Here is a 69,805-nt window from a genome sequence, read left to right as displayed (position 1 = left end):
AACAAGTGCTCCTTGTGGTGGCAAATACCTCGAGGATGGGAGGCAGGGGTGGAAGGGTCACTTGAGGCCATTAGTTTGAAACCAGCCTGGCCAACAAAGTGAGACCCCATGTCTACAAAACAATTTAAAAATTACCCAAGTATCGTCATGTATACCTACAGTCCCAGCTACCTCAACTTACGGAGAAAGTTCAGGGCCTGGAGAGAAGGCTGGGAGGCAGGAGCTGGGTCTAAAGAGGCCATTGTAACGATGGAGCTGTGCCTGTGGAGGCTGTTGTGAGGCAGTAGCCTCATCTGCGGAGACTGCCGTGACGTAGGGTATGGGCCTAAATAGGCCATTGTGAGTCAGGAGCTTGGTCTGTAGAGACTGACTGGAGAAAGTTCTGGGCCTGGAGAGGCTGCCGGGAGGTAGGAGCTGGGCCAAAAGATGTAAGCACATTTACATTTATTAGGCACTTTATTTCCATTATTACACTGTAATATATAATAAAATAATTATAGAACTCACCATAATGTCGAATCAGTGGGCGTGTTAAGCTTGTTTTCCTGAAACTGGATGGTCCCACCTGAGCGTGATGGGAGAAAGTGACAGATCAATAGGTATTAGATTCTCATAAGGACAGCGCAACCTAGATCCCTCACATACCCGGTTCACAACAGGGTGCGTTCTCCTGTGAGAATCTAATGCTGCTGCTCATCTGAGAAGGCGGAGCTCAGGCGGGAATGTGAGCAAAGGGGAGTGGCTGTAAATACAGACGAAGCTTCCCTCACTCCCTCACTGGACACCACTCACCTCCTGCTGTGTGGCTCCTTACGGCTCCATGGCTCAGGGGTTGGGGACCCCTGCTCAAGTGCATCCAAAGCGACCCTTCCCAAAACAGTCTTCACAGTGGTCAAGGGCAGAAACCACTTAGCTCCCAAGGCATGTGCCTCAGCTGGCATTTTGTCACAATCAGCAGTAAGTGGTAGCTTGAGTCACTGTGAGGTCACCTACTGGAAATCACCAGCATCCCATTTCCCACTGGCAAAGAGCTCAGCACTGCCCCCTGGGAAACCAAACCTATGCCCAAATCCCATCTGTGTGGGTTTACCTCCTGGGACCCTTCCTAACATATTAGTCAGAGTCCAATCAGGAAGCATAAACCACTCAAAAGTTTAAAGTGGTAAAATTTAATACAGAGAATTATTCATTATAACAGGTGAACAGCACAATGAGAGATTGGCTAGCACAAAGTAAAGAGAACTCTAGAGAATATGGGACTAGCCCAGGCCAGGCATGGTGGCTCATGCCTGAAATTCCAGCCATTTGAGAAGCTAATGCAGGAAGATTGCTTAAGGCCAGGAGCTAGAGACCGGTCTGGACAACACAGTGAGACCCTGTCTCTATCCAAAAAAAAAATGAAAAAAAGTTAGCTGGGAGTGGTGGTGCACACTTGTAGTCCCAGCTACTCGGAATGCTGAAGTTTGAGCCTGGGAGGTCAAGGCTGCAGCGAGGCATGATTATGCCGCTACAGTCCAGCCTGGTGACAGAGCAAGACCCTGTCTCAAAGAACAAAACAACAACAACAACCATTTACAGACAGAGAAGAGATAGAGCTAATAAGCTAAGGAAAGATGTTGAAATGTGACAAGTAAAGTAACATGAGGTCTTTTATCTATTTAAAATAATCAAACAAAAAATGACTTACTAAATTATAATACCCTGTGCTGGCAAAGGTGCAGTGAAATGGGCACTTTCTTATACTACGAGGGGTGTTGAAATTGTGTATAAGCCTTCCAGGGTAAAGCCTGTCAATTTTTTAAAATAGTGGAGACAGGGTCTCACCATACTGCCATACTGCCTCCTCCAACTCTTGGCCTCAAGCAATCCTCCTCTCTTGGCCTCCCAAAGTGCTAAGATTATAGCTGGGAGGCACTCAAAACCCTGTCAACTTACATCAAGGGTAATGAGAATGTCCATTCACCATGACTCACAGTAATCTTACTTCTGGGGAGACAATTCAATCTAAACAAAAGGTCATCTGGACACACACAGTAGAAATCTGGGAGTAACTGAAGACAGAGTTGGTAAGTGAAATAAGAAACAGTTCTAAGAAATTAAACTATGGTATCAATAGGCACCTGGTATAAAAGTTCAGTTGACGTTAGCGGCTACTTTTCTGTTGTTTTGAGACAGGGTCTCACTCTGTCACCCAGGCTGGAGTGCAGAGGCCTGATCATGACTCACTGCAGTCTCAGCCTCCCTGGGCTCAAGCGATCCTCCCACCTCAGCCTCCCAAGTAGCTGGGACTACAGGAACATGCCACCACACTAGGCTAATTCATGTATTTTTCTGTAGGGACGGTGACACCCCCTGCGTTTCCAAGGCCTATCGCAAACTCTTGGCCTCAAGCCATCCTCCCGCCTCAGCCTCCCAAAGTGTTGCGATTACCAGTGTGAGCCACCACACCTGGCCAGCTGCTACTTTTAGCAATATTATTATTATTATTCCACTCAATTAAAAATGATTATTTTCAAGGCTATGCAACAGAATGTATCCTACAGCGTAATTGTAAAAACATATACAGTCGTCGTCCCTCAGTATACAGAATCAGTTCCAGCACCCCATCTCTGCATATACCAAAATCCATGCTTACTCACGTTTCGCTGTCACCCCTCTGGAATCCACGTATACGAAAATTCCAAATATTAGTTGGGCATAGTGTCAAGCACCTGTAGTCTCAGCCACGTGGGAGGGTGAGGTAGGAGGATCGCTTCAGCCTGGAAGGTTGAGGCTGCAGTCAGCTGCGATAGCACTACTACACTCCAGCCTTGGACAACAGAGGGAGACCCTGTCTCAGAAAAAAAACAAAATAAAACAGGTTAGAAATTGTAATCTAACCCTAACCCTAACGCCTTTACCCTAACCTTAACCCTAACCCTAACCCTTCCCTAACCCTAAACCTAACACAAAACCCTAACCCTAACCCCTAACTCCTAACCCCTACACTAACCCTAACCACTAACCCCTAACGCTAACACCAAACCCTAACCCTAACCCTAACCCTAACCCAAACCACAACCCCAACCCGAACCCAAACCCTAACCAAAAACCCTAACCCTAACCCTAAACCCTAACCCCAAACCCTAACCCCTAACCCCTAACCCCTGACCCTAACCCTAACCCTAACCCGAACCCGAACCCAAACCCCAACCTCAACCAGAACCCAAACCCGAACCCTAACCCTAACCAATAACCCTAACCTTAACCCTAAACCCTAACCCCTAACCCGAACCCTAACCCTAACTTTAACCAATAACCCTAACCCTAACCCTAAACCCTAAGCCTAACCGGAACCCGAACCCGAACCCTAACCCTAAACCCTAACCCTAACCCTATCCCTAACCCTAACCCTAAACCCTAACCCTAACAACCCTAAAACCCTAACCCTTACCCTAACAACCCTAAAACCCTAACCCTAACCCTAACAACCCTAAAACCCTAACCCTAACCCTAACAACCCTAAAACCCTAACCCTAACAACCCTAAAACCCTAACCCTAACAACCCTAAAACCCTAACCCTAACCCTAGTGAGCCGAGACCACACATTGCACTCCAGCCTGGGTGACAGAGCATGACTCTGTCTCAAAAAAAAAAAAAAAAAGAAAAAGAAAAAGAAAAAAAGACAGAGAAAAGAAAGCCAACAAGACACCATTAGGCAAACCATTGTCAGGTTATGGGAGTTTGGGAAGGAAAGTAGAGAAAGGAGAAGAAAGCTTATTTAAAGAATGGCTGAAAACTGCCTAAATCATGGGAAAGATTTAGACATCTAAATCCATGAAGCTTAAAGATTCCTAAAGAGGTTCAAACCAAATAGATACTCACCAAGTCACAATATAATCAAATAGTCAAAAGTTAAAGAAACTTTGCAGGTCAGGACAGACTCGAGTAATACATTCAAAGTGCTGAAAGAAAAAAACTGCCAGCAACTAATACTATGTCTGACAAAGCTGTCCTTCAGAAAGAAAAAAGAAATAACGTGCTTCCTCGACAAACAAAGCTGAGGGCATTCAGGACCACTAGGTCTACCTTAAAAAAATGCTTAACGGAGTTTTTCAAGTAAACATGAATGAAGTTGGGAGCAGTGGCTCATGCCTGTAATCCCATTTTGGGAGGCTGAGGTGGGTGGATCACCTGAGGTCGGGAGGTCAAGACCAGCCTGGCCAACATGGCAAAACCCCACCTCCAGTAAAAATACAAAAAATTAGCCAGGTATGAAGGCCACTGAGATCGTGCCACTGCACTCCAGCCTGGGTGACAAGAGTCAAACTACATTTCAAAAACAAAAAAACAAAAAAAACAAAACTTGAGGCCTGGCCTTCTGCTCCTCTCCAACCCCCCCTTCTCTGGGCCCAAGCCACCTTGGCTGAGGAGGGGGCGAGGTGTGAGCGCCTGCCAGGAACCCCCCGCCCGGACCAAGTACTCGGCCCCCAGGCCTGCGTTCAGTGAGGCCTCCCGTGGCGTCAGCATGTTCGTGTGGAGGAATGTGGAAGGTCACTCTGTGGCCATGTTCCCCTGGTACTCCATCCCCTTCCTCACCCCTCCCTGCAGCCACACGAGGCCCAGCAACCTGCCAGTCACTCAGTGGCCTCCAACCAGAGAAAACAACCTGCCAAGTTGGCAGCTGTTGCTCATGAGCATCCACCAGGTGGGACAGGGAGTGTTGACCCTGGGCAGCCCCCTGGAGCCACCTGCCCTGAAAGCCCAGGGCCCGCAACCCCACACACTTTGGGGGTGGTGGAACCTGGTAAAAGCTCACCTCCCACCATGGAGGAGGAGCCCTGGGCCCCTCAGGGGAGTCCCTGCTGGACAGTGAGACAGAGAATGACCATGATGATGCTTTCCTCTCCATCATGTCTCCTGACACCCAGTTGCCTCTACCACTCAGATGATGTCAGGCCCAGTCCCTCAGTGCCCTGCGCAAGGAACAGGACTCATCTTCTGAGAAGGATGGACGCAGCCCCAACAAATGGGACAAGGACCACATCCGGTGGCCCATGAGTGGCGGTCATGATCTTCAGCAAGCGGCACCAGGCCCTGGCAGGGCGCACCAGGGTCACTCCAACCAGGATATCCGGACCGTCAGCCAGATGCTGAGCGAGCGGTGGTACACCCTGGGGCCCAATGAGACGCAGAAATACCACGACCTGGCCTTCCAGGTGAAGGTGGCCCACTTGCAACAAGGACCGAAAGAAGTCCAGCTCAGAGGCCAAGCCCACAAGCCAGGGGCTAGCAGGAGTGTAACAAGGGCTCGTGGGAGCGGAGCATATCAGAGACGGGCACTGCCGCTGCCCCTGGGGTGTCCTCTGAACTCCTGTCAGTTGCAGCCTAAACACTCCAGAGCTCGGATACCAAGGAGCAGCTTCTGTGGGGCAGAACGGCTGCACACAGTCAGGGAACCTGGCTCAGCCTGGCCCAAGCCTTCTCCCACAGGGGGGTACACAGCCTGGACGGCAGGGAAATAGACCGTCAGGCACTACAGGAACTGACACAGGTGGTGTCTGGCACTGCATCATACTCTGGCCCAAAGCCTTCTACTCAGTATGAAGCTCCAGGCCACTTTGCAGCCCCTGGTGAGGGAGGTGACCAGTGGGCAGCCCTGCTGCTGCCCACTTGAGATGCTCATTCCCAGCACATGGCCAGTGAGGACATAGCGAGTGACGAGGAGCACACGGTCATCCATGAGGAGGAGGGGGTGATGATGTCATTGCTGATGATGGCTTTAGCACCACTGACACTGATCTCAAGTTCAAGGAGTGGGTGACTGACTTGAGAGTGGGGACAACTCTGGGGAGGAGCCAGAGGGCAACAAGGGCTTTGGTGGGAAGGTACCTGCACCTGTCATTCCTTCCTCCTTTACTCCTGCCGCCCCTTGCTGGATCCTGAGCCCCCAGGGTCCCCCGATCCACCTGCAGCTTTTGGCAAAGTCTATGGTCCCACCCTGTCCTCCCCCTACACATACTCGGATGCTTCCTCCTCAACCTTGGCACCCACCTCCTTCTTACTGGGCCCAGGATCCTTCAAAGCCCAGGAGTATGGTCAAGGCAGCAGAGCGGGCCCCCTGTGGCCCCTACCCCTGGGGATGGGGACCCACGGACGCCTTCCAAGGCGACCTGTTTCCTCCCAATGGATCCTGCCACCTTCTGGGGCAAGAGACCTGAAAGTGTGGGCGACCTGGAGCTACCAGGCTCCTCAGTCATCAGGGTCCCTCCCAACACTAAGGCTTTCCTAGGCAGGAGCTGGGCTGAGCCACCCGGGGGGCAGAGGGGGGCTGGACTCAGGTGAGTATGGGGGTGGGGGCTCCTGCACTTCGACACAGGCAGCGGGAGGGTTTTCTCCCCATTCCCTCTGCACTCCCACCTTGAGCTATACTTTTTAAGAAAGTGATTCACCCTGCCTTTGCCCCCTTCCCCAGAACAGAACACGTTGATCATGGGCGATATTTTTCATTGTGCCAAAAAGTTGCCGTGACCGTCATTAAACCTGTTTAACACCAAATAATAAGTAAAATAAAATAAAAAATTCGGGCTTGGTGCAGAAACTCACCCCAAATAAATCACCTACCAAAATATTTACATAATGGTGGAAATATTCCAAAATTCAATATTTTGGGATTTATACACAAAAGATAAACAAATTAGAGGCCAAGAGGCTGCCGGAAGGGAAAAACGGGGCCTGGGAAGGCCGTTGTGAGGAATGAGCTGGGCCTAAAGAGGCCGCTGGCAGGCGGGAGCTGGGCCTGCCGAAGCGGCCGAGAGGCAGGAGCTTTGGACTCGGGAGGCCGCAATGAGGCAAGAGCTAGCTGGGCATGGAGAGTCCGCTGTGAGTCTGCTGTGAGTCCAGGCCCATGCAGGCCTTCGAGAGGCAGGAGGCCGGGCCTGCAAAGGCCCACTGGAGGTCAACTTCTGGGCCTGAAGAGGCCACCAAAAGTCAAAAGCGGGGCCTGGGAAGGCCGCCAAGAGCCATGAGCTGGTCTGGGCTGAAAGAGGCCACTGGGAGGCAGGAGGAGCTGGGCCTGGAGAGGCTGACTCGAGGAAGTTTTGCACCTGGAGAGGCCGCCGAGAGGACGGAGCTGGGCCCGGGAAGGCCGACTTGCTGCTCTTCCAGGCCCAATTCCAGGCCGACTTGACGACGACTTGGGCCTGCAGAGGCCGCCGGGAGGCCGGAGCTGGGCCTGGAGAGGCCGACTTCAGGACGATTTGGGCCTGCAGAGGCCGCCGGGAGGCCCAAGCTGGGCCTAGAGGAGCCCACCGACCTTGCCATCGGAGGGCAGGAGCTGAGCCTGGAGAGGCCACCGTGAGGCCTGAGCTGGGCCTGGGGAGCTTGGCTTCGGGAAGTGGTGGGCCTACCAGGGCCGCTGGGAGCTGGGCAGGAGCTGAGTCCAAAGACGGTGTTGGGAGGCCAGAGTCAGGCCTGGAGACACAGCCGGGAGGAAGAGCTGGGCCCGGGGAGGACGCCGGGAGGCTGCAAGTGGGTCTGGAGAGGCCGATTTGAGGAGGCCCGGCCTCCGCCTCCCACATGGCGGCCTCTGCAGGCACAGCTGTTTCTCCTGGCTGCATCTCCCGCCTCCCAGGAAACAAGCTCTTTTGGCTCAGCTCCCGCCTGCGTTTGTAGACCCCGAAGTTTCGGCAACCAAGCTCTTCAGACCCACATCCCGCCTCCCAGTACCTGAACAGTCCCAGCTCCGGCTGGAGAACAGAGTCTGTAGGCCCCGCCGTTCCCTCAGAGGGGTGTCTCCAGGCCCAGCTCTCGCCCCACCGCGACCTCCCAGGCCCAAGTCCCTGCCTGCCTCCCAGCAGCCCGCGTGCGACCCTGCTCCTCCCTCACGGTGGCCTGTTGAGGCAGGGGCTCACGCTGACCTCTCTCAGCGTGGGAGGGGCCGGTGTGAGGCAAGGGCTCACACTGACCTCTCTCAGCGTGGGAGGGGCCGGTGTGAGGCAAGGGGCTCACGCTGACCTCTCTCAGCGTGGGAGGGGCCGGTGTGAGGCAAGGGCTCACACTGACCTCTCTCAGCGTGGGAGGGGCCGGTGTGAGGCAAGGGGCTCACGCTGACCTCTCTCAGCGTGGGAGGGGCCGGTGTGAGGCAAGGGCTCACACTGACCTCTCTCAGCGTGGGAGGGGCCGGTGTGAGGCAAGGGGCTCACGCTGACCTCTCTCAGCGTGGGAGGGGCCGGTGTGAGGCAAGGGCTCAAACTGACCTCTCTCAGCGTGGGAGGGGCCGGTGTGAGGCAAGGGGCTCACGCTGACCTCTCTCAGCGTGGGAGGGGCCGGTGTGAGGCAAGGGCTCACACTGACCTCTCTCAGCGTGGGAGGGGCCGGTGTGAGGCAAGGGGCTCACGCTGACCTCTCTCAGCGTGGGAGGGGCCGGTGTGAGGCAAGGGCTCACGCTGACCTCTCTCAGCGTGGGAGGGGCCGGTGTGAGGCAAGGGGCTCACGCTGACCTCTCTCAGCGTGGGAGGGGCCGGTGTGAGGCAAGGGCTCACGCTGACCTCTCTCAGCGTGGGAGGGGCCGGTGTGAGGCAAGGGGCTCACGCTGACCTCTCTCAGCGTGGGAGGGGCCGGTGTGAGGCAAGGGCTCACACTGACCTCTCTCAGCGTGGGAGGGGCCGGTGTGAGGCAAGGGGCTCACGCTGACCTCTCTCAGCGTGGGAGGGGCCGGTGTGAGGCAAGGGCTCACGCTGACCTCTCTCAGCGTGGGAGGGGCCGGTGTGAGGCAAGGGGCTCACGCTGACCTCTCTCAGCGTGGGAGGGGCCGGTGTGAGGCAAGGGCTCACGCTGACCTCTCTCAGCGTGGGAGGGGCCGGTGTGAGGCAAGGGGCTCGCGCTGACCTCTCTCAGCGTGGGAGGGGCCGGTGTGAGGCAAGGGCTCACGCTGACCTCTCTCAGCGTGGGAGGGGCCGGTGTGAGGCAAGGGGCTCACGCTGACCTCTGTCAGCGAGGGAGGGGCCGGTGTGAGGCAAGGGCTCACGCTGACCTCTCTCAGCGTGGGAGGGGCCGGTGTGAGGCAAGGGCTCACGCTGACCTCTCTCAGCGTGGGAGGGGCCGGTGTGAGGCATGGGGCTCACGCTGACCTCTCTCAGCGTGAGAGGGGCCGGTGTGAGGCAAGGGCTCACGCTGACCTCTCTCACCGTGGGAGGGGCCGGTGTGAGGCATGGGGCTCACGCTGACCTCTCTCAGCGTGGGAGGGGCCGGTGTGAGGCATGGGGCTCACTCTGACCTCTCTCAGCGTGGGAGGGGCCGGTGTGAGGCAAGGGCTCACGCTGACCTCTCTCAGCGTGGGAGGGGCCGGTGTGAGGCAAGGGCTCATGCTGACCTCTCTCACTGTGGGAGGGGCCGGTGTGAGGCATGGGGCCCAGGCTGACCTCTGTCAGCCAGGGAGGGGCCGGTGTGAGGCAAGGGCTCACGCTGACCTCTCTCAGCGTGGGAGGGGCCGGTGTGAGGCAAGGGCTCACGCTGACCTCTCTCAGCGTGGGAGGGGCCGGTGTGGGGCATGGGGCTCACTCTGACCTCTCTCAGCGTGAGAGGGGCCGGTGTGAGGCAAGGGCTCACGCTGACCTCTCTCAGCGTGGGAGGGGCCGGTGTGAGGCATGGGGCTCACGCTGACCTCTCTCAGTGTGGGAGGGGCCGGTGTGAGGCATGGGGCTCACTCTGACCTCTCTCAGCGTGGGAGGGGCCGGTGTGAGGCAAGGGCTCACGCTGACCTCTCTCAGCGTGGGAGGGGCCGGTGTGAGGCATGGGGCTCACTCTGACCTCTCTCAGCGTGGGAGGGGCCGGTGTGAGGCAAGGGCTCACGCTGACCTCTCTCAGCGTGGGAGGGGCCGGTGTGAGGCATGGGGCTCACTGTGACCTGTCTCAGCGTGGGAGGGGCCGGTGTGAGGCAAGGGCTCACGCTGACCTCTCTCAGCGTGGGAGGGGCCGGTGTGAGGCATGGGGCTCACTCTGACCTCTCTCAGTCTGGGAGGGGCCGGTGTGAGGCAAGGGCTCACGCTGACCTCTCTCAGCGTGGGAGGGGCCGGTGTGAGGCAAGGGCTCACGCTGACCTCTCTCAGCGAGGGAGGGGCCGGTGTGAGGCAAGGGCTCACGCTGACCTCTCTCAGCGTGGGAGGGGCCGGTGTGAGGCAAGGGGCTCACGCTGACCTCTCTCAGCGTGGGAGGGGCCGGTGTGAGGCAAGGGCTCACGCTGACCTCTCTCAGCCTGGGAGGGGCCGGTGTGAGGCATGGGGCTCACTCTGACTTCTCTCAGTGTGGGAGGGGCCGGTGTGAGGCAAGGGCTCACGCTGACCTCTCTCAGCGTGGGAGGGGAAGGTATGAGGCAAGGGCTCACGCTGACGTCTCTCAGCGTGGGAGGGGCCGGTGTGAGGCATGGGGCTCACTCTGACCTCTCTCAGCATGGGAGGGGCTGGTGTGAGGCAAGGGCTCACGACCTCTCTCAGCGTGGGAGGGGCCGGTGTGAGGCAAGGGGTTCACGCTGACCTCTCTCAGCGTGGGAGGGGCCGGTGTGAGGCAAGGGCTCACGCTGACCTCTCTCAGCATGGGAGGGGCCGGTGTGAGGCATGGGGCTCACTCTGACCTCTCTCAGCATGGGAGGGGCCGGTGTGAGGCAAGGGCTCACGCTGACCTCTCTCAGCGTGGGAGGGGCCGGTGTGAGGCAGGGGCTCATGCCTCTGGGCAGGGTACCAGAGGCATGGGCATCAACAGGCCACCGTGAGGGAGGAGCTGGGCCGCACGCGGGCTGCTGGGAGGCAGGCAGGGACTTGGCCCTGAGAGGCTGCCGTGGGGTCAAGAGCTGGGCCTGGAGAGGCCCCTGGGAGGCAAGAGCGGGACCTGCATAGGCTGTTCTCCAACCATTGCTGGGCCCGTACAGGCCACCGGGCGGCAGGAATTAGGCCCGAAGAACTTGGCTGGAGAAAGTTCGGGGCCCACAAAGGCGGTTGGGAGCTGGGCAGGAGTTGAGCCAAAAGAGCTTGCTTACTTGCTGGGAGGCACGGCCGGGAGATGCCAACTTCAGGACAACTTGGGCCTGCAGAGGTCGCCGGGAGGCCCAAGCTTGGCGTGGAGGAGCCCACCGACCGGAGACCATTTGGGGCCTGCAGGTGCCATCGGAGGGCAGGAGCTCATCCTGGAGAGGCCACCGTGAGGCCTGACCTGGGCCTGGGGAGCTTGGCTTGAGGAAGCTGTGGGCTGTGGATATTGGATATATCCCATATCCGATGGAGCTGTGCCTGTGGAGGCTGTTGTGAGGCAGCAGCCTCATCTGCGGAGACTGCCGTGACGTAGGGTATGGGCCTAAATAGGCCATTGTGAGTCATGAGCTTGGTCTGTAGAGGTTGACTGGAGAAAGTTCTGGGCCTGGAGAGGCTGCCGGGAGGTAGGAGCTGGGCCAAAAGATTTAAGCACATTTACATTTATTAGGGACTTTATTTCCATTATTACAATATATAATAATATATTTCATATATTAATATATTTAACATATTAATATATATAATAAATATATATATTTATTATATATCCCATATATAATAAAATAATTATAGAACTCACCATAATGTCGAATCAGTGGGCGTGTTAAGCTTGTTTTCCTGAAACTGGATGGTCCCACCTGAGCGTGATGGGAGAAAGTGACAGATCAATAGGTATTAGATTCTCATAAGGACAGCGCAACCTAGATCCCTCACATGCACGGTTCACAACAGGGTGCGTTCTCCTATGAGAATCTAATGCTGCTGCTCATCTGAGAAGGCGGAGCTCAGGCGGGAATGTGAGCAAAGGGGAGTGGCTGTAAATACAGACGAAGCTTCCCTCACTCCCTCACTCGACACCACTCACCTCCTGCTGTGTGGCTGCCTACGGCTCCATGGCTCAGGGGTTGGGGACCCCTGCTCAAGTGCATCCAAAGCGACCCTTCCCAAAACAGTCTTCACAGTGGTCAAGGGCAGCAACCACTTAGCTCCCAAGGCATGTGCCTCAGCTGGCATTTCATCACAATCAACAGTAAGAGGTAGCTTGAGTCACTGTGAGGTCACCTACTGGAAATCACCAGCATCCCATTTCCCACTGGCAAAGAGCTCAGCACTGCCCCCTGGGAAACCAAACCTATGCCCAAATCCCATCTGTGTGGGTTTACCTCCTGGGACCCTTCCTAACATATTAGTCAGAGTCCAATCAGGAAGCATAAACCACTCAAAAGTTTAAAGTGGTAAAATTTAATATGGAGAATTATTCATTATAACAGGTGAACAGCATAATGAGAGATTGGCTAGCACAAAGTAAAGAGAACTCTAGAGAATATGGGACTAGCCCAGGCCAGGCATGGTGGCTCATGCCTGAAATTCCAGCCATTTGAGAAGCTAATGCAGGAGGATTGCTTAAGGCCAGGAGCTAGAGACCGGTCTGGACAACACAGTGAGACCCTGTCTCTATCCAAAAGAAGAAAAAAGTTAGCTGGGAGTGGTGGTGCACACTTGTAGTCCCAGCTACTCGGAATGCTGAAGTTTGAGCCTGGGAGGTCAAGGCTGCAGTGAGGCATGATTATGCCACTACAGTCCAGCCTGGTGACAGAGCAAGACCCTGTCTCCAAGAACAAAACAACAACAACCATTTACAGACAGAAAAGAAATAGAGCTAATAAGCTGAGGAAAGACGTTGAAATGTGACAAGTAGAGTAACATGAGGTCTTTTGTCTATTTAAAATAATCAAACAAAAAATGACTTACTAAATTATAATACCCTGTGCTGGCAAAGGTGCAGTGAAATGGGCACTTTCTTATACTATGAGGGGTGTTTAAATTGTGTATAAGCCTTCCAGGGTAAAGCCTGTCAATTTTTTAAAATAATGGAGACAGGGTCTCACCATACTGCCATACTGCCTCCTCCAACTCTTGGCCTCAAGCAATCCTCCTCTCTTAGCCTCCCAAAGTGCTAAGATTATACCTGGGAGGCACCCAAAACCCTGTCAATTTACATCAAAGGTAATGAGAATGTCCATTCACCATGACTCACAGTAATCTTACTTCTGGGGAGACAATTCAATCCAAACAAAAGATCATCTGTACACACACAGTAGAAATCTGGGAGTAACTGAAGACAGAGTTGGTAAGTGAAATAAGAAACAGTTCTAAGAAATTAAACTATGGTATCGGTAGGCACCTGGTAAAAGGTCAGTTGATGTTAGCTGCTACTTTTTTGTTGTTTTGAGACAGGGTCTCACTCTGTCACCCAGGCTGGAGTGCAGAGGCCTGATCATGACTCACTGCAGTCTCAGCCTCCCTGGGCTCAAGTGATCCTCCCACCTCAGCCTCCCAAGTAGCTGGGACTACAGGAACATGCCACCACACTAGGCTAATTCATGTGTTTTTCTGTAGGGATGGTGACTCCCCCTTTGTTTCCAAGGCCTATCGCAAACTCTTGGCCTCAAGCCATCCTCCCGCCTCAGCCTCCCAAAGTGTTGCGATTACCAGTGTGAGCCACCACACCTGGCCAGCTGCTACTTTTAGCAATATTATTATTATTATTCCACTCAATTAAAAATGATTATTTTCAAGGCTATGCAACAGTATGTATCCTACAGCGTAATTGTAAAAACATATACAGTCGTCATCCCTCAGTATACAGAATCAGTTCCAGCACCCCATCTCTGCATATACCAAAATCCATGCTTACTCACGTTACGCTGTCACCCCTCTGGAATCCACGTATACGAAAATTCCAAATATTAGTTGGGCATAGTGGCAAGCACCTGTAGTCTCAGCCACGTGGGAGGTTGAGGTGGGAGGATCGCTTCAGCCTGGAAGGTTGAGGCTGCAGTCAGCTGCGATAGCGCTACTACACTCCAGCCTTGGACAACAGAGGGAGACCCTGTCTCGGAAAATAAATAAATAAATAAAACAGGTTAGAAACTGTAATGAGGTCTGCTGGGCAAAATTCCATATAAGCAAAGTATAAATTAATAAAGCAAATCGTGATAAATTAGTACGATTGACTTTCTGGAGTTTCTGACAATAAAAGTAAGGAAAATGCAGAACACAAAGACAGAGAGTAAAAAGAGAAATTAGGAAAGCATTCTACATGTTGAATAGGAAGACACTGGCCATGTTCGTGCAGCGGCAGTATGTCGTGACATGACATACCTTGGAGAGAAGTTAACAGATGAGGAAGTTGATAAAAATCATCAGAGAAGCAAAACACTGGTAGCGACACTCAAGTAAACTACGAAATTTCCGTAACTTATGTCAGCAAAGTGGGAATACTGTACAGTGTGTGTTGAAGTTCCTATACAACATTGTTTACCTGCCCTTTGTTTGTTTGTAAGGAATGTATATACTAAAAGTTCTTCTTGCTGCCAAAAGAATATGTGTGAATAAGTCACTTTAACTTATTCTTCTGTTTTTCTTTTATCTTCCTGCCATCATCCCACAGCCTTACTTTAGAAATTTTTTTTTTAGAAAATTGAACAAGTGCTCCTTGTGGTGGCAAATACCTCGAGGATGGGAGGCAGGGGTGGAAGGGTCACTTGAGGCCATTAGTTTGAAACCAGCCTGGCCAACAAAGTGAGACCCCATGTCTACAAAACAATTTAAAAATTACCCAAGTATCGTCATGTATACCTACAGTCCCAGCTACCTCAACTTACGGAGAAAGTTCAGGGCCTGGAGAGAAGGCTGGGAGGCAGGAGCTGGGTCTAAAGAGGCCATTGTAACGATGGAGCTGTGCCTGTGGAGGCTGTTGTGAGGCAGTAGCCTCATCTGCGGAGACTGCCGTGACGTAGGGTATGGGCCTAAATAGGCCATTGTGAGTCAGGAGCTTGGTCTGTAGAGACTGACTGGAGAAAGTTCTGGGCCTGGAGAGGCTGCCGGGAGGTAGGAGCTGGGCCAAAAGATGTAAGCACATTTACATTTATTAGGCACTTTATTTCCATTATTACACTGTAATATATAATAAAATAATTATAGAACTCACCATAATGTCGAATCAGTGGGCGTGTTAAGCTTGTTTTCCTGAAACTGGATGGTCCCACCTGAGCGTGATGGGAGAAAGTGACAGATCAATAGGTATTAGATTCTCATAAGGACAGCGCAACCTAGATCCCTCACATACCCGGTTCACAACAGGGTGCGTTCTCCTGTGAGAATCTAATGCTGCTGCTCATCTGAGAAGGCGGAGCTCAGGCGGGAATGTGAGCAAAGGGGAGTGGCTGTAAATACAGACGAAGCTTCCCTCACTCCCTCACTGGACACCACTCACCTCCTGCTGTGTGGCTCCTTACGGCTCCATGGCTCAGGGGTTGGGGACCCCTGCTCAAGTGCATCCAAAGCGACCCTTCCCAAAACAGTCTTCACAGTGGTCAAGGGCAGAAACCACTTAGCTCCCAAGGCATGTGCCTCAGCTGGCATTTTGTCACAATCAGCAGTAAGTGGTAGCTTGAGTCACTGTGAGGTCACCTACTGGAAATCACCAGCATCCCATTTCCCACTGGCAAAGAGCTCAGCACTGCCCCCTGGGAAACCAAACCTATGCCCAAATCCCATCTGTGTGGGTTTACCTCCTGGGACCCTTCCTAACATATTAGTCAGAGTCCAATCAGGAAGCATAAACCACTCAAAAGTTTAAAGTGGTAAAATTTAATACAGAGAATTATTCATTATAACAGGTGAACAGCACAATGAGAGATTGGCTAGCACAAAGTAAAGAGAACTCTAGAGAATATGGGACTAGCCCAGGCCAGGCATGGTGGCTCATGCCTGAAATTCCAGCCATTTGAGAAGCTAATGCAGGAAGATTGCTTAAGGCCAGGAGCTAGAGACCGGTCTGGACAACACAGTGAGACCCTGTCTCTATCCAAAAAAAAAATGAAAAAAAGTTAGCTGGGAGTGGTGGTGCACACTTGTAGTCCCAGCTACTCGGAATGCTGAAGTTTGAGCCTGGGAGGTCAAGGCTGCAGCGAGGCATGATTATGCCGCTACAGTCCAGCCTGGTGACAGAGCAAGACCCTGTCTCAAAGAACAAAACAACAACAACAACCATTTACAGACAGAGAAGAGATAGAGCTAATAAGCTAAGGAAAGATGTTGAAATGTGACAAGTAAAGTAACATGAGGTCTTTTATCTATTTAAAATAATCAAACAAAAAATGACTTACTAAATTATAATACCCTGTGCTGGCAAAGGTGCAGTGAAATGGGCACTTTCTTATACTACGAGGGGTGTTGAAATTGTGTATAAGCCTTCCAGGGTAAAGCCTGTCAATTTTTTAAAATAGTGGAGACAGGGTCTCACCATACTGCCATACTGCCTCCTCCAACTCTTGGCCTCAAGCAATCCTCCTCTCTTGGCCTCCCAAAGTGCTAAGATTATAGCTGGGAGGCACTCAAAACCCTGTCAACTTACATCAAGGGTAATGAGAATGTCCATTCACCATGACTCACAGTAATCTTACTTCTGGGGAGACAATTCAATCTAAACAAAAGGTCATCTGGACACACACAGTAGAAATCTGGGAGTAACTGAAGACAGAGTTGGTAAGTGAAATAAGAAACAGTTCTAAGAAATTAAACTATGGTATCAATAGGCACCTGGTATAAAAGTTCAGTTGACGTTAGCGGCTACTTTTCTGTTGTTTTGAGACAGGGTCTCACTCTGTCACCCAGGCTGGAGTGCAGAGGCCTGATCATGACTCACTGCAGTCTCAGCCTCCCTGGGCTCAAGCGATCCTCCCACCTCAGCCTCCCAAGTAGCTGGGACTACAGGAACATGCCACCACACTAGGCTAATTCATGTATTTTTCTGTAGGGACGGTGACACCCCCTGCGTTTCCAAGGCCTATCGCAAACTCTTGGCCTCAAGCCATCCTCCCGCCTCAGCCTCCCAAAGTGTTGCGATTACCAGTGTGAGCCACCACACCTGGCCAGCTGCTACTTTTAGCAATATTATTATTATTATTCCACTCAATTAAAAATGATTATTTTCAAGGCTATGCAACAGAATGTATCCTACAGCGTAATTGTAAAAACATATACAGTCGTCGTCCCTCAGTATACAGAATCAGTTCCAGCACCCCATCTCTGCATATACCAAAATCCATGCTTACTCACGTTTCGCTGTCACCCCTCTGGAATCCACGTATACGAAAATTCCAAATATTAGTTGGGCATAGTGTCAAGCACCTGTAGTCTCAGCCACGTGGGAGGGTGAGGTAGGAGGATCGCTTCAGCCTGGAAGGTTGAGGCTGCAGTCAGCTGCGATAGCACTACTACACTCCAGCCTTGGACAACAGAGGGAGACCCTGTCTCAGAAAAAAAACAAAATAAAACAGGTTAGAAATTGTAATCTAACCCTAACCCTAACGCCTTTACCCTAACCTTAACCCTAACCCTAACCCTTCCCTAACCCTAAACCTAACACAAAACCCTAACCCTAACCCCTAACTCCTAACCCCTACACTAACCCTAACCACTAACCCCTAACGCTAACACCAAACCCTAACCCTAACCCTAACCCAAACCACAACCCCAACCCGAACCCAAACCCTAACCAAAAACCCTAACCCTAACCCTAAACCCTAACCCCAAACCCTAACCCCTAACCCCTAACCCCTGACCCTAACCCTAACCCTAACCCGAACCCGAACCCAAACCCCAACCTCAACCAGAACCCAAACCCGAACCCTAACCCTAACCAATAACCCTAACCTTAACCCTAAACCCTAACCCCTAACCCGAACCCTAACCCTAACTTTAACCAATAACCCTAACCCTAACCCTAAACCCTAAGCCTAACCGGAACCCGAACCCGAACCCTAACCCTAAACCCTAACCCTAACCCTATCCCTAACCCTAACCCTAAACCCTAACCCTAACAACCCTAAAACCCTAACCCTTACCCTAACAACCCTAAAACCCTAACCCTAACCCTAACAACCCTAAAACCCTAACCCTAACCCTAACAACCCTAAAACCCTAACCCTAACAACCCTAAAACCCTAACCCTAACAACCCTAAAACCCTAACCCTAACCCTAGTGAGCCGAGACCACACATTGCACTCCAGCCTGGGTGACAGAGCATGACTCTGTCTCAAAAAAAAAAAAAAAAAGAAAAAGAAAAAGAAAAAAAGACAGAGAAAAGAAAGCCAACAAGACACCATTAGGCAAACCATTGTCAGGTTATGGGAGTTTGGGAAGGAAAGTAGAGAAAGGAGAAGAAAGCTTATTTAAAGAATGGCTGAAAACTGCCTAAATCATGGGAAAGATTTAGACATCTAAATCCATGAAGCTTAAAGATTCCTAAAGAGGTTCAAACCAAATAGATACTCACCAAGTCACAATATAATCAAATAGTCAAAAGTTAAAGAAACTTTGCAGGTCAGGACAGACTCGAGTAATACATTCAAAGTGCTGAAAGAAAAAAACTGCCAGCAACTAATACTATGTCTGACAAAGCTGTCCTTCAGAAAGAAAAAAGAAATAACGTGCTTCCTCGACAAACAAAGCTGAGGGCATTCAGGACCACTAGGTCTACCTTAAAAAAATGCTTAACGGAGTTTTTCAAGTAAACATGAATGAAGTTGGGAGCAGTGGCTCATGCCTGTAATCCCATTTTGGGAGGCTGAGGTGGGTGGATCACCTGAGGTCGGGAGGTCAAGACCAGCCTGGCCAACATGGCAAAACCCCACCTCCAGTAAAAATACAAAAAATTAGCCAGGTATGAAGGCCACTGAGATCGTGCCACTGCACTCCAGCCTGGGTGACAAGAGTCAAACTACATTTCAAAAACAAAAAAACAAAAAAAACAAAACTTGAGGCCTGGCCTTCTGCTCCTCTCCAACCCCCCCTTCTCTGGGCCCAAGCCACCTTGGCTGAGGAGGGGGCGAGGTGTGAGCGCCTGCCAGGAACCCCCCGCCCGGACCAAGTACTCGGCCCCCAGGCCTGCGTTCAGTGAGGCCTCCCGTGGCGTCAGCATGTTCGTGTGGAGGAATGTGGAAGGTCACTCTGTGGCCATGTTCCCCTGGTACTCCATCCCCTTCCTCACCCCTCCCTGCAGCCACACGAGGCCCAGCAACCTGCCAGTCACTCAGTGGCCTCCAACCAGAGAAAACAACCTGCCAAGTTGGCAGCTGTTGCTCATGAGCATCCACCAGGTGGGACAGGGAGTGTTGACCCTGGGCAGCCCCCTGGAGCCACCTGCCCTGAAAGCCCAGGGCCCGCAACCCCACACACTTTGGGGGTGGTGGAACCTGGTAAAAGCTCACCTCCCACCATGGAGGAGGAGCCCTGGGCCCCTCAGGGGAGTCCCTGCTGGACAGTGAGACAGAGAATGACCATGATGATGCTTTCCTCTCCATCATGTCTCCTGACACCCAGTTGCCTCTACCACTCAGATGATGTCAGGCCCAGTCCCTCAGTGCCCTGCGCAAGGAACAGGACTCATCTTCTGAGAAGGATGGACGCAGCCCCAACAAATGGGACAAGGACCACATCCGGTGGCCCATGAGTGGCGGTCATGATCTTCAGCAAGCGGCACCAGGCCCTGGCAGGGCGCACCAGGGTCACTCCAACCAGGATATCCGGACCGTCAGCCAGATGCTGAGCGAGCGGTGGTACACCCTGGGGCCCAATGAGACGCAGAAATACCACGACCTGGCCTTCCAGGTGAAGGTGGCCCACTTGCAACAAGGACCGAAAGAAGTCCAGCTCAGAGGCCAAGCCCACAAGCCAGGGGCTAGCAGGAGTGTAACAAGGGCTCGTGGGAGCGGAGCATATCAGAGACGGGCACTGCCGCTGCCCCTGGGGTGTCCTCTGAACTCCTGTCAGTTGCAGCCTAAACACTCCAGAGCTCGGATACCAAGGAGCAGCTTCTGTGGGGCAGAACGGCTGCACACAGTCAGGGAACCTGGCTCAGCCTGGCCCAAGCCTTCTCCCACAGGGGGGTACACAGCCTGGACGGCAGGGAAATAGACCGTCAGGCACTACAGGAACTGACACAGGTGGTGTCTGGCACTGCATCATACTCTGGCCCAAAGCCTTCTACTCAGTATGAAGCTCCAGGCCACTTTGCAGCCCCTGGTGAGGGAGGTGACCAGTGGGCAGCCCTGCTGCTGCCCACTTGAGATGCTCATTCCCAGCACATGGCCAGTGAGGACATAGCGAGTGACGAGGAGCACACGGTCATCCATGAGGAGGAGGGGGTGATGATGTCATTGCTGATGATGGCTTTAGCACCACTGACACTGATCTCAAGTTCAAGGAGTGGGTGACTGACTTGAGAGTGGGGACAACTCTGGGGAGGAGCCAGAGGGCAACAAGGGCTTTGGTGGGAAGGTACCTGCACCTGTCATTCCTTCCTCCTTTACTCCTGCCGCCCCTTGCTGGATCCTGAGCCCCCAGGGTCCCCCGATCCACCTGCAGCTTTTGGCAAAGTCTATGGTCCCACCCTGTCCTCCCCCTACACATACTCGGATGCTTCCTCCTCAACCTTGGCACCCACCTCCTTCTTACTGGGCCCAGGATCCTTCAAAGCCCAGGAGTATGGTCAAGGCAGCAGAGCGGGCCCCCTGTGGCCCCTACCCCTGGGGATGGGGACCCACGGACGCCTTCCAAGGCGACCTGTTTCCTCCCAATGGATCCTGCCACCTTCTGGGGCAAGAGACCTGAAAGTGTGGGCGACCTGGAGCTACCAGGCTCCTCAGTCATCAGGGTCCCTCCCAACACTAAGGCTTTCCTAGGCAGGAGCTGGGCTGAGCCACCCGGGGGGCAGAGGGGGGCTGGACTCAGGTGAGTATGGGGGTGGGGGCTCCTGCACTTCGACACAGGCAGCGGGAGGGTTTTCTCCCCATTCCCTCTGCACTCCCACCTTGAGCTATACTTTTTAAGAAAGTGATTCACCCTGCCTTTGCCCCCTTCCCCAGAACAGAACACGTTGATCATGGGCGATATTTTTCATTGTGCCAAAAAGTTGCCGTGACCGTCATTAAACCTGTTTAACACCAAATAATAAGTAAAATAAAATAAAAAATTCGGGCTTGGTGCAGAAACTCACCCCAAATAAATCACCTACCAAAATATTTACATAATGGTGGAAATATTCCAAAATTCAATATTTTGGGATTTATACACAAAAGATAAACAAATTAGAGGCCAAGAGGCTGCCGGAAGGGAAAAACGGGGCCTGGGAAGGCCGTTGTGAGGAATGAGCTGGGCCTAAAGAGGCCGCTGGCAGGCGGGAGCTGGGCCTGCCGAAGCGGCCGAGAGGCAGGAGCTTTGGACTCGGGAGGCCGCAATGAGGCAAGAGCTAGCTGGGCATGGAGAGTCCGCTGTGAGTCTGCTGTGAGTCCAGGCCCATGCAGGCCTTCGAGAGGCAGGAGGCCGGGCCTGCAAAGGCCCACTGGAGGTCAACTTCTGGGCCTGAAGAGGCCACCAAAAGTCAAAAGCGGGGCCTGGGAAGGCCGCCAAGAGCCATGAGCTGGTCTGGGCTGAAAGAGGCCACTGGGAGGCAGGAGGAGCTGGGCCTGGAGAGGCTGACTCGAGGAAGTTTTGCACCTGGAGAGGCCGCCGAGAGGACGGAGCTGGGCCCGGGAAGGCCGACTTGCTGCTCTTCCAGGCCCAATTCCAGGCCGACTTGACGACGACTTGGGCCTGCAGAGGCCGCCGGGAGGCCGGAGCTGGGCCTGGAGAGGCCGACTTCAGGACGATTTGGGCCTGCAGAGGCCGCCGGGAGGCCCAAGCTGGGCCTAGAGGAGCCCACCGACCTTGCCATCGGAGGGCAGGAGCTGAGCCTGGAGAGGCCACCGTGAGGCCTGAGCTGGGCCTGGGGAGCTTGGCTTCGGGAAGTGGTGGGCCTACCAGGGCCGCTGGGAGCTGGGCAGGAGCTGAGTCCAAAGACGGTGTTGGGAGGCCAGAGTCAGGCCTGGAGACACAGCCGGGAGGAAGAGCTGGGCCCGGGGAGGACGCCGGGAGGCTGCAAGTGGGTCTGGAGAGGCCGATTTGAGGAGGCCCGGCCTCCGCCTCCCACATGGCGGCCTCTGCAGGCACAGCTGTTTCTCCTGGCTGCATCTCCCGCCTCCCAGGAAACAAGCTCTTTTGGCTCAGCTCCCGCCTGCGTTTGTAGACCCCGAAGTTTCGGCAACCAAGCTCTTCAGACCCACATCCCGCCTCCCAGTACCTGAACAGTCCCAGCTCCGGCTGGAGAACAGAGTCTGTAGGCCCCGCCGTTCCCTCAGAGGGGTGTCTCCAGGCCCAGCTCTCGCCCCACCGCGACCTCCCAGGCCCAAGTCCCTGCCTGCCTCCCAGCAGCCCGCGTGCGACCCTGCTCCTCCCTCACGGTGGCCTGTTGAGGCAGGGGCTCACGCTGACCTCTCTCAGCGTGGGAGGGGCCGGTGTGAGGCAAGGGCTCACACTGACCTCTCTCAGCGTGGGAGGGGCCGGTGTGAGGCAAGGGGCTCACGCTGACCTCTCTCAGCGTGGGAGGGGCCGGTGTGAGGCAAGGGCTCACACTGACCTCTCTCAGCGTGGGAGGGGCCGGTGTGAGGCAAGGGGCTCACGCTGACCTCTCTCAGCGTGGGAGGGGCCGGTGTGAGGCAAGGGCTCACACTGACCTCTCTCAGCGTGGGAGGGGCCGGTGTGAGGCAAGGGGCTCACGCTGACCTCTCTCAGCGTGGGAGGGGCCGGTGTGAGGCAAGGGCTCACGCTGACCTCTCTCAGCGTGGGAGGGGCCGGTGTGAGGCAAGGGGCTCACGCTGACCTCTCTCAGCGTGGGAGGGGCCGGTGTGAGGCAAGGGCTCACGCTGACCTCTCTCAGCGTGGGAGGGGCCGGTGAGAGGCAAGGGGCTCGCGCTGACCTCTCTCAGCGTGGGAGGGGCCGGTGTGAGGCAAGGGCTCACGCTGACCTCTCTCAGCGTGGGAGGGGCCGGTGTGAGGCAAGGGGCTCACGCTGACCTCTGTCAGCGAGGGAGGGGCCGGTGTGAGGCAAGGGCTCACGCTGACCTCTCTCAGCGTGGGAGGGGCCGGTGTGAGGCAAGGGCTCACGCTGACCTCTCTCAGCGTGGGAGGGGCCGGTGTGAGGCAAGGGCTCACGCTGACCTCTCTCACCGTGGGAGGGGCCGGTGTGAGGCATGGGGCTCACGCTGACCTCTCTCAGCATGGGAGGGGCCGGTGTGAGGCATGGGGCTCACTCTGACCTCTCTCAGCGTGGGAGGGGCCGGTGTGAGGCAAGGGCTCACGCTGACCTCTCTCAGCGTGGGAGGGGCCGGTGTGAGGCAAGGGCTCATGCTGACCTCTCTCACTGTGGGAGGGGCCGGTGTGAGGCATGGGGCCCAGGCTGACCTCTGTCAGCCAGGGAGGGGCCGGTGTGAGGCAAGGGCTCACGCTGACCTCTCTCAGCGTGGGAGGGGCCGGTGTGAGGCAAGGGCTCACGCTGACCTCTCTCAGCGTGGGAGGGGCCGGTGTGGGGCATGGGGCTCACTCTGACCTCTCTCAGCGTGAGAGGGGCCGGTGTGAGGCAAGGGCTCACGCTGACCTCTCTCAGCGTGGGAGGGGCCGGTGTGAGGCATGGGGCTCACGCTGACCTCTCTCAGTGTGGGAGGGGCCGGTGTGAGGCATGGGGCTCACTCTGACCTCTCTCAGCGTGGGAGGGGCCGGTGTGAGGCAAGGGCTCACGCTGACCTCTCTCAGCGTGGGAGGGGCCGGTGTGAGGCATGGGGCTCACTCTGACCTCTCTCAGCGTGGGAGGGGCCGGTGTGAGGCAAGGGCTCACGCTGACCTCTCTCAGCGTGGGAGGGGCCGGTGTGAGGCATGGGGCTCACTGTGACCTGTCTCAGCGTGGGAGGGGCCGGTGTGAGGCAAGGGCTCACGCTGACCTCTCTCAGCGTGGGAGGGGCCGGTGTGAGGCATGGGGCTCACTCTGACCTCTCTCAGTGTGGGAGGGGCCGGTGTGAGGCAAGGGCTCACGCTGACCTCTCTCAGCGTGGGAGGGGCCGGTGTGAACCAAGGGCTCACGCTGACCTCTCTCAGCGAGGGAGGGGCCGGTGTGAGGCAAGGGCTCACGCTGACCTCTCTCAGCGTGGGAGGGGCCGGTGTGAGGCAAGGGGCTCACGCTGACCTCTCTCAGCGTGGGAGGGGCCGGTGTGAGGCAAGGGGCTCACGCTGACCTCTCTCAGCGTGGGAGGGGCCGGTGTGAGGCAAGGGGCACACGCTGACCTCTCTCAGCGTGGGAGGGGCCGGTGTGAGGCAAGGGCTCACGCTGACCTCTCTCAGCCTGGGAGGGGCCGGTGTGAGGCATGGGGCTCACTCTGACTTCTCTCAGTGTGGGAGGGGCCGGTGTGAGGCAAGGGCTCACGCTGACCTCTCTCAGCGTGGGAGGGGAAGGTATGAGGCAAGGGCTCACGCTGACGTCTCTCAGCGTGGGAGGGGCCGGTGTGAGGCATGGGGCTCACTCTGACCTCTCTCAGCATGGGAGGGGCTGGTGTGAGGCAAGGGCTCACGACCTCTCTCAGCGTGGGAGGGGCCGGTGTGAGGCAAGGGGTTCACGCTGACCTCTCTCAGCGTGGGAGGGGCCGGTGTGAGGCAAGGGCTCACGCTGACCTCTCTCAGCATGGGAGGGGCCGGTGTGAGGCATGGGGCTCACTCTGACCTCTCTCAGCATGGGAGGGGCCGGTGTGAGGCAAGGGCTCACGCTGACCTCTCTCAGCGTGGGAGGGGCCGGTGTGAGGCAGGGGCTCATGCCTCTGGGCAGGGTACCAGAGGCATGGGCATCAACAGGCCACCGTGAGGGAGGAGCTGGGCCGCACGCGGGCTGCTGGGAGGCAGGCAGGGACTTGGCCCTGAGAGGCTGCCGTGGGGTCAAGAGCTGGGCCTGGAGAGGCCCCTGGGAGGCAAGAGCGGGACCTGCATAGGCTGTTCTCCAACCATTGCTGGGCCCGTACAGGCCACCGGGCGGCAGGAATTAGGCCCGAAGAACTTGGCTGGAGAAAGTTCGGGGCCCACAAAGGCGGTTGGGAGCTGGGCAGGAGTTGAGCCAAAAGAGCTTGCTTACTTGCTGGGAGGCACGGCCGGGAGATGCCAACTTCAGGACAACTTGGGCCTGCAGAGGTCGCCGGGAGGCCCAAGCTTGGCGTGGAGGAGCCCACCGACCGGAGACCATTTGGGGCCTGCAGGTGCCATCGGAGGGCAGGAGCTCATCCTGGAGAGGCCACCGTGAGGCCTGACCTGGGCCTGGGGAGCTTGGCTTGAGGAAGCTGTGGGCTGTGGATATTGGATATATCCCATATCCGATGGAGCTGTGCCTGTGGAGGCTGTTGTGAGGCAGCAGCCTCATCTGCGGAGACTGCCGTGACGTAGGGTATGGGCCTAAATAGGCCATTGTGAGTCATGAGCTTGGTCTGTAGAGGTTGACTGGAGAAAGTTCTGGGCCTGGAGAGGCTGCCGGGAGGTAGGAGCTGGGCCAAAAGATTTAAGCACATTTACATTTATTAGGGACTTTATTTCCATTATTACAATATATAATAATATATTTCATATATTAATATATTTAACATATTAATATATATAATAAATATATATATTTATTATATATCCCATATATAATAAAATAATTATAGAACTCACCATAATGTCGAATCAGTGGGCGTGTTAAGCTTGTTTTCCTGAAACTGGATGGTCCCACCTGAGCGTGATGGGAGAAAGTGACAGATCAATAGGTATTAGATTCTCATAAGGACAGCGCAACCTAGATCCCTCACATGCACGGTTCACAACAGGGTGCGTTCTCCTATGAGAATCTAATGCTGCTGCTCATCTGAGAAGGCGGAGCTCAGGCGGGAATGTGAGCAAAGGGGAGTGGCTGTAAATACAGACGAAGCTTCCCTCACTCCCTCACTCGACACCACTCACCTCCTGCTGTGTGGCTGCCTACGGCTCCATGGCTCAGGGGTTGGGGACCCCTGCTCAAGTGCATCCAAAGCGACCCTTCCCAAAACAGTCTTCACAGTGGTCAAGGGCAGCAACCACTTAGCTCCCAAGGCATGTGCCTCAGCTGGCATTTCATCACAATCAACAGTAAGAGGTAGCTTGAGTCACTGTGAGGTCACCTACTGGAAATCACCAGCATCCCATTTCCCACTGGCAAAGAGCTCAGCACTGCCCCCTGGGAAACCAAACCTATGCCCAAATCCCATCTGTGTGGGTTTACCTCCTGGGACCCTTCCTAACATATTAGTCAGAGTCCAATCAGGAAGCATAAACCACTCAAAAGTTTAAAGTGGTAAAATTTAATATGGAGAATTATTCATTATAACAGGTGAACAGCATAATGAGAGATTGGCTAGCACAAAGTAAAGAGAACTCTAGAGAATATGGGACTAGCCCAGGCCAGGCATGGTGGCTCATGCCTGAAATTCCAGCCATTTGAGAAGCTAATGCAGGAGGATTGCTTAAGGCCAGGAGCTAGAGACCGGTCTGGACAACACAGTGAGACCCTGTCTCTATCCAAAAGAAGAAAAAAGTTAGCTGGGAGTGGTGGTGCACACTTGTAGTCCCAGCTACTCGGAATGCTGAAGTTTGAGCCTGGGAGGTCAAGGCTGCAGTGAGGCATGATTATGCCACTACAGTCCAGCCTGGTGACAGAGCAAGACCCTGTCTCCAAGAACAAAACAACAACAACCATTTACAGACAGAAAAGAAATAGAGCTAATAAGCTGAGGAAAGACGTTGAAATGTGACAAGTAGAGTAACATGAGGTCTTTTGTCTATTTAAAATAATCAAACAAAAAATGACTTACTAAATTATAATACCCTGTGCTGGCAAAGGTGCAGTGAAATGGGCACTTTCTTATACTATGAGGGGTGTTTAAATTGTGTATAAGCCTTCCAGGGTAAAGCCTGTCAATTTTTTAAAATAATGGAGACAGGGTCTCACCATACTGCCATACTGCCTCCTCCAACTCTTGGCCTCAAGCAATCCTCCTCTCTTAGCCTCCCAAAGTGCTAAGATTATACCTGGGAGGCACCCAAAACCCTGTCAATTTACATCAAAGGTAATGAGAATGTCCATTCACCATGACTCACAGTAATCTTACTTCTGGGGAGACAATTCAATCCAAACAAAAGATCATCTGTACACACACAGTAGAAATCTGGGAGTAACTGAAGACAGAGTTGGTAAGTGAAATAAGAAACAGTTCTAAGAAATTAAACTATGGTATCGGTAGGCACCTGGTAAAAGGTCAGTTGATGTTAGCTGCTACTTTTTTGTTGTTTTGAGACAGGGTCTCACTCTGTCACCCAGGCTGGAGTGCAGAGGCCTGATCATGACTCACTGCAGTCTCAGCCTCCCTGGGCTCAAGTGATCCTCCCACCTCAGCCTCCCAAGTAGCTGGGACTACAGGAACATGCCACCACACTAGGCTAATTCATGTGTTTTTCTGTAGGGATGGTGACTCCCCCTGCGTTTCCAAGGCCTATCGCAAACTCTTGGCCTCAAGCCATCCTCCCGCCTCAGCCTCCCAAAGTGTTGCGATTACCAGTGTGAGCCACCACACCTGGCCAGCTGCTACTTTTAGCAATATTATTATTATTATTCCACTCAATTAAAAATGATTATTTTCAAGGCTATGCAACAGTATGTATCCTACAGCGTAATTGTAAAAACATATACAGTCGTCATCCCTCAGTATACAGAATCAGTTCCAGCACCCCATCTCTGCATATACCAAAATCCATGCTTACTCACGTTACGCTGTCACCCCTCTGGAATCCACGTATACGAAAATTCCAAATATTAGTTGGGCATAGTGGCAAGCACCTGTAGTCTCAGCCACGTGGGAGGTTGAGGTGGGAGGATCGCTTCAGCCTGGAAGGTTGAGGCTGCAGTCAGCTGCGATAGCGCTACTACACTCCAGCCTTGGACAACAGAGGGAGACCCTGTCTCGGAAAATAAATAAATAAATAAAACAGGTTAGAAACTGTAATGAGGTCTGCTGGGCAAAATTCCATATAAGCAAAGTATAAATTAATAAAGCAAATCGTGATAAATTAGTACGATTGACTTTCTGGAGTTTCTGACAATAAAAGTAAGGAAAATGCAGAACACAAAGACAGAGAGTAAAAAGAGAAATTAGGAAAGCATTCTACATGTTGAATAGGAAGACACTGGCCATGTTCGTGCAGCGGCAGTATGTCGTGACATGACATACCTTGGAGAGAAGTTAACAGATGAGGAAGTTGATAAAAATCATCAGAGAAGCAAAACACTGGTAGCGACACTCAAGTAAACTACGAAATTTCCGTAACTTATGTCAGCAAAGTGGGAATACTGTACAGTGTGTGTTGAAGTTCCTATACAACATTGTTTACCTGCCCTTTGTTTGTTTGTAAGGAATGTATATACTAAAAGTTCTTCTTGCTGCCAAAAGAATATGTGTGAATAAGTCACTTTAACTTATTCTTCTGTTTTTCTTTTATCTTCCTGCCATCATCCCACAGCCTTACTTTAGAAGTTTTTTTTTTAGAAAATTGAACAAGTGCTCCTTGTGGTGGCAAATACCTCGAGGATGGGAGGCAGGGGTGGAAGGGTCACTTGAGGCCATTAGTTTGAAACCAGCCTGGCCAACAAAGTGAGACCCCATGTCTACAAAACAATTTAAAAATTACCCAAGTATCGTCATGTATACCTACAGTCCCAGCTACCTCAACTTACGGAGAAAGTTCAGGGCCTGGAGAGAAGGCTGGGAGGCAGGAGCTGGGTCTAAAGAGGCCATTGTAACGATGGAGCTGTGCCTGTGGAGGCTGTTGTGAGGCAGTAGCCTCATCTGCGGAGACTGCCGTGACGTAGGGTATGGGCCTAAATAGGCCATTGTGAGTCAGGAGCTTGGTCTGTAGAGACTGACTGGAGAAAGTTCTGGGCCTGGAGAGGCTGCCGGGAGGTAGGAGCTGGGCCAAAAGATGTAAGCACATTTACATTTATTAGGCACTTTATTTCCATTATTACACTGTAATATATAATAAAATAATTATAGAACTCACCATAATGTCGAATCAGTGGGCGTGTTAAGCTTGTTTTCCTGAAACTGGATGGTCCCACCTGAGCGTGATGGGAGAAAGTGACAGATCAATAGGTATTAGATTCTCATAAGGACAGCGCAACCTAGATCCCTCACATACCCGGTTCACAACAGGGTGCGTTCTCCTGTGAGAATCTAATGCTGCTGCTCATCTGAGAAGGCGGAGCTCAGGCGGGAATGTGAGCAAAGGGGAGTGGCTGTAAATACAGACGAAGCTTCCCTCACTCCCTCACTGGACACCACTCACCTCCTGCTGTGTGGCTCCTTACGGCTCCATGGCTCAGGGGTTGGGGACCCCTGCTCAAGTGCATCCAAAGCGACCCTTCCCAAAACAGTCTTCACAGTGGTCAAGGGCAGAAACCACTTAGCTCCCAAGGCATGTGCCTCAGCTGGCATTTTGTCACAATCAGCAGTAAGTGGTAGCTTGAGTCACTGTGAGGTCACCTACTGGAAATCACCAGCATCCCATTTCCCACTGGCAAAGAGCTCAGCACTGCCCCCTGGGAAACCAAACCTATGCCCAAATCCCATCTGTGTGGGTTTACCTCCTGGGACCCTTCCTAACATATTAGTCAGAGTCCAATCAGGAAGCATAAACCACTCAAAAGTTTAAAGTGGTAAAATTTAATACAGAGAATTATTCATTATAACAGGTGAACAGCACAATGAGAGATTGGCTAGCACAAAGTAAAGAGAACTCTAGAGAATATGGGACTAGCCCAGGCCAGGCATGGTGGCTCATGCCTGAAATTCCAGCCATTTGAGAAGCTAATGCAGGAAGATTGCTTAAGGCCAGGAGCTAGAGACCGGTCTGGACAACACAGTGAGACCCTGTCTCTATCCAAAAAAAAAATGAAAAAAAGTTAGCTGGGAGTGGTGGTGCACACTTGTAGTCCCAGCTACTCGGAATGCTGAAGTTTGAGCCTGGGAGGTCAAGGCTGCAGCGAGGCATGATTATGCCGCTACAGTCCAGCCTGGTGACAGAGCAAGACCCTGTCTCAAAGAACAAAACAACAACAACAACCATTTACAGACAGAGAAGAGATAGAGCTAATAAGCTAAGGAAAGATGTTGAAATGTGACAAGTAAAGTAACATGAGGTCTTTTATCTATTTAAAATAATCAAACAAAAAATGACTTACTAAATTATAATACCCTGTGCTGGCAAAGGTGCAGTGAAATGGGCACTTTCTTATACTACGAGGGGTGTTGAAATTGTGTATAAGCCTTCCAGGGTAAAGCCTGTCAATTTTTTAAAATAGTGGAGACAGGGTCTCACCATACTGCCATACTGCCTCCTCCAACTCTTGGCCTCAAGCAATCCTCCTCTCTTGGCCTCCCAAAGTGCTAAGATTATAGCTGGGAGGCACTCAAAACCCTGTCAACTTACATCAAGGGTAATGAGAATGTCCATTCACCATGACTCACAGTAATCTTACTTCTGGGGAGACAATTCAATCTAAACAAAAGGTCATCTGGACACACACAGTAGAAATCTGGGAGTAACTGAAGACAGAGTTGGTAAGTGAAATAAGAAACAGTTCTAAGAAATTAAACTATGGTATCAATAGGCACCTGGTATAAAAGTTCAGTTGACGTTAGCGGCTACTTTTCTGTTGTTTTGAGACAGGGTCTCACTCTGTCACCCAGGCTGGAGTGCAGAGGCCTGATCATGACTCACTGCAGTCTCAGCCTCCCTGGGCTCAAGCGATCCTCCCACCTCAGCCTCCCAAGTAGCTGGGACTACAGGAACATGCCACCACACTAGGCTAATTCATGTATTTTTCTGTAGGGACGGTGACTCCCCCTGCGTTTCCAAGGCCTATCGCAAACTCTTGGCCTCAAGCCATCCTCCCGCCTCAGCCTCCCAAAGTGTTGCGATTACCAGTGTGAGCCACCACACCTGGCCAGCTGCTACTTTTAGCAATATTATTATTATTATTCCACTCAATTAAAAATGATTATTTTCAAGGCTATGCAACAGAATGTATCCTACAGCGTAATTGTAAAAACATATACAGTCGTCGTCCCTCAGTATACAGAATCAGTTCCAGCACCCCATCTCTGCATATACCAAAATCCATGCTTACTCACGTTTCGCTGTCACCCCTCTGGAATCCACGTATACGAAAATTCCAAATATTAGTTGGGCATAGTGTCAAGCACCTGTAGTCTCAGCCACGTGGGAGGGTGAGGTAGGAGGATCGCTTCAGCCTGGAAGGTTGAGGCTGCAGTCAGCTGCGATAGCACTACTACACTCCAGCCTTGGACAACAGAGGGAGACCCTGTCTCAGAAAAAAAACAAAATAAAACAGGTTAGAAATTGTAATCTAACCCTAACCCTAACGCCTTTACCCTAACCTTAACCCTAACCCTAACCCTTCCCTAACCCTAAACCTAACACAAAACCCTAACCCTAACCCCTAACTCCTAACCCCTACACTAACCCTAACCACTAACCCCTAACGCTAACACCAAACCCTAACCCTAACCCTAACCCTAACCCAAACCACAACCCCAACCCGAACCCAAACCCTAACCAAAAACCCTAACCCTAACCCTAACCCCTAACCCCAAACCCTAACCCCTAACCCCTAACCCCTGACCCTAACCCTAACCCTAACCCGAACCCGAACCCAAACCCCAACCTCAACCAGAACCCAAACCCGAACCCTAACCCTAACCAATAACCCTAACCTTAACCCTAAACCCTAACCCCTAACCCGAACCCTAACCCTAACTTTAACCAATAACCCTAACCCTAACCCTAAACCCTAAGCCTAACCGGAACCCGAACCCGAACCCTAACCCTAAACCCTAACCCTAACCCTATCCCTAACCCTAAACCCTAACCCTAACAACCCTAAAACCCTAACCCTTACCCTAACAACCCTAAAACCCTAACCCTAACCCTAACAACCCTAAAACCCTAACCCTAACCCTAACAACCCTAAAACCCTAACCCTAACAACCCTAAAACCCTAACCCTAACAACCCTAAAACCCTAACCCTAACCCTAGTGAGCCGAGACCACACATTGCACTCCAGCCTGGGTGACAGAGCATGACTCTGTCTCAAAAAAAAAAAAAAAAAAGAAAAAGAAAAAGAAAAAAAGACAGAGAAAAGAAAGCCAACAAGACACCATTAGGCAAACCATTGTCAGGTTATGGGAGTTTGGGAAGGAAAGTAGAGAAAGGAGAAGAAAGCTTATTTAAAGAATGGCTGAAAACTGCCTAAATCATGGGAAAGATTTAGACATCTAAATCCATGAAGCTTAAAGATTCCTAAAGAGGTTCAAACCAAATAGATACTCACCAAGTCACAATATAATCAAATAGTCAAAAGTTAAAGAAACTTTGCAGGTCAGGACAGACTCGAGTAATACATTCAAAGTGCTGAAAGAAAAAAACTGCCAGCAACTAATACTATGTCTGACAAAGCTGTCCTTCAGAAAGAAAAAAGAAATAACGTGCTTCCTCGACAAACAAAGCTGAGGGCATTCAGGACCACTAGGTCTACCTTAAAAAAATGCTTAACGGAGTTTTTCAAGTAAACATGAATGAAGTTGGGAGCAGTGGCTCATGCCTGTAATCCCATTTTGGGAGGCTGAGGTGGGTGGATCACCTGAGGTCGGGAGGTCAAGACCAGCCTGGCCAACATGGCAAAACCCCACCTCCAGTAAAAATACAAAAAATTAGCCAGGTATGAAGGCCACTGAGATCGTGCCACTGCACTCCAGCCTGGGTGACAAGAGTCAAACTACATTTCAAAAACAAAAAAACAAAAAAAACAAAACTTGAGGCCTGGCCTTCTGCTCCTCTCCAACCCCCCCTTCTCTGGGCCCAAGCCACCTTGGCTGAGGAGGGGGCGAGGTGTGAGCGCCTGCCAGGAACCCCCCGCCCGGACCAAGTACTCGGCCCCCAGGCCTGCGTTCAGTGAGGCCTCCCGTGGCGTCAGCATGTTCGTGTGGAGGAATGTGGAAGGTCACTCTGTGGCCATGTTCCCCTGGTACTCCATCCCCTTCCTCACCCCTCCCTGCAGCCACACGAGGCCCAGCAACCTGCCAGTCACTCAGTGGCCTCCAACCAGAGAAAACAACCTGCCAAGTTGGCAGCTGTTGCTCATGAGCATCCACCAGGTGGGACAGGGAGTGTTGACCCTGGGCAGCCCCCTGGAGCCACCTGCCCTGAAAGCCCAGGGCCCGCAACCCCACACACTTTGGGGGTGGTGGAACCTGGTAAAAGCTCACCTCCCACCATGGAGGAGGAGCCCTGGGCCCCTCAGGGGAGTCCCTGCTGGACAGTGAGACAGAGAATGACCATGATGATGCTTTCCTCTCCATCATGTCTCCTGACACCCAGTTGCCTCTACCACTCAGATGATGTCAGGCCCAGTCCCTCAGTGCCCTGCGCAAGGAACAGGACTCATCTTCTGAGAAGGATGGATGCAGCCCCAACAAATGGGACAAGGACCACATCCGGTGGCCCATGAGTGGCGGTCATGATCTTCAGCAAGCGGCACCAGGCCCTGGCAGGGCGCACCAGGGTCACTCCAACCAGGATATCCGGACCGTCAGCCAGATGCTGAGCGAGCGGTGGTACACCCTGGGGCCCAATGAGACGCAGAAATACCACGACCTGGCCTTCCAGGTGAAGGTGGCCCACTTGCAACAAGGACCGAAAGAAGTCCAGCTCAGAGGCCAAGCCCACAAGCCAGGGGCTAGCAGGAGTGTAACAAGGGCTCGTGGGAGCGGAGCATATCAGAGACGGGCACTGCCACTGCCCCTGGGGTGTCCTCTGAACTCCTGTCAGTTGCAGCCTAAACACTCCAGAGCTCGGATACCAAGGAGCAGCTTCTGTGGGGCAGAACGGCTGCACACAGTCAGGGAACCTGGCTCAGCCTGGCCCAAGCCTTCTCCCACAGGGGGGTACACAGCCTGGACGGCAGGGAAATAGACCGTCAGGCACTACAGGAACTGACACAGGTGGTGTCTGGCACTGCATCATACTCTGGCCCAAAGCCTTCTACTCAGTATGAAGCTCCAGGCCACTTTGCAGCCCCTGGTGAGGGAGGTGACCAGTGGGCAGCCCTGCTGCTGCCCACTTGAGATGCTCATTCCCAGCACATGGCCAGTGAGGACATAGCGAGTGACGAGGAGCACACGGTCATCCATGAGGAGGAGGGGGTGATGATGTCATTGCTGATGATGGCTTTAGCACCACTGACACTGATCTCAAGTTCAAGGAGTGGGTGACTGACTTGAGAGTGGGGACAACTCTGGGGAGGAGCCAGAGGGCAACAAGGGCTTTGGTGGGAAGGTACTTGCACCTGTCATTCCTTCCTCCTTTACTCCTGCCGCCCCTTGCTGGATCCTGAGCCCCCAGGGTCCCCCGATCCACCTGCAGCTTTTGGCAAAGTCTATGGTCCCACCCTGTCCTCCCCCTACACATACTCGGATGCTTCCTCCTCAACCTTGGCACCCACCTCCTTCTTACTGGGCCCAGGATCCTTCAAAGCCCAGGAGTATGGTCAAGGCAGCAGAGCGGGCCCCCTGTGGCCCCTACCCCTGGGGATGGGGACCCACGGACGCCTTCCAAGGCGACCTGTTTCCTCCCAATGGATCCTGCCACCTTCTGGGGCAAGAGACCTGAAAGTGTGGGCGACCTGGAGCTACCAGGCTCCTCAGTCATCAGGGTCCCTCCCAACACTAAGGCTTTCCTAGGCAGGAGCTGGGCTGAGCCACCCGGGGGGCAGAGGGGGGCTGGACTCAGGTGAGTATGGGGGTGGGGGCTCCTGCACTTCGACACAGGCAGCGGGAGGGTTTTCTCCCCATTCCCTCTGCACTCCCACCTTGAGCTATACTTTTTAAGAAAGTGATTCACCCTGCCTTTGCCCCCTTCCCCAGAACAGAACACGTTGATCATGGGCGATATTTTTCATTGTGCCAAAAAGTTGCCGTGACCGTCATTAAACCTGTTTAACACCAAATAATAAGTAAAATAAAATAAAAAATTCGGGCTTGGTGCAGAAACTCACCCCAAATAAATCACCTACCAAAATATTCACATAATGGTGGAAATATTCCAAAATTCAATATTTTGGGATTTATACACAAAAGATAAACAAATTAGAGGCCAAGAGGCTGCCGGAAGGGAAAAACGGGGCCTGGGAAGGCCGTTGTGAGGAATGAGCTGGGCCTAAAGAGGCCGCTGGCAGGCGGGAGCTGGGCCTGCCGAAGCGGCCGAGAGGCAGGAGCTTTGGACTCGGGAGGCCGCAATGAGGCAAGAGCTAGCTGGGCATGGAGAGTCCGCTGTGAGTCTGCTGTGAGTCCAGGCCCATGCAGGCCTTCGAGAGGCAGGAGGCCGGGCCTGCAAAGGCCCACTGGAGGTCAACTTCTGGGCCTGAAGAGGCCACCAAAAGTCAAAAGCGGGGCCTGGGAAGGCCGCCAAGAGCCATGAGCTGGTCTGGGCTGAAAGAGGCCACTGGGAGGCAGGAGGAGCTGGGCCTGGAGAGGCTGACTCGAGGAAGTTTTGCACCTGGAGAGGCCGCCGAGAGGACGGAGCTGGGCCCGGGAAGGCCGACTTGCTGCTCTTCCAGGCCCAATTCCAGGCCGACTTGACGACGACTTGGGCCTGCAGAGGCCGCCGGGAGGCCGGAGCTGGGCCTGGAGAGGCCGACTTCAGGACGATTTGGGCCTGCAGAGGCCGCCGGGAGGCCCAAGCTGGGCCTAGAGGAGCCCACCGACCTTGCCATCGGAGGGCAGGAGCTGAGCCTGGAGAGGCCACCGTGAGGCCTGAGCTGGGCCTGGGGAGCTTGGCTTCGGGAAGTGGTGGGCCTACCAGGGCCGCTGGGAGCTGGGCAGGAGCTGAGTCCAAAGACGGTGTTGGGAGGCCAGAGTCAGGCCTGGAGACACAGCCGGGAGGAAGAGCTGGGCCCGGGGAGGACGCCGGGAGGCTGCAAGTGGGTCTGGAGAGGCCGATTTGAGGAGGCCCGGCCTCCGCCTCCCACATGGCGGCCTCTGCAGGCACAGCTGTTTCTCCTGGCTGCATCTCCCGCCTCCCAGGAAACAAGCTCTTTTGGCTCAGCTCCCGCCTGCGTTTGTAGACCCCGAAGTTTCGGCAACCAAGCTCTTCAGACCCACATCCCGCCTCCCAGTACCTGAACAGTCCCAGCTCCGGCTGGAGAACAGAGTCTGTAGGCCCCGCCGTTCCCTCAGAGGGGTGTCTCCAGGCCCAGCTCTCGCCCCACCGCGACCTCCCAGGCCCAAGTCCCTGCCTGCCTCCCAGCAGCCCGCGTGCGACCCTGCTCCTCCCTCACGGTGGCCTGTTGAGGCAGGGGCTCACGCTGACCTCTCTCAGCGTGGGAGGGGCCGGTGTGAGGCAAGGGCTCACACTGACCTCTCTCAGCGTGGGAGGGGCCGGTGTGAGGCAAGGGGCTCACGCTGACCTCTCTCAGCGTGGGAGGGGCCGGTGTGAGGCAAGGGCTCACACTGACCTCTCTCAGCGTGGGAGGGGCCGGTGTGAGGCAAGGGGCTCACGCTGACCTCTCTCAGCGTGGGAGGGGCCGGTGTGAGGCAAGGGCTCACACTGACCTCTCTCAGCGTGGGAGGGGCCGGTGTGAGGCAAGGGGCTCACGCTGACCTCTCTCAGCGTGGGAGGGGCCGGTGTGAGGCAAGGGCTCACGCTGACCTCTCTCAGCGTGGGAGGGGCCGGTGTGAGGCAAGGGGCTCACGCTGACCTCTCTCAGCGTGGGAGGGGCCGGTGTGAGGCAAGGGCTCACGCTGACCTCTCTCAGCGTGGGAGGGGCCGGTGTGAGGCAAGGGGCTCGCGCTGACCTCTCTCAGCGTGGGAGGGGCCGGTGTGAGGCAAGGGCTCACGCTGACCTCTCTCAGCGTGGGAGGGGCCGGTGTGAGGCAAGGGGCTCACGCTGACCTCTGTCAGCGAGGGAGGGGCCGGTGTGAGGCAAGGGCTCACGCTGACCTCTCTCAGCGTGGGAGGGGCCGGTGTGAGGCAAGGGCTCACGCTGACCTCTCTCAGCGTGGGAGGGGCCGGTGTGAGGCATGGGGCTCACGCTGACCTCTCTCAGCGTGAGAGGGGCCGGTGTGAGGCAAGGGCTCACGCTGACCTCTCTCACCGTGGGAGGGGCCGGTGTGAGGCATGGGGCTCACGCTGACCTCTCTCAGCGTGGGAGGGGCCGGTGTGAGGCATGGGGCTCACTCTGACCTCTCTCAGCGTGGGAGGGGCCGGTGTGAGGCAAGGGCTCACGCTGACCTCTCTCAGCGTGGGAGGGGCCGGTGTGAGGCAAGGGCTCATGCTGACCTCTCTCACTGTGGGAGGGGCCGGTGTGAGGCATGGGGCCCAGGCTGACCTCTGTCAGCCAGGGAGGGGCCGGTGTGAGGCAAGGGCTCACGCTGACCTCTCTCAGCGTGGGAGGGGCCGGTGTGAGGCAAGGGCTCACGCTGACCTCTCTCAGCGTGGGAGGGGCCGGTGTGGGGCATGGGGCTCACTCTGACCTCTCTCAGCGTGAGAGGGGCCGGTGTGAGGCAAGGGCTCACGCTGACCTCTCTCAGCGTGGGAGGGGCCGGTGTGAGGCATGGGGCTCACGCTGACCTCTCTCAGTGTGGGAGGGGCCGGTGTGAGGCATGGGGCTCACTCTGACCTCTCTCAGCGTGGGAGGGGCCGGTGTGAGGCAAGGGCTCACGCTGACCTCTCTCAGCGTGGGAGGGGCCGGTGTGAGGCATGGGGCTCACTCTGACCTCTCTCAGCGTGGGAGGGGCCGGTGTGAGGCAAGGGCTCACGCTGACCTCTCTCAGCGTGGGAGGGGCCGGTGTGAGGCATGGGGCTCACTGTGACCTGTCTCAGCGTGGGAGGGGCCGGTGTGAGGCAAGGGCTCACGCTGACCTCTCTCAGCGTGGGAGGGGCCGGTGTGGGGCATGGGGCTCACTCTGACCTCTCTCAGTGTGGGAGGGGCCGGTGTGAGGCAAGGGCTCACGCTGACCTCTCTCAGCGTGGGAGGGGCCGGTGTGAGGCAAGGGCTCACGCTGACCTCTCTCAGCGAGGGAGGGGCCGGTGTGAGGCAAGGGCTCACGCTGACCTCTCTCAGCGTGGGAGGGGCCGGTGTGAGGCAAGGGGCTCACGCTGACCTCTCTCAGCGTGGGAGGGGCCGGTGTGAGGCAAGGGCTCACGCTGACCTCTCTCAGCCTGGGAGGGGCCGGTGTGAGGCATGGGGCTCACTCTGACTTCTCTCAGTGTGGGAGGGGCCGGTGTGAGGCAAGGGCTCACGCTGACCTCTCTCAGCGTGGGAGGGGAAGGTATGAGGCAAGGGCTCACGCTGACGTCTCTCAGCGTGGGAGGGGCCGGTGTGAGGCATGGGGCTCACTCTGACCTCTCTCAGCATGGGAGGGGCTGGTGTGAGGCAAGGGCTCACGACCTCTCTCAGCGTGGGAGGGGCCGGTGTGAGGCAAGGGGTTCACGCTGACCTCTCTCAGCGTGGGAGGGGCCGGTGTGAGGCAAGGGCTCACGCTGACCTCTCTCAGCATGGGAGGGGCCGGTGTGAGGCATGGGGCTCACTCTGACCTCTCTCAGCATGGGAGGGGCCGGTGTGAGGCAAGGGCTCACGCTGACCTCTCTCAGCGTGGGAGGGGCCGGTGTGAGGCAGGGGCTCATGCCTCTGGGCAGGGTACCAGAGGCATGGGCATCAACAGGCCACCGTGAGGGAGGAGCTGGGCCGCACGCGGGCTGCTGGGAGGCAGGCAGGGACTTGGCCCTGAGAGGCTGCCGTGGGGTCAAGAGCTGGGCCTGGAGAGGCCCCTGGGAGGCAAGAGCGGGACCTGCATAGGCTGTTCTCCAACCATTGCTGGGCCCGTACAGGCCACCGGGCGGCAGGAATTAGGCCCGAAGAACTTGGCTGGAGAAAGTTCGGGGCCCACAAAGGCGGTTGGGAGCTGGGCAGGAGTTGAGCCAAAAGAGCTTGCTTACTTGCTGGGAGGCACGGCCGGGAGATGCCAACTTCAGGACAACTTGGGCCTGCAGAGGTCGCCGGGAGGCCCAAGCTTGGCGTGGAGGAGCCCACCGACCGGAGACCATTTGGGGCCTGCAGGTGCCATCGGAGGGCAGGAGCTCATCCTGGAGAGGCCACCGTGAGGCCTGACCTGGGCCTGGGGAGCTTGGCTTGAGGAAGCTGTGGGCTGTGGATATTGGATATATCCCATATCCGATGGAGCTGTGCCTGTGGAGGCTGTTGTGAGGCAGCAGCCTCATCTGCGGAGACTGCCGTGACGTAGGGTATGGGCCTAAATAGGCCATTGTGAGTCATGAGCTTGGTCTGTAGAGGTTGACTGGAGAAAGTTCTGGGCCTGGAGAGGCTGCCGGGAGGTAGGAGCTGGGCCAAAAGATTTAAGCACATTTACATTTATTAGGGACTTTATTTCCATTATTACAATATATAATAATATATTTCATATATTAATATATTTAACATATTAATATATATAATAAATATATATATTTATTATATATCCCATATATAATAAAATAATTATAGAACTCACCATAATGTCGAATCAGTGGGCGTGTTAAGCTTGTTTTCCTGAAACTGGATGGTCCCACCTGAGCGTGATGGGAGAAAGTGACAGATCAATAGGTATTAGATTCTCATAAGGACAGCGCAACCTAGATCCCTCACATGCACGGTTCACAACAGGGTGCGTTCTCCTATGAGAATCTAATGCTGCTGCTCATCTGAGAAGGCGGAGCTCAGGCGGGAATGTGAGCAAAGGGGAGTGGCTGTAAATACAGACGAAGCTTCCCTCACTCCCTCACTCGACACCACTCACCTCCTGCTGTGTGGCTGCCTACGGCTCCATGGCTCAGGGGTTGGGGACCCCTGCTCAAGTGCATCCAAAGCGACCCTTCCCAAAACAGTCTTCACAGTGGTCAAGGGCAGCAACCACTTAGCTCCCAAGGCATGTGCCTCAGCTGGCATTTCATCACAATCAACAGTAAGAGGTAGCTTGAGTCACTGTGAGGTCACCTACTGGAAATCACCAGCATCCCATTTCCCACTGGCAAAGAGCTCAGCACTGCCCCCTGGGAAACCAAACCTATGCCCAAATCCCATCTGTGTGGGTTTACCTCCTGGGACCCTTCCTAACATATTAGTCAGAGTCCAATCAGGAAGCATAAACCACTCAAAAGTTTAAAGTGGTAAAATTTAATATGGAGAATTATTCATTATAACAGGTGAACAGCATAATGAGAGATTGGCTAGCACAAAGTAAAGAGAACTCTAGAGAATATGGGACTAGCCCAGGCCAGGCATGGTGGCTCATGCCTGAAATTCCAGCCATTTGAGAAGCTAATGCAGGAGGATTGCTTAAGGCCAGGAGCTAGAGACCGGTCTGGACAACACAGTGAGACCCTGTCTCTATCCAAAAGAAGAAAAAAGTTAGCTGGGAGTGGTGGTGCACACTTGTAGTCCCAGCTACTCGGAATGCTGAAGTTTGAGCCTGGGAGGTCAAGGCTGCAGTGAGGCATGATTATGCCACTACAGTCCAGCCTGGTGACAGAGCAAGACCCTGTCTCCAAGAACAAAACAACAACAACCATTTACAGACAGAAAAGAAATAGAGCTAATAAGCTGAGGAAAGACGTTGAAATGTGACAAGTAGAGTAACATGAGGTCTTTTGTCTATTTAAAATAATCAAACAAAAAATGACTTACTAAATTATAATACCCTGTGCTGGCAAAGGTGCAGTGAAATGGGCACTTTCTTATACTATGAGGGGTGTTTAAATTGTGTATAAGCCTTCCAGGGTAAAGCCTGTCAATTTTTTAAAATAATGGAGACAGGGTCTCACCATACTGCCATACTGCCTCCTCCAACTCTTGGCCTCAAGCAATCCTCCTCTCTTAGCCTCCCAAAGTGCTAAGATTATACCTGGGAGGCACCCAAAACCCTGTCAATTTACATCAAAGGTAATGAGAATGTCCATTCACCATGACTCACAGTAATCTTACTTCTGGGGAGACAATTCAATCCAAACAAAAGATCATCTGTACACACACAGTAGAAATCTGGGAGTAACTGAAGACAGAGTTGGTAAGTGAAATAAGAAACAGTTCTAAGAAATTAAACTATGGTATCGGTAGGCACCTGGTAAAAGGTCAGTTGATGTTAGCTGCTACTTTTTTGTTGTTTTGAGACAGGGTCTCACTCTGTCACCCAGGCTGGAGTGCAGAGGCCTGATCATGACTCACTGCAGTCTCAGCCTCCCTGGGCTCAAGTGATCCTCCCACCTCAGCCTCCCAAGTAGCTGGGACTACAGGAACATGCCACCACACTAGGCTAATTCATGTGTTTTTCTGTAGGGATGGTGACTCCCCCTTTGTTTCCAAGGCCTATCGCAAACTCTTGGCCTCAAGCCATCCTCCCGCCTCAGCCTCCCAAAGTGTTGCGATTACCAGTGTGAGCCACCACACCTGGCCAGCTGCTACTTTTAGCAATATTATTATTATTATTCCACTCAATTAAAAATGATTATTTTCAAGGCTATGCAACAGTATGTATCCTACAGCGTAATTGTAAAAACATATACAGTCGTCATCCCTCAGTATACAGAATCAGTTCCAGCACCCCATCTCTGCATATACCAAAATCCATGCTTACTCACGTTACGCTGTCACCCCTCTGGAATCCACGTATACGAAAATTCCAAATATTAGTTGGGCATAGTGGCAAGCACCTGTAGTCTCAGCCACGTGGGAGGTTGAGGTGGGAGGATCGCTTCAGCCTGGAAGGTTGAGGCTGCAGTCAGCTGCGATAGCGCTACTACACTCCAGCCTTGGACAACAGAGGGAGACCCTGTCTCGGAAAATAAATAAATAAATAAAACAGGTTAGAAACTGTAATGAGGTCTGCTGGGCAAAATTCCATATAAGCAAAGTATAAATTAATAAAGCAAATCGTGATAAATTAGTACGATTGACTTTCTGGAGTTTCTGACAATAAAAGTAAGGAAAATGCAGAACACAAAGACAGAGAGTAAAAAGAGAAATTAGGAAAGCATTCTACATGTTGAATAGGAAGACACTGGCCATGTTCGTGCAGCGGCAGTATGTCGTGACATGACATACCTTGGAGAGAAGTTAACAGATGAGGAAGTTGATAAAAATCATCAGAGAAGCAAAACACTGGTAGCGACACTCAAGTAAACTACGAAATTTCCGTAACTTATGTCAGCAAAGTGGGAATACTGTACAGTGTGTGTTGAAGTTCCTATACAACATTGTTTACCTGCCCTTTGTTTGTTTGTAAGGAATGTATATACTAAAAGTTCTTCTTGCTGCCAAAAGAATATGTGTGAATAAGTCACTTTAACTTATTCTTCTGTTTTTCTTTTATCTTCCTGCCATCATCCCACAGCCTTACTTTAGAAATTTTTTTTTTAGAAAATTGAACAAGTGCTCCTTGTGGTGGCAAATACCTCGAGGATGGGAGGCAGGGGTGGAAGGGTCACTTGAGGCCATTAGTTTGAAACCAGCCTGGCCAACAAAGTGAGACCCCATGTCTACAAAACAATTTAAAAATTACCCAAGTATCGTCATGTATACCTACAGTCCCAGCTACCTCAACTTACGGAGAAAGTTCAGGGCCTGGAGAGAAGGCTGGGAGGCAGGAGCTGGGTCTAAAGAGGCCATTGTAACGATGGAGCTGTGCCTGTGGAGGCTGTTGTGAGGCAGTAGCCTCATCTGCGGAGACTGCCGTGACGTAGGGTATGGGCCTAAATAGGCCATTGTGAGTCAGGAGCTTGGTCTGTAGAGACTGACTGGAGAAAGTTCTGGGCCTGGAGAGGCTGCCGGGAGGTAGGAGCTGGGCCAAAAGATGTAAGCACATTTACATTTATTAGGCACTTTATTTCCATTATTACACTGTAATATATAATAAAATAATTATAGAACTCACCATAATGTCGAATCAGTGGGCGTGTTAAGCTTGTTTTCCTGAAACTGGATGGTCCCACCTGAGCGTGATGGGAGAAAGTGACAGATCAATAGGTATTAGATTCTCATAAGGACAGCGCAACCTAGATCCCTCACATACCCGGTTCACAACAGGGTGCGTTCTCCTGTGAGAATCTAATGCTGCTGCTCATCTGAGAAGGCGGAGCTCAGGCGGGAATGTGAGCAAAGGGGAGTGGCTGTAAATACAGACGAAGCTTCCCTCACTCCCTCACTGGACACCACTCACCTCCTGCTGTGTGGCTCCTTACGGCTCCATGGCTCAGGGGTTGGGGACCCCTGCTCAAGTGCATCCAAAGCGACCCTTCCCAAAACAGTCTTCACAGTGGTCAAGGGCAGAAACCACTTAGCTCCCAAGGCATGTGCCTCAGCTGGCATTTTGTCACAATCAGCAGTAAGTGGTAGCTTGAGTCACTGTGAGGTCACCTACTGGAAATCACCAGCATCCCATTTCCCACTGGCAAAGAGCTCAGCACTGCCCCCTGGGAAACCAAACCTATGCCCAAATCCCATCTGTGTGGGTTTACCTCCTGGGACCCTTCCTAACATATTAGTCAGAGTCCAATCAGGAAGCATAAACCACTCAAAAGTTTAAAGTGGTAAAATTTAATACAGAGAATTATTCATTATAACAGGTGAACAGCACAATGAGAGATTGGCTAGCACAAAGTAAAGAGAACTCTAGAGAATATGGGACTAGCCCAGGCCAGGCATGGTGGCTCATGCCTGAAATTCCAGCCATTTGAGAAGCTAATGCAGGAAGATTGCTTAAGGCCAGGAGCTAGAGACCGGTCTGGACAACACAGTGAGACCCTGTCTCTATCCAAAAAAAAAATGAAAAAAAGTTAGCTGGGAGTGGTGGTGCACACTTGTAGTCCCAGCTACTCGGAATGCTGAAGTTTGAGCCTGGGAGGTCAAGGCTGCAGCGAGGCATGATTATGCCGCTACAGTCCAGCCTGGTGACAGAGCAAGACCCTGTCTCAAAGAACAAAACAACAACAACAACCATTTACAGACAGAGAAGAGATAGAGCTAATAAGCTAAGGAAAGATGTTGAAATGTGACAAGTAAAGTAACATGAGGTCTTTTATCTATTTAAAATAATCAAACAAAAAATGACTTACTAAATTATAATACCCTGTGCTGGCAAAGGTGCAGTGAAATGGGCACTTTCTTATACTACGAGGGGTGTTGAAATTGTGTATAAGCCTTCCAGGGTAAAGCCTGTCAATTTTTTAAAATAGTGGAGACAGGGTCTCACCATACTGCCATACTGCCTCCTCCAACTCTTGGCCTCAAGCAATCCTCCTCTCTTGGCCTCCCAAAGTGCTAAGATTATAGCTGGGAGGCACTCAAAACCCTGTCAACTTACATCAAGGGTAATGAGAATGTCCATTCACCATGACTCACAGTAATCTTACTTCTGGGGAGACAATTCAATCTAAACAAAAGGTCATCTGGACACACACAGTAGAAATCTGGGAGTAACTGAAGACAGAGTTGGTAAGTGAAATAAGAAACAGTTCTAAGAAATTAAACTATGGTATCAATAGGCACCTGGTATAAAAGTTCAGTTGACGTTAGCGGCTACTTTTCTGTTGTTTTGAGACAGGGTCTCACTCTGTCACCCAGGCTGGAGTGCAGAGGCCTGATCATGACTCACTGCAGTCTCAGCCTCCCTGGGCTCAAGCGATCCTCCCACCTCAGCCTCCCAAGTAGCTGGGACTACAGGAACATGCCACCACACTAGGCTAATTCATGTATTTTTCTGTAGGGACGGTGACTCCCCCTGCGTTTCCAAGGCCTATCGCAAACTCTTGGCCTCAAGCCATCCTCCCGCCTCAGCCTCCCAAAGTGTTGCGATTACCAGTGTGAGCCACCACACCTGGCCAGCTGCTACTTTTAGCAATATTATTATTATTATTCCACTCAATTAAAAATGATTATTTTCAAGGCTATGCAACAGAATGTATCCTACAGCGTAATTGTAAAAACATATACAGTCGTCGTCCCTCAGTATACAGAATCAGTTCCAGCACCCCATCTCTGCATATACCAAAATCCATGCTTACTCACGTTTCGCTGTCACCCCTCTGGAATCCACGTATACGAAAATTCCAAATATTAGTTGGGCATAGTGTCAAGCACCTGTAGTCTCAGCCACGTGGGAGGGTGAGGTAGGAGGATCGCTTCAGCCTGGAAGGTTGAGGCTGCAGTCAGCTGCGATAGCACTACTACACTCCAGCCTTGGACAACAGAGGGAGACCCTGTCTCAGAAAAAAAACAAAATAAAACAGGTTAGAAATTGTAATCTAACCCTAACCCTAACGCCTTTACCCTAACCTTAACCCTAACCCTAACCCTTCCCTAACCCTAAACCTAACACAAAACCCTAACCCTAACCCCTAACTCCTAACCCCTACACTAACCCTAACCACTAACCCCTACACTAACCCTAACCACTAACCCCTAACGCTAACACCAAACCCTAACCCTAACCCTAACCCTAACCCAAACCACAACCCCAACCCGAACCCAAACCCTAACCAAAAACCCTAACCCTAACCCTAAACCCTAACCCCAAACCCTAAGCCCTAACCCCTAACCCCTGACCCTAACCCTAACCCTAACCCGAACCCGAACCCAAACCCCAACCTCAACCAGAACCCAAACCCGAACCCTAACCCTAACCAATAACCCTAACCTTAACCCTAAACCCTAACCCCTAACCCGAACCCTAACCCTAACTTTAACCAATAACCCTAACCCTAACCCTAAACCCTAAGCCTAACCGGAACCCGAACCCGAACCCTAACCCTAAACCCTAACCCTAACCCTATCCCTAACCCTAACCCTAAACCCTAACCCTAACAACCCTAAAACCCTAACCCTTACCCTAACAACCCTAAAACCCTAACCCTAACCCTAACAACCCTAAAACCCTAACCCTAACCCTAACAACCCTAAAACCCTAACCCTAACAACCCTAAAACCCTAACCCTAACAACCCTAAAACCCTAACCCTAACCCTAGTGAGCCGAGACCACACATTGCACTCCAGCCTGGGTGACAGAGCATGACTCTGTCTCAAAAAAAAAAAAAAAAAAAGAAAAAGAAAAAGAAAAAAAGACAGAGAAAAGAAAGCCAACAAGACACCATTAGGCAAACCATTGTCAGGTTATGGGAGTTTGGGAAGGAAAGTAGAGAAAGGAGAAGAAAGCTTATTTAAAGAATGGCTGAAAACTGCCTAAATCATGGGAAAGATTTAGACATCTAAATCCATGAAGCTTAAAGATTCCTAAAGAGGTTCAAACCAAATAGATACTCACCAAGTCACAATATAATCAAATAGTCAAAAGTTAAAGAAACTTTGCAGGTCAGGACAGACTCGAGTAATACATTCAAAGTGCTGAAAGAAAAAAACTGCCAGCAACTAATACTATGTCTGACAAAGCTGTCCTTCAGAAAGAAAAAAGAAATAACGTGCTTCCTCGACAAACAAAGCTGAGGGCATTCAGGACCACTAGGTCTACCTTAAAAAAATGCTTAACGGAGTTTTTCAAGTAAACATGAATGAAGTTGGGAGCAGTGGCTCATGCCTGTAATCCCATTTTGGGAGGCTGAGGTGGGTGGATCACCTGAGGTCGGGAGGTCAAGACCAGCCTGGCCAACATGGCAAAACCCCACCTCCAGTAAAAATACAAAAAATTAGCCAGGTATGAAGGCCACTGAGATCGTGCCACTGCACTCCAGCCTGGGTGACAAGAGTCAAACTACATTTCAAAAACAAAAAAACAAAAAAAACAAAACTTGAGGCCTGGCCTTCTGCTCCTCTCCAACCCCCCCTTCTCTGGGCCCAAGCCACCTTGGCTGAGGAGGGGGCGAGGTGTGAGCGCCTGCCAGGAACCCCCCGCCCGGACCAAGTACTCGGCCCCCAGGCCTGCGTTCAGTGAGGCCTCCCGTGGCGTCAGCATGTTCGTGTGGAGGAATGTGGAAGGTCACTCTGTGGCCATGTTCCCCTGGTACTCCATCCCCTTCCTCACCCCTCCCTGCAGCCACACGAGGCCCAGCAACCTGCCAGTCACTCAGTGGCCTCCAACCAGAGAAAACAACCTGCCAAGTTGGCAGCTGTTGCTCATGAGCATCCACCAGGTGGGACAGGGAGTGTTGACCCTGGGCAGCCCCCTGGAGCCACCTGCCCTGAAAGCCCAGGGCCCGCAACCCCACACACTTTGGGGGTGGTGGAACCTGGTAAAAGCTCACCTCCCACCATGGAGGAGGAGCCCTGGGCCCCTCAGGGGAGTCCCTGCTGGACAGTGAGACAGAGAATGACCATGATGATGCTTTCCTCTCCATCATGTCTCCTGACACCCAGTTGCCTCTACCACTCAGATGATGTCAGGCCCAGTCCCTCAGTGCCCTGCGCAAGGAACAGGACTCATCTTCTGAGAAGGATGGACGCAGCCCCAACAAATGGGACAAGGACCACATCCGGTGGCCCATGAGTGGCGGTCATGATCTTCAGCAAGCGGCACCAGGCCCTGGCAGGGCGCACCAGGGTCACTCCAACCAGGATATCCGGACCGTCAGCCAGATGCTGAGCGAGCGGTGGTACACCCTGGGGCCCAATGAGACGCAGAAATACCACGACCTGGCCTTCCAGGTGAAGGTGGCCCACTTGCAACAAGGACCGAAAGAAGTCCAGCTCAGAGGCCAAGCCCACAAGCCAGGGGCTAGCAGGAGTGTAACAAGGGCTCGTGGGAGCGGAGCATATCAGAGACGGGCACTGCCGCTGCCCCTGGGGTGTCCTCTGAACTCCTGTCAGTTGCAGCCTAAACACTCCAGAGCTCGGATACCAAGGAGCAGCTTCTGTGGGGCAGAACGGCTGCACACAGTCAGGGAACCTGGCTCAGCCTGGCCCAAGCCTTCTCCCACAGGGGGGTACACAGCCTGGACGGCAGGGAAATAGACCGTCAGGCACTACAGGAACTGACACAGGTGGTGTCTGGCACTGCATCATACTCTGGCCCAAAGCCTTCTACTCAGTATGAAGCTCCAGGCCACTTTGCAGCCCCTGGTGAGGGAGGTGACCAGTGGGCAGCCCTGCTGCTGCCCACTTGAGATGCTCATTCCCAGCACATGGCCAGTGAGGACATAGCGAGTGACGAGGAGCACACGGTCATCCATGAGGAGGAGGGGGTGATGATGTCATTGCTGATGATGGCTTTAGCACCACTGACACTGATCTCAAGTTCAAGGAGTGGGTGACTGACTTGAGAGTGGGGACAACTCTGGGGAGGAGCCAGAGGGCAACAAGGGCTTTGGTGGGAAGGTACCTGCACCTGTCATTCCTTCCTCCTTTACTCCTGCCGCCCCTTGCTGGATCCTGAGCCCCCAGGGTCCCCCGATCCACCTGCAGCTTTTGGCAAAGTCTATGGTCCCACCCTGTCCTCCCCCTACACATACTCGGATGCTTCCTCCTCAACCTTGGCACCCACCTCCTTCTTACTGGGCCCAGGATCCTTCAAAGCCCAGGAGTATGGTCAAGGCAGCAGAGCGGGCCCCCTGTGGCCCCTACCCCTGGGGATGGGGACCCACGGACGCCTTCCAAGGCGACCTGTTTCCTCCCAATGGATCCTGCCACCTTCTGGGGCAAGAGACCTGAAAGTGTGGGCGACCTGGAGCTACCAGGCTCCTCAGTCATCAGGGTCCCTCCCAACACTAAGGCTTTCCTAGGCAGGAGCTGGGCTGAGCCACCCGGGGGGCAGAGGGGGGCTGGACTCAGGTGAGTATGGGGGTGGGGGCTCCTGCACTTCGACACAGGCAGCGGGAGGGTTTTCTCCCCATTCCCTCTGCACTCCCACCTTGAGCTATACTTTTTAAGAAAGTGATTCACCCTGCCTTTGCCCCCTTCCCCAGAACAGAACACGTTGATCATGGGCGATATTTTTCATTGTGCCAAAAAGTTGCCGTGACCGTCATTAAACCTGTTTAACACCAAATAATAAGTAAAATAAAATAAAAAATTCGGGCTTGGTGCAGAAACTCACCCCAAATAAATCACCTACCAAAATATTTACATAATGGTGGAAATATTCCAAAATTCAATATTTTGGGATTTATACACAAAAGATAAACAAATTAGAGGCCAAGAGGCTGCCGGAAGGGAAAAACGGGGCCTGGGAAGGCCGTTGTGAGGAATGAGCTGGGCCTAAAGAGGCCGCTGGCAGGCGGGAGCTGGGCCTGCCGAAGCGGCCGAGAGGCAGGAGCTTTGGACTCGGGAGGCCGCAATGAGGCAAGAGCTAGCTGGGCATGGAGAGTCCGCTGTGAGTCTGCTGTGAGTCCAGGCCCATGCAGGCCTTCGAGAGGCAGGAGGCCGGGCCTGCAAAGGCCCACTGGAGGTCAACTTCTGGGCCTGAAGAGGCCACCAAAAGTCAAAAGCGGGGCCTGGGAAGGCCGCCAAGAGCCATGAGCTGGTCTGGGCTGAAAGAGGCCACTGGGAGGCAGGAGGAGCTGGGCCTGGAGAGGCTGACTCGAGGAAGTTTTGCACCTGGAGAGGCCGCCGAGAGGACGGAGCTGGGCCCGGGAAGGCCGACTTGCTGCTCTTCCAGGCCCAATTCCAGGCCGACTTGACGACGACTTGGGCCTGCAGAGGCCGCCGGGAGGCCGGAGCTGGGCCTGGAGAGGCCGACTTCAGGACGATTTGGGCCTGCAGAGGCCGCCGGGAGGCCCAAGCTGGGCCTAGAGGAGCCCACCGACCTTGCCATCGGAGGGCAGGAGCTGAGCCTGGAGAGGCCACCGTGAGGCCTGAGCTGGGCCTGGGGAGCTTGGCTTCGGGAAGTGGTGGGCCTACCAGGGCCGCTGGGAGCTGGGCAGGAGCTGAGTCCAAAGACGGTGTTGGGAGGCCAGAGTCAGGCCTGGAGACACAGCCGGGAGGAAGAGCTGGGCCCGGGGAGGACGCCGGGAGGCTGCAAGTGGGTCTGGAGAGGCCGATTTGAGGAGGCCCGGCCTCCGCCTCCCACATGGCGGCCTCTGCAGGCACAGCTGTTTCTCCTGGCTGCATCTCCCGCCTCCCAGGAAACAAGCTCTTTTGGCTCAGCTCCCGCCTGCGTTTGTAGACCCCGAAGTTTCGGCAACCAAGCTCTTCAGACCCACATCCCGCCTCCCAGTACCTGAACAGTCCCAGCTCCGGCTGGAGAACAGAGTCTGTAGGCCCCGCCGTTCCCTCAGAGGGGTGTCTCCAGGCCCAGCTCTCGCCCCACCGCGACCTCCCAGGCCCAAGTCCCTGCCTGCCTCCCAGCAGCCCGCGTGCGACCCTGCTCCTCCCTCACGGTGGCCTGTTGAGGCAGGGGCTCACGCTGACCTCTCTCAGCGTGGGAGGGGCCGGTGTGAGGCAAGGGCTCACACTGACCTCTCTCAGCGTGGGAGGGGCCGGTGTGAGGCAAGGGGCTCACGCTGACCTCTCTCAGCGTGGGAGGGGCCGGTGTGAGGCAAGGGCTCACACTGACCTCTCTCAGCGTGGGAGGGGCCGGTGTGAGGCAAGGGGCTCACGCTGACCTCTCTCAGCGTGGGAGGGGCCGGTGTGAGGCAAGGGCTCACACTGACCTCTCTCAGCGTGGGAGGGGCCGGTGTGAGGCAAGGGGCTCACGCTGACCTCTCTCAGCGTGGGAGGGGCCGGTGTGAGGCAAGGGCTCACGCTGACCTCTCTCAGCGTGGGAGGGGCCGGTGTGAGGCAAGGGGCTCACGCTGACCTCTCTCAGCGTGGGAGGGGCCGGTGTGAGGCAAGGGCTCACGCTGACCTCTCTCAGCGTGGGAGGGGCCGGTGTGAGGCAAGGGGCTCGCGCTGACCTCTCTCAGCGTGGGAGGGGCCGGTGTGAGGCAAGGGCTCACGCTGACCTCTCTCAGCGTGGGAGGGGCCGGTGTGAGGCAAGGGGCTCACGCTGACCTCTGTCAGCGAGGGAGGGGCCGGTGTGAGGCAAGGGCTCACGCTGACCTCTCTCAGCGTGGGAGGGGCCGGTGTGAGGCAAGGGCTCACGCTGACCTCTCTCAGCGTGGGAGGGGCCGGTGTGAGGCATGGGGCTCACGCTGACCTCTCTCAGCGTGAGAGGGGCCGGTGTGAGGCAAGGGCTCACGCTGACCTCTCTCACCGTGGGAGGGGCCGGTGTGAGGCATGGGGCTCACGCTGACCTCTCTCAGCGTGGGAGGGGCCGGTGTGAGGCATGGGGCTCACTCTGACCTCTCTCAGCGTGGGAGGGGCCGGTGTGAGGCAAGGGCTCACGCTGACCTCTCTCAGCGTGGGAGGGGCCGGTGTGAGGCAAGGGCTCATGCTGACCTCTCTCACTGTGGGAGGGGCCGGTGTGAGGCATGGGGCCCAGGCTGACCTCTGTCAGCCAGGGAGGGGCCGGTGTGAGGCAAGGGCTCACGCTGACCTCTCTCAGCGTGGGAGGGGCCGGTGTGAGGCAAGGGCTCACGCTGACCTCTCTCAGCGTGGGAGGGGCCGGTGTGGGGCATGGGGCTCACTCTGACCTCTCTCAGCGTGAGAGGGGCCGGTGTGAGGCAAGGGCTCACGCTGACCTCTCTCAGCGTGGGAGGGGCCGGTGTGAGGCATGGGGCTCACGCTGACCTCTCTCAGTGTGGGAGGGGCCGGTGTGAGGCATGGGGCTCACTCTGACCTCTCTCAGCGTGGGAGGGGCCGGTGTGAGGCAAGGGCTCACGCTGACCTCTCTCAGCGTGGGAGGGGCCGGTGTGAGGCATGGGGCTCACTCTGACCTCTCTCAGCGTGGGAGGGGCCGGTGTGAGGCAAGGGCTCACGCTGACCTCTCTCAGCGTGGGAGGGGCCGGTGTGAGGCATGGGGCTCACTGTGACCTGTCTCAGCGTGGGAGGGGCCGGTGTGAGGCAAGGGCTCACGCTGACCTCTCTCAGCGTGGGAGGGGCCGGTGTGAGGCATGGGGCTCACTCTGACCTCTCTCAGTGTGGGAGGGGCCGGTGTGAGGCAAGGGCTCACGCTGACCTCTCTCAGCGTGGGAGGGGCCGGTGTGTGGCAAGGGCTCACGCTGACCTCTCTCAGCGAGGGAGGGGCCGGTGTGAGGCAAGGGCTCACGCTGACCTCTCTCAGCGTGGGAGGGGCCGGTGTGAGACAAGGGGCTCACGCTGACCTCTCTCAGCGTGGGAGGGGCCGGTGTGAGGCAAGGGCTCACGCTGACCTCTCTCAGCCTGGGAGGGGCCGGTGTGAGGCATGGGGCTCACTCTGACTTCTCTCAGTGTGGGAGGGGCCGGTGTGAGGCAAGGGCTCACGCTGACCTCTCTCAGCGTGGGAGGGGAAGGTATGAGGCAAGGGCTCACGCTGACGTCTCTCAGCGTGGGAGGGGCCGGTGTGAGGCATGGGGCTCACTCTGACCTCTCTCAGCATGGGAGGGGCTGGTGTGAGGCAAGGGCTCACGACCTCTCTCAGCGTGGGAGGGGCCGGTGTGAGGCAAGGGCTCACGCTGACCTCTCTCAGCATGGGAGGGGCCGGTGTGAGGCATGGGGCTCACTCTGACCTCTCTCAGCATGGGAGGGGCCGGTGTGAGGCAAGGGCTCACGCTGACCTCTCTCAGCGTGGGAGGGGCCGGTGTGAGGCAGGGGCTCATGCCTCTGGGCAGGGTACCAGAGGCATGGGCATCAACAGGCCACCGTGAGGGAGGAGCTGGGCCGCACGCGGGCTGCTGGGAGGCAGGCAGGGACTTGGCCCTGAGAGGCTGCCGTGGGGTCAAGAGCTGGGCCTGGAGAGGCCCCTGGGAGGCAAGAGCGGGACCTGCATAGGCTGTTCTCCAACCATTGCTGGGCCCGTACAGGCCACCGGGCGGCAGGAATTAGGCCCGAAGAACTTGGCTGGAGAAAGTTCGGGGCCCACAAAGGCGGTTGGGAGCTGGGCAGGAGTTGAGCCAAAAGAGCTTGCTTACTTGCTGGGAGGCACGGCCGGGAGATGCCAACTTCAGGACAACTTGGGCCTGCAGAGGTCGCCGGGAGGCCCAAGCTTGGCGTGGAGGAGCCCACCGACCGGAGACCATTTGGGGCCTGCAGGTGCCATCGGAGGGCAGGAGCTCATCCTGGAGAGGCCACCGTGAGGCCTGACCTGGGCCTGGGGAGCTTGGCTTGAGGAAGCTGTGGGCTGTGGATATTGGATATATCCCATATCCGATGGAGCTGTGCCTGTGGAGGCTGTTGTGAGGCAGCAGCCTCATCTGCGGAGACTGCCGTGACGTAGGGTATGGGCCTAAATAGGCCATTGTGAGTCATGAGCTTGGTCTGTAGAGGTTGACTGGAGAAAGTTCTGGGCCTGGAGAGGCTGCCGGGAGGTAGGAGCTGGGCCAAAAGATTTAAGCACATTTACATTTATTAGGGACTTTATTTCCATTATTACAATATATAATAATATATTTCATATATTAATATATTTAACATATTAATATATATAATAAATATATATATTTATTATATATCCCATATATAATAAAATAATTATAGAACTCACCATAATGTCGAATCAGTGGGCGTGTTAAGCTTGTTTTCCTGAAACTGGATGGTCCCACCTGAGCGTGATGGGAGAAAGTGACAGATCAATAGGTATTAGATTCTCATAAGGACAGCGCAACCTAGATCCCTCACATGCACGGTTCACAACAGGGTGCGTTCTCCTATGAGAATCTAATGCTGCTGCTCATCTGAGAAGGCGGAGCTCAGGCGGGAATGTGAGCAAAGGGGAGTGGCTGTAAATACAGACGAAGCTTCCCTCACTCCCTCACTCGACACCACTCACCTCCTGCTGTGTGGCTGCCTACGGCTCCATGGCTCAGGGGTTGGGGACCCCTGCTCAAGTGCATCCAAAGCGACCCTTCCCAAAACAGTCTTCACAGTGGTCAAGGGCAGCAACCACTTAGCTCCCAAGGCATGTGCCTCAGCTGGCATTTCATCACAATCAACAGTAAGAGGTAGCTTGAGTCACTGTGAGGTCACCTACTGGAAATCACCAGCATCCCATTTCCCACTGGCAAAGAGCTCAGCACTGCCCCCTGGGAAACCAAACCTATGCCCAAATCCCATCTGTGTGGGTTTACCTCCTGGGACCCTTCCTAACATATTAGTCAGAGTCCAATCAGGAAGCATAAACCACTCAAAAGTTTAAAGTGGTAAAATTTAATATGGAGAATTATTCATTATAACAGGTGAACAGCATAATGAGAGATTGGCTAGCACAAAGTAAAGAGAACTCTAGAGAATATGGGACTAGCCCAGGCCAGGCATGGTGGCTCATGCCTGAAATTCCAGCCATTTGAGAAGCTAATGCAGGAGGATTGCTTAAGGCCAGGAGCTAGAGACCGGTCTGGACAACACAGTGAGACCCTGTCTCTATCCAAAAGAAGAAAAAAGTTAGCTGGGAGTGGTGGTGCACACTTGTAGTCCCAGCTACTCGGAATGCTGAAGTTTGAGCCTGGGAGGTCAAGGCTGCAGTGAGGCATGATTATGCCACTACAGTCCAGCCTGGTGACAGAGCAAGACCCTGTCTCCAAGAACAAAACAACAACAACCATTTACAGACAGAAAAGAAATAGAGCTAATAAGCTGAGGAAAGACGTTGAAATGTGACAAGTAGAGTAACATGAGGTCTTTTGTCTATTTAAAATAATCAAACAAAAAATGACTTACTAAATTATAATACCCTGTGCTGGCAAAGGTGCAGTGAAATGGGCACTTTCTTATACTATGAGGGGTGTTTAAATTGTGTATAAGCCTTCCAGGGTAAAGCCTGTCAATTTTTTAAAATAATGGAGACAGGGTCTCACCATACTGCCATACTGCCTCCTCCAACTCTTGGCCTCAAGCAATCCTCCTCTCTTAGCCTCCCAAAGTGCTAAGATTATACCTGGGAGGCACCCAAAACCCTGTCAATTTACATCAAAGGTAATGAGAATGTCCATTCACCATGACTCACAGTAATCTTACTTCTGGGGAGACAATTCAATCCAAACAAAAGATCATCTGTACACACACAGTAGAAATCTGGGAGTAACTGAAGACAGAGTTGGTAAGTGAAATAAGAAACAGTTCTAAGAAATTAAACTATGGTATCGGTAGGCACCTGGTAAAAGGTCAGTTGATGTTAGCTGCTACTTTTTTGTTGTTTTGAGACAGGGTCTCACTCTGTCACCCAGGCTGGAGTGCAGAGGCCTGATCATGACTCACTGCAGTCTCAGCCTCCCTGGGCTCAAGTGATCCTCCCACCTCAGCCTCCCAAGTAGCTGGGACTACAGGAACATGCCACCACACTAGGCTAATTCATGTGTTTTTCTGTAGGGATGGTGACTCCCCCTGCGTTTCCAAGGCCTATCGCAAACTCTTGGCCTCAAGCCATCCTCCCGCCTCAGCCTCCCAAAGTGTTGCGATTACCAGTGTGAGCCACCACACCTGGCCAGCTGCTACTTTTAGCAATATTATTATTATTATTCCACTCAATTAAAAATGATTATTTTCAAGGCTATGCAACAGTATGTATCCTACAGCGTAATTGTAAAAACATATACAGTCGTCATCCCTCAGTATACAGAATCAGTTCCAGCACCCCATCTCTGCATATACCAAAATCCATGCTTACTCACGTTACGCTGTCACCCCTCTGGAATCCACGTATACGAAAATTCCAAATATTAGTTGGGCATAGTGGCAAGCACCTGTAGTCTCAGCCACGTGGGAGGTTGAGGTGGGAGGATCGCTTCAGCCTGGAAGGTTGAGGCTGCAGTCAGCTGCGATAGCGCTACTACACTCCAGCCTTGGACAACAGAGGGAGACCCTGTCTCGGAAAATAAATAAATAAATAAAACAGGTTAGAAACTGTAATGAGGTCTGCTGGGCAAAATTCCATATAAGCAAAGTATAAATTAATAAAGCAAATCGTGATAAATTAGTACGATTGACTTTCTGGAGTTTCTGACAATAAAAGTAAGGAAAATGCAGAACACAAAGACAGAGAGTAAAAAGAGAAATTAGGAAAGCATTCTACATGTTGAATAGGAAGACACTGGCCATGTTCGTGCAGCGGCAGTATGTCGTGACATGACATACCTTGGAGAGAAGTTAACAGATGAGGAAGTTGATAAAAATCATCAGAGAAGCAAAACACTGGTAGCGACACTCAAGTAAACTACGAAATTTCCGTAACTTATGTCAGCAAAGTGGGAATACTGTACAGTGTGTGTTGAAGTTCCTATACAACATTGTTTACCTGCCCTTTGTTTGTTTGTAAGGAATGTATATACTAAAAGTTCTTCTTGCTGCCAAAAGAATATGTGTGAATAAGTCACTTTAACTTATTCTTCTGTTTTTCTTTTATCTTCCTGCCATCATCCCACAGCCTTACTTTAGAAATTTTTTTTTTAGAAAATTGAACAAGTGCTCCTTGTGGTGGCAAATACCTCAAGGATGGGAGGCAGGGGTGGAAGGGTCACTTGAGGCCATTAGTTTGAAACCAGCCTGGCCAACAAAGTGAGACCCCATGTCTACAAAACAATTTAAAAATTACCCAAGTATCGTCATGTATACCTACAGTCCCAGCTACCTCAACTTACGGAGAAAGTTCAGGGCCTGGAGAGAAGGCTGGGAGGCAGGAGCTGGGTCTAAAGAGGCCATTGTAACGATGGAGCTGTGCCTGTGGAGGCTGTTGTGAGGCAGTAGCCTCATCTGCGGAGACTGCCGTGACGTAGGGTATGGGCCTAAATAGGCCATTGTGAGTCAGGAGCTTGGTCTGTAGAGACTGACTGGAGAAAGTTCTGGGCCTGGAGAGGCTGCCGGGAGGTAGGAGCTGGGCCAAAAGATGTAAGCACATTTACATTTATTAGGCACTTTATTTCCATTATTACACTGTAATATATAATAAAATAATTATAGAACTCACCATAATGTCGAATCAGTGGGCGTGTTAAGCTTGTTTTCCTGAAACTGGATGGTCCCACCTGAGCGTGATGGGAGAAAGTGACAGATCAATAGGTATTAGATTCTCATAAGGACAGCGCAACCTAGATCCCTCACATACCCGGTTCACAACAGGGTGCGTTCTCCTGTGAGAATCTAATGCTGCTGCTCATCTGAGAAGGCGGAGCTCAGGCGGGAATGTGAGCAAAGGGGAGTGGCTGTAAATACAGACGAAGCTTCCCTCACTCCCTCACTGGACACCACTCACCTCCTGCTGTGTGGCTCCTTACGGCTCCATGGCTCAGGGGTTGGGGACCCCTGCTCAAGTGCATCCAAAGCGACCCTTCCCAAAACAGTCTTCACAGTGGTCAAGGGCAGAAACCACTTAGCTCCCAAGGCATGTGCCTCAGCTGGCATTTTGTCACAATCAGCAGTAAGTGGTAGCTTGAGTCACTGTGAGGTCACCTACTGGAAATCACCAGCATCCCATTTCCCACTGGCAAAGAGCTCAGCACTGCCCCCTGGGAAACCAAACCTATGCCCAAATCCCATCTGTGTGGGTTTACCTCCTGGGACCCTTCCTAACATATTAGTCAGAGTCCAATCAGGAAGCATAAACCACTCAAAAGTTTAAAGTGGTAAAATTTAATACAGAGAATTATTCATTATAACAGGTGAACAGCACAATGAGAGATTGGCTAGCACAAAGTAAAGAGAACTCTAGAGAATATGGGACTAGCCCAGGCCAGGCATGGTGGCTCATGCCTGAAATTCCAGCCATTTGAGAAGCTAATGCAGGAAGATTGCTTAAGGCCAGGAGCTAGAGACCGGTCTGGACAACACAGTGAGACCCTGTCTCTATCCAAAAAAAAAATGAAAAAAAGTTAGCTGGGAGTGGTGGTGCACACTTGTAGTCCCAGCTACTCGGAATGCTGAAGTTTGAGCCTGGGAGGTCAAGGCTGCAGCGAGGCATGATTATGCCGCTACAGTCCAGCCTGGTGACAGAGCAAGACCCTGTCTCAAAGAACAAAACAACAACAACAACCATTTACAGACAGAGAAGAGATAGAGCTAATAAGCTAAGGAAAGATGTTGAAATGTGACAAGTAAAGTAACATGAGGTCTTTTATCTATTTAAAATAATCAAACAAAAAATGACTTACTAAATTATAATACCCTGTGCTGGCAAAGGTGCAGTGAAATGGGCACTTTCTTATACTACGAGGGGTGTTGAAATTGTGTATAAGCCTTCCAGGGTAAAGCCTGTCAATTTTTTAAAATAGTGGAGACAGGGTCTCACCATACTGCCATACTGCCTCCTCCAACTCTTGGCCTCAAGCAATCCTCCTCTCTTGGCCTCCCAAAGTGCTAAGATTATAGCTGGGAGGCACTCAAAACCCTGTCAACTTACATCAAGGGTAATGAGAATGTCCATTCACCATGACTCACAGTAATCTTACTTCTGGGGAGACAATTCAATCTAAACAAAAGGTCATCTGGACACACACAGTAGAAATCTAGGAGTAACTGAAGACAGAGTTGGTAAGTGAAATAAGAAACAGTTCTAAGAAATTAAACTATGGTATCAATAGGCACCTGGTATAAAAGTTCAGTTGACGTTAGCGGCTACTTTTCTGTTGTTTTGAGACAGGGTCTCACTCTGTCACCCAGGCTGGAGTGCAGAGGCCTGATCATGACTCACTGCAGTCTCAGCCTCCCTGGGCTCAAGCGATCCTCCCACCTCAGCCTCCCAAGTAGCTGGGACTACAGGAACATGCCACCACACTAGGCTAATTCATGTATTTTTCTGTAGGGACGGTGACTCCCCCTGCGTTTCCAAGGCCTATCGCAAACTCTTGGCCTCAAGCCATCCTCCCGCCTCAGCCTCCCAAAGTGTTGCGATTACCAGTGTGAGCCACCACACCTGGCCAGCTGCTACTTTTAGCAATATTATTATTATTATTCCACTCAATTAAAAATGATTATTTTCAAGGCTATGCAACAGAATGTATCCTACAGCGTAATTGTAAAAACATATACAGTCGTCGTCCCTCAGTATACAGAATCAGTTCCAGCACCCCATCTCTGCATATACCAAAATCCATGCTTACTCACGTTTCGCTGTCACCCCTCTGGAATCCACGTATACGAAAATTCCAAATATTAGTTGGGCATAGTGTCAAGCACCTGTAGTCTCAGCCACGTGGGAGGGTGAGGTAGGAGGATCGCTTCAGCCTGGAAGGTTGAGGCTGCAGTCAGCTGCGATAGCACTACTACACTCCAGCCTTGGACAACAGAGGGAGACCCTGTCTCAGAAAAAAAACAAAATAAAACAGGTTAAAAATTGTAATCTAACCCTAACCCTAACGCCTTTACCCTAACCTTAACCCTAACCCTAACCCTTCCCTAACCCTAAACCTAACACAAAACCCTAACCCTAACCCCTAACTCCTAACCCCTACACTAACCCTAACCACTAACCCCTAACGCTAACACCAAACCCTAACCCTAACCCTAACCCTAAACCAAACCACAACCCCAACCCGAACCCAAACCCTAACCAAAAACCCTAACCCTAACCCTAAACCCTAACCCCAAACCCTAACCCCTAACCCCTAACCCCTGACCCTAACCCTAACCCTAACCCGAACCCGAACCCAAACCCCAACCTCAACCAGAACCCAAACCCGAACCCTAACCCTAACCAATAACCCTAACCTTAACCCTAAACCCTAACCCCTAACCCGAACCCTAACCCTAACTTTAACCAATAACCCTAACCCTAACCCTAAACCCTAAGCCTAACCGGAACCCGAACCCGAACCCTAACCCTAAACCCTAACCCTAACCCTATCCCTAACCCTAACCCTAAACCCTAACCCTAACAACCCTAAAACCCTAACCCTTACCCTAACAACCCTAAAACCCTAACCCTAACCCTAACAACCCTAAAACCCTAACCCTAACCCTAACAACCCTAAAACCCTAACCCTAACAACCCTAAAACCCTAACCCTAACAACCCTAAAACCCTAACCCTAACCCTAGTGAGCCGAGACCACACATTGCACTCCAGCCTGGGTGACAGAGCATGACTCTGTCTCAAAAAAAAAAAAAAAAGAAAAAGAAAAAGAAAAAAAGACAGAGAAAAGAAAGCCAACAAGACACCATTAGGCAAACCATTGTCAGGTTATGGGAGTTTGGGAAGGAAAGTAGAGAAAGGAGAAGAAAGCTTATTTAAAGAATGGCTGAAAACTGCCTAAATCATGGGAAAGATTTAGACATCTAAATCCATGAAGCTTAAAGATTCCTAAAGAGGTTCAAACCAAATAGATACTCACCAAGTCACAATATAATCAAATAGTCAAAAGTTAAAGAAACTTTGCAGGTCAGGACAGACTCGAGTAATACATTCAAAGTGCTGAAAGAAAAAAACTGCCAGCAACTAATACTATGTCTGACAAAGCTGTCCTTCAGAAAGAAAAAAGAAATAACGTGCTTCCTCGACAAACAAAGCTGAGGGCATTCAGGACCACTAGGTCTACCTTAAAAAAATGCTTAACGGAGTTTTTCAAGTAAACATGAATGAAGTTGGGAGCAGTGGCTCATGCCTGTAATCCCATTTTGGGAGGCTGAGGTGGGTGGATCACCTGAGGTCGGGAGGTCAAGACCAGCCTGGCCAACATGGCAAAACCCCACCTCCAGTAAAAATACAAAAAATTAGCCAGGTATGAAGGCCACTGAGATCGTGCCACTGCACTCCAGCCTGGGTGACAAGAGTCAAACTACATTTCAAAAACAAAAAAACAAAAAAAACAAAACTTGAGGCCTGGCCTTCTGCTCCTCTCCAACCCCCCCTTCTCTGGGCCCAAGCCACCTTGGCTGAGGAGGGGGCGAGGTGTGAGCCCCTGCCAGGAACCCCCCGCCCGGACCAAGTACTCGGCCCCCAGGCCTGCGTTCAGTGAGGCCTCCCGTGGCGTCAGCATGTTCGTGTGGAGGAATGTGGAAGGTCACTCTGTGGCCATGTTCCCCTGGTACTCCATCCCCTTCCTCACCCCTCCCTGCAGCCACACGAGGCCCAGCAACCTGCCAGTCACTCAGTGGCCTCCAACCAGAGAAAACAACCTGCCAAGTTGGCAGCTGTTGCTCATGAGCATCCACCAGGTGGGACAGGGAGTGTTGACCCTGGGCAGCCCCCTGGAGCCACCTGCCCTGAAAGCCCAGGGCCCGCAACCCCACACACTTTGGGGGTGGTGGAACCTGGTAAAAGCTCACCTCCCACCATGGAGGAGGAGCCCTGGGCCCCTCAGGGGAGTCCCTGCTGGACAGTGAGACAGAGAATGACCATGATGATGCTTTCCTCTCCATCATGTCTCCTGACACCCAGTTGCCTCTACCACTCAGATGATGTCAGGCCCAGTCCCTCAGTGCCCTGCGCAAGGAACAGGACTCATCTTCTGAGAAGGATGGACGCAGCCCCAACAAATGGGACAAGGACCACATCCGGTGGCCCATGAGTGGCGGTCATGATCTTCAGCAAGCGGCACCAGGCCCTGGCAGGGCGCACCAGGGTCACTCCAACCAGGATATCCGGACCGTCAGCCAGATGCTGAGCGAGCGGTGGTACACCCTGGGGCCCAATGAGACGCAGAAATACCACGACCTGGCCTTCCAGGTGAAGGTGGCCCACTTGCAACAAGGACCGAAAGAAGTCCAGCTCAGAGGCCAAGCCCACAAGCCAGGGGCTAGCAGGAGTGTAACAAGGGCTCGTGGGAGCGGAGCATATCAGAGACGGGCACTGCCACTGCCCCTGGGGTGTCCTCTGAACTCCTGTCAGTTGCAGCCTAAACACTCCAGAGCTCGGATACCAAGGAGCAGCTTCTGTGGGGCAGAACGGCTGCACACAGTCAGGGAACCTGGCTCAGCCTGGCCCAAGCCTTCTCCCACAGGGGGGTACACAGCCTGGACGGCAGGGAAATAGACCGTCAGGCACTACAGGAACTGACACAGGTGGTGTCTGGCACTGCATCATACTCTGGCCCAAAGCCTTCTACTCAGTATGAAGCTCCAGGCCACTTTGCAGCCCCTGGTGAGGGAGGTGACCAGTGGGCAGCCCTGCTGCTGCCCACTTGAGATGCTCATTCCCAGCACATGGCCAGTGAGGACATAGCGAGTGACGAGGAGCACACGGTCATCCATGAGGAGGAGGGGGTGATGATGTCATTGCTGATGATGGCTTTAGCACCACTGACACTGATCTCAAGTTCAAGGAGTGGGTGACTGACTTGAGAGTGGGGACAACTCTGGGGAGGAGCCAGAGGGCAACAAGGGCTTTGGTGGGAAGGTACTTGCACCTGTCATTCCTTCCTCCTTTACTCCTGCCGCCCCTTGCTGGATCCTGAGCCCCCAGGGTCCCCCGATCCACCTGCAGCTTTTGGCAAAGTCTATGGTCCCACCCTGTCCTCCCCCTACACATACTCGGATGCTTCCTCCTCAACCTTGGCACCCACCTCCTTCTTACTGGGCCCAGGATCCTTCAAAGCCCAGGAGTATGGTCAAGGCAGCAGAGCGGGCCCCCTGTGGCCCCTACCCCTGGGGATGGGGACCCACGGACGCCTTCCAAGGCGACCTGTTTCCTCCCAATGGATCCTGCCACCTTCTGGGGCAAGAGACCTGAAAGTGTGGGCGACCTGGAGCTACCAGGCTCCTCAGTCATCAGGGTCCCTCCCAACACTAAGGCTTTCCTAGGCAGGAGCTGGGCTGAGCCACCCGGGGGGCAGAGGGGGGCTGGACTCAGGTGAGTATGGGGGTGGGGGCTCCTGCACTTCGACACAGGCAGCGGGAGGGTTTTCTCCCCATTCCCTCTGCACTCCCACCTTGAGCTATACTTTTTAAGAAAGTGATTCACCCTGCCTTTGCCCCCTTCCCCAGAACAGAACACGTTGATCATGGGCGATATTTTTCATTGTGCCAAAAAGTTGCCGTGACCGTCATTAAACCTGTTTAACACCAAATAATAAGTAAAATAAAATAAAAAATTCGGGCTTGGTGCAGAAACTCACCCCAAATAAATCACCTACCAAAATATTCACATAATGGTGGAAATATTCCAAAATTCAATATTTTGGGATTTATACACAAAAGATAAACAAATTAGAGGCCAAGAGGCTGCCGGAAGGGAAAAACGGGGCCTGGGAAGGCCGTTGTGAGGAATGAGCTGGGCCTAAAGAGGCCGCTGGCAGGCGGGAGCTGGGCCTGCCGAAGCGGCCGAGAGGCAGGAGCTTTGGACTCGGGAGGCCGCAATGAGGCAAGAGCTAGCTGGGCATGGAGAGTCCGCTGTGAGTCTGCTGTGAGTCCAGGCCCATGCAGGCCTTCGAGAGGCAGGAGGCCGGGCCTGCAAAGGCCCACTGGAGGTCAACTTCTGGGCCTGAAGAGGCCACCAAAAGTCAAAAGCGGGGCCTGGGAAGGCCGCCAAGAGCCATGAGCTGGTCTGGGCTGAAAGAGGCCACTGGGAGGCAGGAGGAGCTGGGCCTGGAGAGGCTGACTCGAGGAAGTTTTGCACCTGGAGAGGCCGCCGAGAGGACGGAGCTGGGCCCGGGAAGGCCGACTTGCTGCTCTTCCAGGCCCAATTCCAGGCCGACTTGACGACGACTTGGGCCTGCAGAGGCCGCCGGGAGGCCGGAGCTGGGCCTGGAGAGGCCGACTTCAGGACGATTTGGGCCTGCAGAGGCCGCCGGGAGGCCCAAGCTGGGCCTAGAGGAGCCCACCGACCTTGCCATCGGAGGGCAGGAGCTGAGCCTGGAGAGGCCACCGTGAGGCCTGAGCTGGGCCTGGGGAGCTTGGCTTCGGGAAGTGGTGGGCCTACCAGGGCCGCTGGGAGCTGGGCAGGAGCTGAGTCCAAAGACGGTGTTGGGAGGCCAGAGTCAGGCCTGGAGACACAGCCGGGAGGAAGAGCTGGGCCCGGGGAGGACGCCGGGAGGCTGCAAGTGGGTCTGGAGAGGCTGATTTGAGGAGGCCCGGCCTCCGCCTCCCACATGGCGGCCTCTGCAGGCACAGCTGTTTCTCCTGGCTGCATCTCCCGCCTCCCAGGAAACAAGCTCTTTTGGCTCAGCTCCCACCTGCGTTTGTAGACCCCGAAGTTTCGGCAACCAAGCTCTTCAGACCCACATCCCGCCTCCCAGTACCTGAACAGTCCCAGCTCCGGCTGGAGAACAGAGTCTGTAGGCCCCGCCGTTGCCTCAGAGGGGTGTCTCCAGGCCCAGCTCTCGCCCCACCGCGACCTCCCAGGCCCAAGTCCCTGCCTGCCTCCCAGCAGCCCGCGTGCGACCCTGCTCCTCCCTCACGGTGGCCTGTTGAGGCAGGGGCTCACGCTGACCTCTCTCAGCGTGGGAGGGGCCGGTGTGAGGCAAGGGCTCACACTGACCTCTCTCAGCGTGGGAGGGGCCGGTGTGAGGCAAGGGGCTCACGCTGACCTCTCTCAGCGTGGGAGGGGCCGGTGTGAGGCAAGGGCTCACACTGACCTCTCTCAGCGTGGGAGGGGCCGGTGTGAGGCAAGGGGCTCACGCTGACCTCTCTCAGCGTGGGAGGGGCCGGTGTGAGGCAAGGGGTTCACGCTGCCCTCTCTCAGCGTGGGAGGGGCCGGTGTGAGGCATGGGACTCACGCTGACCTCTCTCAGCATGGGAGGGGCCGGTGTGAGGCAGGGGCTCATGCCTCTGGGCAGGTTACCAGAGGCATGGGCATCAACAGGCCACCGTGAGGGAGGAGCTGGACCGCACGCGGGCTGCTGGGAGGCAGGCAGGGACTTGGCCCTGGGAGGCCGCTGTGGGGTCAACAGCTGGGCCTGGAGAGGCCCCTCGGAGGCAAGAGCGGGATCTGCATAGGCTGTTCTCCAACCATTGCTGGGCCCGTACAGGCCACCGGGCGGCAGGAATTAGACCCGAAGAACTTGGCTGGAGAAAGTGCGGAGCCCACAAAGGCGGTTGGGAGCTGGGCAGGAGTTGAGCCAAAAGAGCTTGCTTACTTGCTGGGAGGCACGGCCGGGAGATGCCAACTTCAGTACAACTTGGGCCTGCAGAGGTCGCCGGGAGGCCCAAGCTTGGGGTGGAGGAGCCCACCGACCGGAGACCCTTTGGGGCCTGCAGGTGCCATCGGAGGGCAGGAGCTCATCCTGGAGAGGCCACCGTGATGCCTGACCTGGGCCTGGGGAGCTTGGCTTGAGGAAGCTGTGGGCTGTGGATACTGGATATATCCAATATCCGATGGAGCTGTGCCTGTGGAGGCTGTTGTGAGGCAGCAGCCTCATCTGCGGAGACTGCCGTGACGTAGGGTATGGGCCTAAATAGGCCATTGTGAGTCATGAGCTTGGTCTGTAGAGGCTGACTGGAGAAAGTTCTGGGCCTGGAGAGGCTGCCGGGAGGTAGGAGCTGGGCCAAAAGATTTAAGCACATTTACATTTATTAGGGACTTTATTTCCATTATTACAATATGTAATAATATATTTCATATATTAATATATTTAACATATTAATATATATAATAAATATATATATTTATTATATATCCAATATATAATAAAATAATTATAGAACTCACCATAATGTCGAATCAGTGGGCGTGTTAAGCTTGTTTTCCTGAAACTGGATGGTCCCACCTGAGCGTGATGGGAGAAAGTGACAGATCAATAGGTATTAGATTCTCAAAAGGACAGCGCAACCTAGATCCCTCACATGCACTGTTCACAACAGGGTGCGTTCTCCTATGAGAATCTAATGCTGATGCTCATCTGAGAAGGCGGAGCTCAGGCGGGAATGTGAGCAAAGGGGAGTGGCTGTAAATACAGACGAAGCTTCCCTCACTCCCTCACTCGACACCACTCACCTCCTGCTGTGTGGCTCCTTACGGCTCCATGGCTCAGGGTTTGGGGACCCCTGCTCAACTGCATCCAAAGCGACCCTTCCCAAAACAGTCTTCACAGTGGTAAACGGCAGAAACCACTTAGCTCCCAAGGCATGTGCCTCAGCTGGCATTTCGTCACAATCAACAGTAAGTGGTAGCTTGAGTCACTGTGAGGTCACCTACTGGAAATCACCAGCATCCCACTTCCCACTGGCAAAGAGCTCAGCACTGCCCCCTGGGAAACCAAACCTATGCCCAAATCCCATCTGTGTGGGTTTACCTCCTGGGACCCTTCCTAACATATTAGTCAGAGTCCAATCAGGAAGCATAAACCACTCAAAAGTTTAAAGTGGTAAAATTTAATACAGAGAATTATTCATTATAACAGGTGAACAGCACAATGAGAGATTGGCTAGCACAAAGTAAAGAGAACTCTAGAGAATATGGGACTAGCCCAGGCCAGGCATGGTGGCTCATGCCTGAAATTCCAGCCATTTGAGAAGCTAATGCAGGAGGATTGCTTAAGGCCAGGAGCTAGAGACCGGTCTGGACAACACAGTGAGACCCTGTCTCTATCCAAAAGAAGAAAAAAGTTAGCTGGGAGTGGTGGTGCACACTTGTAGTCCCAGCTACTCGGAATGCTGAAGTTTGAGCCTGGGAGGTCAAGGCTGCAGCGAGGCATGATTATGCCGCTACAGTCCAGCCTGGTGACAGAGCAAGACCCTGTCTCAAAGAACAAAACAACAAAAACAACCATTTACAGACAGAAAAGAGATAGAGCTAATAAGCTAAGGAAAGATGTTGAAATGTGACAAGTAAAGTAACATGAGGTCTTTTATCTATTTAAAATAATCAAACAAAAAATGACTTACTAAATTATAATACCCTGTGCTGACAAAGGTGCAGTGAAATGGGCACTTTCTTATACTATGAGGGGTGTTTAAATTGTGTATAAGCCTTCCAGGGTAAAGCCTGTCAATTTTTTAAAATAGTGGAGACAGGGTCTCACCATACTGCCATACTGCCTCCTCCAACTCTTGGCCTCAAGCAATCCTCCTCTCTTGGCGTCCCAAAGTGCTAAGATTATAGCTGGGAGGCACTCAAAACCCTGTCAACTTACATCAAGGGTAATGAGAATGTCCATTCACCATGACTCACAGTAATCTTACTTCTGGGGAGACAATTCAATCTAAACAAAAGGTCATCTGGACACACACAGTAAAAATCTGGGAGTAACTGAAGACAGAGTTGGTAAGTGAAATAAGAAACAGTTCTAAGAAATTAAACTATGGTATCAATAGGCACCTGGTATAAAAGTTCAGTTGATGTTAGTGGCTACTTTTTTGTTGTTTTGAGACAGGGTCTCACTCTGTCACCCAGGCTGGAGTGCAGAGGCCTGATCATGACTCACTGCAGTCTCAGCCTCCCTGGGCTCAAGTGATCCTCCCACCTCAGCCTCCCAAGTAGCTGGGACTACAGGAACATGCCACCACACTAGGCTAATTCATGTGTTTTTCTGTAGGGATGGTGACTCCCCCTGCGTTTCCAAGGCCTATCGCAAACTCTTGGCCTCAAGCCATCCTCCCGCCTCAGCCTCCCAAAGTGTTGTGATTACCAGTGTGAGCCACCACACCTGACCAGCTGCTACTTTTAGCAATATTATTATTATTATTCCACTCAATTAAAAATGATTATTTTCAAGGCTATGCAACAGAATGTATCCTACAGCGTAATTGTAAAAACATATACAGTCGTCGTCCCTCAGTATACAGAATCAGTTCCAGCACCCCATCTCTGCATATACCAAAATCCATGCTTACTCACGTTACGCTGTCACCCCTCTGGAATCCACGTATACGAAAATTCCAAATATTAGTTGGGCATAGTGTCAAGCACCTGTAGTCTCAGCCACGTGGGAGGTTGAGGTAGGAGGATCGCTTCAGCCTGGAAGGTTGAGGCTGCAGTCAGCTGCGATAGCACTACTACACTCCAGCCTTGGACAACAGAGGGAGACCCTGTCTCAGAAAAAAAACAAAATAAAACAGGTTAGAAATTGTAATCTAACCCTAACCCTAACGCCTTTACCCTAACTTTAACCCTAACCCTAACCCTACCCTAACCCTAAACCTAACACAAAACCCTAACCCTAACCCCTAACTCCTAACCCCTACACTAACCCTAACCCCTAACCCCTAACGCTAAAACCAAACCCTAACCCTAACCCAAACCCCAACCCCAACCCGAACCCGAACCCTAACCCTAACCAAAAACCCTAACCCTAACCCTAAACCCTAACCCCTAACCCCTAACCCGAACCCAAACCCCAACCCCAACCAGAACCCAAACCCGAAGCCTAACCCTAACCAATAACCCTAACCTTAACCCTAAACCGTAACCCCTAACCTGAACCCTAACCCTAACCCTAACTCTAACCAATAACCCTAACCCTAACCCTAAACCCTAAGCCTAACCGGAACCCGAACCCGAACCCTAACCCTAAACCCTAACCCTAACCGTAACCCTAAACCCTAACCCTAACAACCCTAAAACCCTAACCCTAACCCTAACAACCCTAAAACCCTAACCCTAACCCTAACAACCCTAAAACCCTAACCCTAACAACCCTAAAACCCTAACCCTAACAACCCTAAAACCCTAACCCTAACCCTAGTGAGCCGAGACAAGGTCTTACTATGTTGCCCAGACTGGTCTTGAACTCCTGGCCTCAAGTGATCCTCCTGCCTAAATTCCTAAAGTGCTGGGATTACCGGCATGAGCCATCATGCCTGGCTTCATGTTCATTTCTTCTTGCTGCTGCAACATAGTTTGCAGTTTCCTACATTTAGTGGCTTAAAACACCACAAGTCTACCATCTTACAGTTCTAGGGGCCAGAAACCCAAACTAGGTCTATTAAGGCTAAAGTCAAGGTGTCAGCAGGGCTGCATTCCTTCTGGAGACTCTAATATGTTCCCTTGGCTTTTCCAGCTTCTAGAAGCCACCCCCATTCCTTGGATCATGGCCCCTGACTCCATCTTCAAAGCCAGAGGTGAAGCATCTTCAAATCTCCCTCTCTTACCTCTGCTTTCATCACCACATCTCCTGCTCCAATTCTGAATCTCCTACTCTCTTTGATTTATAAAGACCCTTGTGATTGCTGGGCATGGTGGCTCCCACCCAGAATCCCAACACTTTGGGAGGTCAAGGCAGGAGGAACACTTGAGGCCCGAAGTTTGAAACTAGCATGAAAAACACAGTGAGACCGCCCCCCCGCAGAAAAAAATAAAAATAAATATTAGCCCGACATGGTGGTATGCGCCTGTAGTCCCAGCTACTTGAGAGGCTGAGGTGAGACAGTCGATTTAGCCGAGGAGTTTGAGATCAGCCTGGACGACATAACTAAATCTCATCTCTACAAGGACGAGGTGGGAGGATCACTTGAGCCCAGGAATTTGTGGCCAGCCTGGGCAACAAAAGAAGACCCCATCTGGCCGACATGGCCAACCTGGCCACCATGGTGAAACTCTGACTCTACAAAAATGAGCTGGGCATGGGTGACATGCATGTGTAGTCCTAGCTACTTGGGAGGTTGAGATGGGAGGATTGCTTGATCTCAGAAGGCCAAAGCTATAGTGAGCTATGATCACATCACTGCACTCCAGCCTGGATGACACAGGGAGATTCTGTCTCAAAAAAAAGAAAAGAAATATATATTTAATCTCTGTCCCTGGTTCCTGGCACAGAGCTTCTAAAGCTCTTACAAAGACCTCAGTGATAGATGTGACAGGAACATCTTTTGTTTTAATATTTGGTCTTGGTCCCAGGTTTCTAACACAAGAGCCTCTAAGAACTTTGGGATCTCC

At 53.1% G+C, this 69,805-nt stretch overlaps 5 protein-coding genes and 3 pseudogenes across 5 annotated transcripts; 3 read left to right on the top strand and 5 right to left on the bottom strand.

Annotated features, from left to right (window-relative positions):
- The first annotated feature begins 923 nt into the window (after positions 1-923).
- LOC112207738 (protein capicua homolog) lies at positions 924-6,567 on the top strand (annotated as a pseudogene).
- Positions 6,568-6,611: 44 nt separating this feature from the next.
- On the bottom strand, positions 6,612-7,786 carry LOC134807084 (putative uncharacterized protein FLJ44672). Its single transcript, XM_063781224.1, has one exon. It carries the CDS (start codon positions 7,597-7,599, stop codon positions 6,748-6,750), a length of 852 nt encoding a protein of 283 aa, XP_063637294.1. The 5' UTR covers positions 7,600-7,786; the 3' UTR covers positions 6,612-6,747.
- Positions 7,787-14,160: 6,374 nt separating this feature from the next.
- Positions 14,161-21,052, top strand: LOC134807050 (protein capicua homolog; annotated as a pseudogene).
- A 44-nt stretch (positions 21,053-21,096) lies between these two features.
- On the bottom strand, positions 21,097-22,271 carry LOC112207835 (putative uncharacterized protein FLJ44672). The gene has a single exon (XM_063781221.1). The coding sequence runs from the start codon at positions 22,082-22,084 to the stop codon at positions 21,233-21,235; it is 852 nt and encodes a 283-aa protein (XP_063637291.1). The 5' UTR covers positions 22,085-22,271; the 3' UTR covers positions 21,097-21,232.
- Positions 22,272-35,005: 12,734 nt separating this feature from the next.
- Positions 35,006-36,321, bottom strand: LOC134807085 (putative uncharacterized protein FLJ44672). Its single transcript, XM_063781225.1, has one exon. It carries the CDS (start codon positions 36,132-36,134, stop codon positions 35,283-35,285), a length of 852 nt encoding a protein of 283 aa, XP_063637295.1. The 5' UTR covers positions 36,135-36,321; the 3' UTR covers positions 35,006-35,282.
- Positions 36,322-42,210: 5,889 nt separating this feature from the next.
- On the top strand, positions 42,211-63,091 carry LOC134807049 (protein capicua homolog; annotated as a pseudogene).
- Positions 49,180-50,389, bottom strand: LOC112207490 (putative uncharacterized protein FLJ44672). Its single transcript, XM_024353526.3, has one exon. It carries the CDS (start codon positions 50,165-50,167, stop codon positions 49,316-49,318), a length of 852 nt encoding a protein of 283 aa, XP_024209294.3. The 5' UTR covers positions 50,168-50,389; the 3' UTR covers positions 49,180-49,315.
- Positions 63,092-63,141: 50 nt separating the features above from the next.
- On the bottom strand, positions 63,142-64,257 carry LOC134807087 (putative uncharacterized protein FLJ44672). The gene has a single exon (XM_063781227.1). It carries the CDS (start codon positions 64,121-64,123, stop codon positions 63,272-63,274), a length of 852 nt encoding a protein of 283 aa, XP_063637297.1. The 5' UTR covers positions 64,124-64,257; the 3' UTR covers positions 63,142-63,271.
- Positions 64,258-69,805: the final 5,548 nt, after the last annotated feature.

Source organism: Pan troglodytes, chromosome 8 (genome assembly GCF_028858775.2).
Source record: "Pan troglodytes isolate AG18354 chromosome 8, NHGRI_mPanTro3-v2.0_pri, whole genome shotgun sequence".
NCBI classification, from domain to species: Eukaryota; Metazoa; Chordata; class Mammalia; order Primates; family Hominidae; genus Pan; species Pan troglodytes.
The sequence above is the reverse complement of the archived record's forward strand: the minus strand, read 5'-3'. Positions and strand labels throughout refer to the sequence as shown.

Coding starts and splice junctions, on each gene's coding strand:
- LOC112207490 (XM_024353526.3), bottom strand. CDS start 50,167: ATGCAGCCAGGAGAAACAGCTGTGCCTGCAGAGGCCGCCATGTGGGAG.
- LOC112207835 (XM_063781221.1), bottom strand. CDS start 22,084: ATGCAGCCAGGAGAAACAGCTGTGCCTGCAGAGGCCGCCATGTGGGAG.
- LOC134807084 (XM_063781224.1), bottom strand. CDS start 7,599: ATGCAGCCAGGAGAAACAGCTGTGCCTGCAGAGGCCGCCATGTGGGAG.
- LOC134807085 (XM_063781225.1), bottom strand. CDS start 36,134: ATGCAGCCAGGAGAAACAGCTGTGCCTGCAGAGGCCGCCATGTGGGAG.
- LOC134807087 (XM_063781227.1), bottom strand. CDS start 64,123: ATGCAGCCAGGAGAAACAGCTGTGCCTGCAGAGGCCGCCATGTGGGAG.